The 60,948-nt window shown below is 46.6% G+C and overlaps 1 protein-coding gene across 2 annotated transcripts; it reads left to right on the top strand.

The window, feature by feature from the left end:
* Positions 1-353: 353 nt before the first annotated feature.
* APOB (apolipoprotein B) lies at positions 354-39,845 on the top strand. 2 transcript variants are annotated; one of them, XM_061168626.1, is made up of 29 exons: positions 354-549; positions 862-900; positions 1,924-2,039; positions 3,151-3,296; positions 5,358-5,511; positions 6,366-6,521; positions 6,971-7,095; positions 8,082-8,167; positions 9,640-9,859; positions 10,616-10,843; positions 11,066-11,183; positions 11,275-11,421; positions 12,122-12,333; positions 12,591-12,828; positions 13,395-13,571; positions 15,021-15,212; positions 16,786-16,953; positions 17,410-17,621; positions 20,156-20,338; positions 21,053-21,174; positions 24,074-24,284; positions 24,854-25,029; positions 25,152-25,339; positions 25,815-25,960; positions 27,738-28,111; positions 28,627-36,186; positions 36,567-36,681; positions 36,780-36,966; positions 37,904-39,845. In XM_061168626.1, exons 1-29 carry the CDS (start codon positions 477-479, stop codon positions 39,542-39,544), a joined length of 13,710 nt encoding a protein of 4,569 aa, XP_061024609.1. In that variant the 5' UTR covers positions 354-476; the 3' UTR covers positions 39,545-39,845. The 2 variants fall into 2 exon arrangements, with proteins under 2 accessions (XP_061024609.1, XP_061024610.1); XM_061168627.1 differs by lacking the exons at positions 36,567-36,681; positions 37,904-39,845 and having other exon boundaries at positions 36,780-36,928.
* Positions 39,846-60,948: the final 21,103 nt, after the last annotated feature.

The raw sequence follows: 60,948 nt of genomic DNA, 5'->3' as shown, positions 1-60,948 counted from the left end.
CAGGGAGCAGGGGCGAGTTTGGTTCCTGTGCTTGGTCATCTCCCGGAGGCACCCCTAGCGCAGGGCAGGCGCCTCGGGTGCTGAGCCCACTGGCCCGGGGCCCTGAGACCCCGGGGACAGGACAGGCGAGAGGCAAGGCCCCAGTGGCCCTGGCTGAGTCCAGCCTGAGCCCTCTCGCCGGCCCCTCCTCGGGGCTCAGAGCCGGGCCTGGTGCGGAAAAGCAAACAGGCCCCGGACGCTGCCCTTTGGACCTTTTGCAATTCGCCCGGCGCTCTTTCAGCTGCAGCCCTGCGCGGGCGGCCTCGTATAAATCGGGCCCGGGCACGCCGGCCCCGCATTCCTACCGCGGGTGCGAGTGCGGAGCGGGTGCGGGTGCGGAGCTGCCGCCTGTGGGCGCCGGTCCCTAAGGAGCCAGCGAGCAGCGCGGAGGCCAGGCCCAGCCAGCGGGCGGGAGGGAGCCGCCGCTCAGGTCGGCCATGGGCCCCCCGAGGCCGGCGCTGCTGCCGCTGCTGCTGCCGCTGCTGCTGCTTGCCGCCAGCGCCCGGGCCAGTGAGTGAGGCCGCCCGGCCGCTGGGGCGCCAGGCCGGGGGTGGAGGGCGGGAGCCAGGGCACGAGCGGGGGCTGGGGCAGCTTGGGCCTGGGTCAGAGGGAGGACGGCCACAGGGTCGGGGGACAGGGGCACAGGACCAGCTGGGTGGCTCCTCCAGACTCAGGTAACGGGAGGGGCTGGGGATTGGGTTCTTCAAAACCTGCTTCCCTCCAAGACGCTAAAAGTCCTCTGCAGTTGTCGTCCCCGTCAGACGCTGGGACCCATCTGGAAGAACGGGAAAACCCACAGTTGTCGTTCTCCCTTTCTTACAGGAGACACCGTGCTGGAAAATGTCAGCCCGAGCTGTCCAAGTAAGGCATTTCCCGCTGGGGCAAGGAAGAGCACCACCCCCCCCCCGCCCCCTGCACCTCAGGCCACTTAAATGCTGTGATGCTGTGATTGGTGTACCCTGCTCTGGGCCCAAGAAGCCAGTTCCTTGAGCCTCTGACCCCCTCCAAGGGGTCTCCGCTCTCTTCTACCCACCCTTCCCATCTGTCCTAAAAGATCAGCCTGGGAGTAGGGTGGGGAAGGGACCGTCAACTGTTGGTCCGTAGACACTTTAAAGAGACATCCGTCCTGTTTGTCAGGGGCTAATCATTAATTTGAAGCGCAGGAAGGTGAGGAAATGCTGACTTTAACCTTTGTGCAGAAATCCAGATGCCCACCCCTTTGTATTTACCTGACCCCTAGGGGTCAAAGGAGCTGGCCTTGCAGTGGTACCCTGTGTTCTCCCAAGAGCCGGAGGCTGCCCTCTGATGGAGCAGCACTGCCATCTCGTGGGCATCTGGCATCACTGCATCTGGGCTCATGACCCAAATGTTCTTTTTCTCAAATTGTTCAGAAAATGACTCTCACGCACTGTGGAAACCTCCGGAAATTCCTTCTTGGGGGTTTCTTAAATCAGCCGGATACCCTTAACGCTTAATGAACTTAGCCTCAGATGTTTGGTAGAATCAAAAAAGAGCCACAGAATTATGGTATTTTCAAGCTGAAAAGGCAATGAGAGATATTTGCTTTTATGCTATCAACTCTTAATTTTCCAGGGAGTCTTTCCTATAGACTTTCTGAGCCTCATTACTTGACACTCCCTGCCTTGTGCCTCAGATTATATATTCAAAGATTACCAGCTAACTTAAATATTAGCCTCAGCAAAATCATAATGCAGAAGCTAAATCTATAAAGGAAAATTAAGTATAAGGCAAAATCAATTAAAAATAATTTGAGTTTAATTACCATTTTTTATTATCTTTGCCACTATCCCTCTCTGCCCAGGATTGACTGTCTTCGGGCAAGTTATTTCTGCTATGTAGCTGACTTATTTCTCCTCATTGCAGAAGATGCAACGCGATTCAATCACCTCAGGAAATATGTATACAACTATGAGGCTGAGAGTTCCAGTGGAGTCCCCGGGACTGCTGATTCAAGAAGCTCCACCAAGATCAACTGCAAGGTATGAGGGGAGATGGAGGGCCACTGGAGGACCCTGGAGCCCAGGGCTGAGCAAACCCGGCTTGTGCCAGGACTGTTGTAATCTCCAAGTGCTGGACTGGCCCTCAGTTTGAAAGTCAGCCACTTTGCTGAGAAGTTGTCTGCCACAGAAAACAAATTTTACCCACCAGGTTTATTTCCCCATTAGCTTCCAAGATGTAATTAGAATATGTGATCTAGAATATCAGGATTGCAGACCAGAAGATTTAATATGTTGAGAGATGTCCAGCGGGTGAGCCAAGGGAGGTGAGCATCCCAGGAAAGCATTCTGGAGTGCAGTTTTTATCATCTAAGTCAAATAGTATCTGCTACTAAAGACAAAATGGAAAAAAGAAAAATTCTTAAGTGCAATTTGTTCTCAAATAAAACTTTACTTATTGTTGAGACTGACTGTACTCCTATCCATGTTCCTGTGGAACAGATCTAAGGGCCACTATTGGGGTTCGTGTGGGAAAGAGAAGTCAGGCTGGGCCACCCTCTTCTTTCTAGGGTCCCAGCATCTGTACTGTCAGATAAGGTAGCCATTAGCCACGTGTGGCTATTTAAATTGAATGAAAGTAAAAATTCAGATTCTTAGTCACACTAGCCGCATTTCAAATGCCCAATAGGCACCCATACCTAGCGGCTCCCATATTGGATAGTGAGAATATAGAACATTTCCAGCACTGCAGAAAGTTCTTTAAACAGTGCTGGATAACAACTAGGGATCTGTTTAAACTCCAGCTGCATGCAAAGCTCTGAATAGGCCCTGATAGGTACAATGGTCTTGGATTTTTGGTTTTTCTATTTACATTAAGGAAACATTTGCTGTTGAAAGCAATGATAGCTCTCTTCCTGCCTCCTGGTTTTCTTCCAAACCCTCACTCCTAGGCTGCATTTCTTCTAGCCAGTTGTACGTCTTTAAAGGGAGTACATTTAGAACCAATAAAAAGATACCATCCTTTGCATGCATAGGGGAAAACTTCAGATGCATGGTACCCTAGGACATGGAAAAGGCCGGAAAGCCCTGGGCTGACGGGGGATCTTGTGTTCTTGATGGAGAGTCTTAATGTGCTGTTACCCTCTGTTGTCAGGTTGAGCTGGAGGTCCCCCAACTCTGCAACTTCATCCTGAAGACGAGCCACTGCACCCTGAAAGAGGTGTATGGTTTCAACCCTGAGGGCAAGGCCTTGCTGAAGAAGGCCAAGAACTCTGAGGAGTTTGCTGCCGCCATGTCCAAGTAAGACACGGGCCTGTGCCTTTAAATTTCTGAGCGCTGAGTGCCACTGCACGTGTCGTGCATGAGCGTGTGTGTGTGTGTGTGTGTGTCCACTGAGGCATGAATGTGTGTGTTTATGTTGGGCACGTATGTGAGTATAAGTACTGGTATTCTCTATTCACCATGGATCAGGGAATTGCTGAGTTTTCCCAACAATCAAAAAGAGGGAAGCAGTATTTACCATCCCCTACTGAAGTTCCCCTAATTATCATTTAAATGTGGTTCTAAAAGATCTCACGCTTTAAAACTCCTTGAGACAGTAAAGCTGAGATTGTTTGTTTAAACAAGTGAATTCACGTTTAAAGAATGAAACAAGACTACGCCTCCTAGTCTTCAGACAGGGTCCCGGCAGGACTTGCTGTGGCCAAACATGGCAGTGCAGGGCCTGCTCAGCAGAGGACACCAGCATCAAGGGGTCCAGGGAGAGCTGAGGCCTGAGCTGGTCTCCCTCCAGGGCTGGCATTTCGCCAGTGCACACTGACCGGGCCATTCCTGTCGTTTATGACCGGCATCACTTCTGACTGATCAGTGCTCACGTTGTACTGGTTGTTAGATTTTTTTGAACATTATCCCTGCCTCACCTCCAGATCACAGTCTGTAGTGTCCTGAGTGTGTGCAAATACGGACAGTCATGGATTTGTTGATTTGGTAACATCGGAAACTCCCCCCGTGCCCTTCTTTCAGTTTGTTAAACATTAGACTCGGAAGCCAGAATAGGCCTTGATGCTTCTGTCTCTTACCAATACATCTTATTTTATCCAAGACTTAGATGCATCTGAGGGAGTGGGGTGCAGTGACAGAAGGGAGTCATAGTTCCTTTTTGGTCCTTACCCTCCTGCAAAAAAGGACTCCTGCTTTTGGCCACCTCAAGGCTTTCCTGTGAGCCTGCATCAGTGTCTGGAATTTTCTGAGAGAATGGACAGCTGTGGGAAACATGCCTGGTCTCCTTTTCTTTATTCTGACTTAACTAGAGCAGGTGCTGCCAGGCCGTGTGAAACCCCCTAAGGAAGTCCCCAAAGAAAGGTCCCTTAGATCCGAGTTGACCCAGGCTTTAGACATAGCCTGAGATCATATAAAAGAGTGAATGAATGTCCAACAAATGTATGGAAAGAAGCTCCAATTCGCCAGGGGTCAGGAAATGCAATTAATGTAACAACGAGATATTTATCACCTTATACCCATAAGACTACAGAAATTGAAAACAGCTATAGCACTTGTTGCTAACAAGCCTATGAGGAAAAGTGTACCCTCGTGCACTGCTGGTGAGAATGAGTGCCATTAGTCAATAACTACTATAATTAAAAATACTTGTAGCATTTGACATAGCAATTTCAAATGCTGGGACTCTAGCCTATGAAAAGAAAAGTAGTAATGTGTGACAATAGATGCATAAAAATGTTTATTTCAGTGTTGTTCGTGTGGCAAAAAACAAACCTAAAAAATCCAGGAAGAGAAAGTGAATGCCATCAAACAGGGGACTATAAATAAAGTATATATAACCATAGAATGGAATGTTATACAACTTTCTAAAAAGAATCTGTTAGAGCGCTACCAAATGACTCAGAAGGATTTTCATGGAGTATAAATTAAATGAGAAAAGCAAGAGAAAGACAAGTGTGCATAATACTATTCCATTTGGATAAAACAAGGAACAACAAACTCTTTCTATGCAGGTGTTTTCACTCCCACGCTTCTATACAGCATTGTCTGAGTGTGGAGATACAAATGGGATGCCCAGTAGGTTGTTCTGTGGGGGAGTGTGGCTGCAGAGACCCGATGTGGGTAGAAAAGAGAGAGAGGATGAGTGAGCCAAGCAAAAAAGGAAAAGAAATGAAAGAATACCAAAAGCATACACATATTTGTATGCTCTTGAAAAAATATATATAGATGTGTGTTGATACGTATGAAGAAAAAATGTAAAAAGAAAATAAGTAAAAAGGAGGCTACAAAGCCACCCAGCTTATGTCCATCAGGATCATGGTGGAGAAAGGACACTCAGTGACCACACTCTCTCTGGGACAGGTACGATCTCAGGCTGGCTGTTCCTGAAGGGAAGCAAGTTTTACTTTACCCAGAGAAAGAAGAGCCTAAACACATCCTGAACATCAAGAGGGGCATCATTTCTGCCCTCCTGCTTCCCCTGGAGACAGAAGAGGCTAAACAAGTGTTATTTCTGGTGAGAATTTAGAAAGCTGATAACAGTGGCCCTTTGAACGCATCTTCACATATTGGAGCCGGGTCCCACTTATACATCAGGTGGATCGTTGACTCAGCTACATGGCTAGTTACACGGGAGGCCCGATATTGGTGTGAAGCACAGCGCCCAGGGCTCGCCCCAGCCTCTGGGCTCATTGAGGGCTCAGCCCACGCAGCCTGAGCAGGTTGGGTCTAGTTTTATAGCAGTTTCTGGGGAGTCCCAACCACCCTACTCCTTTGTTTGATTTTGTTCTGCTTCCACAAGGTATAGCCTCTGTGTTGTTTTAAACACAGAAAATAATTGAATCTACTTGCCAGCCTCTTTTAAGAATTTCAGGTTTTGATCGGAGAGAGAATTCAATTTACTTCAGTCCCATGAACACTTTTGAGCCCTTACTACGTTCTGAGTTCCATACTGCGCTACTCGCGGAGAACTCACTGCTGCATCCTGCAGAGGCCTCTCCTCAGGGAGTTCTCAGGACCTGGGGTGAGAACCAAGACACATATAACACAAGGCAGATTGGAATACGAGCCATAAATGAACAGTAGGGAAAATGCTCTGCGAGCACAGGATATAAAACCAGCATTGGCTAGGTCCTAGGACGGCAGGCAGGTATGCCTCAGAACCAGCATCACCCGTAAGTGGTTTTCTCACTCCAGCTCTGGCCGCCCTTGGAACCAGCAATGCCCACGCTCTGTCAAAGAGGAGGAAGCTTTCTCCCAAAGCCACGTTGCATCCGCCTTTTCTCCCTGGCTCCTTTCCCAGCCCCACCCCAAGAACCTAAAGATGTTTCCCCATGTTGAATACACCAATTGTATCTTTTGCTCCCCTAGGACACCGTGTATGGAAACTGCTCCAGTGACGTTACCGTTAAAACAAGGAAGGGAAATGTGGCAACAGAAATATCCATTGAAAGAAACCTGGAGAGCTGTGATCACTTCCAGCCCATTAGCACGGGAGTTAGCCCCCTTGCTTTGATCAAAGGCATGGTAAGTTTCACATCAGCATTGCTATTCACACTGGCAGCAGCCTCTTTATTATTAAAATGATGGAATGTTAGAGCTATAAGGGATCTCAGAGGAAAACTTGTAGGCAAAGAAAACATAAGAAGCAGTAGCAGCTGTGAAGTGTTTATGTTTGGTGGGACGGACAGGCGTGTGTAGGGTACCAGGTTATATATACTTTGTGCAGGATCATAGGTCCACTGGGGTAGAATAAGAAGAGTCTATAGCTTGACTCAGCTTTGGGTCTGCCGAGTTGTTGCATCCCCTTGTCAAAATGTCAAGTACCAAGCTCTCTTCTCTAACTGAATGTATCTAGTGGTACAGAACCCCCATTCCCCCCACCTTCTTCCCTGAAGGTAAATACCTATGGCCGAAGACTCAGGTTCAAGCCCCAGGGACTGATGAAAATGCTTCTCCCCTGATCTCATTCACAGACCCGCCCCTTGTCAACGCTGATTGGCAGCAGCCAGTCCTGCCAGTACACCCTGGACCCTAAGAGGAAGCACGTGTCAGAAGCCATCTGCAAGGAGCAACACCTGTTCCTGCCTTTCTCCTATAAGTAGGTCACCCTCTGCAGCCTTGATTCATTATTTATGGGGCCAGTAGGAGCTGAATGCTTCTCAGGTGCCCTCTTGCAGGCTAGGCTGTGCCTGGGAGGGGGTCGTGAAGAGGTACAAAGCAGAGCCCATCCCTGTCCTCCTGTCTCAAGCTAACAGGCAATTTGGTAGGAAAGTCTTAGGCATGCAAAACAATTTGGAACCAACAAAAGATATCTGAGACCCAGACTTTAAGGGCTATAGATCAGGAAAAACTGGGGACCATTACAGCCTGCCCTGGTTATAAAGGCTTTGCAGAAGATTTGGGAATTGGCATAGAGACTTGTGTATCCAAATCCATTCTGAAAACTGGTCAGTCAACTAATGTATATTGATTAACTGCTATAGTCTTGGCACTGTGCTGTGGGAGGTGCAAAGGAATTTCAAAGCACAATGTTAGTCCATTCCCTCTGGGCGCTCCAGAATGGTGGAGGGTGTAAGGTACATATGTCCTTCTGGTGGGAGGACAGCCAACATGACCAGAAGGAGGTGGTACTGTTCACCAGGGGGATCAAGGACAGTTGGCTTTTTTTTTTTTAATTGGAGTATAGTTGCTTTACAATGTTGTGTTAGTTTCTGCTGTACAGCAAAGTGAATCAGCTATGCATATACCTATATCCCCTCTTTTTTGGATTTCCTTTCCATTTAGGTCACCACAGGGCACTGAGTAGAGTTCCCTGTGCTATACAGTAGGTTCTCATTAGTTATCTATTTTATACATAGTAGTGTATATATGTCAATCCCAATGCCCCAGTTCATCCCCCCCTCCCCCCTTGGTATCTATCTGTTTGTTCTCTACACCCGTGAAGGACAGTTGGCTATAACTATGGGTTGAAAGGTGAGCAGAATTTGGGTAGAAGCAGAGGTGGGGGAAACATTCAACATGAAAAGAACAGAATGGTCTGGGGAGCTGGCCATCGATGACATGATGTGCCTCCTTTGTTACCAGGAATAAGTATGGGATGATGGCACAGGTTACACAGACTTTGAAACTTGAAGACACACCTAAGATCAACAGCCGCTTCTTTGATGAAGGTAAGACTTTACGTGCACGTGGTTGCCAGGGCTGGGAAATCTGCCTACCATGTACCAACCATGGCTTAGCTCCTTGCTGGGCCCGATGAAATGTCTGCTGGTGATGAGGTCATGGGCTCTAGTGTTCTGGCTCTGGGCCATTCTACTGAGAAAGCACATTTCACTTCAGAATGTCAGGTGGCAATGGGATAAAGGAAAGGGAGGAGTTCCCCAAAGCTACCTGGGTTTTTGTAAGTTTTGTAAACTGGTTTCCTAAGTCAGCCTTTGGTAGATCTGACAGCCTCATACACCCCATGATAAGGCCTGGGGCCTGGACAAGGTGGGGCAAGTGAGAGAGACCCTCAGGGTCAGGGATCAGTCTTTAGAGCTGAAAGGAACTATAGAGACCTCTGGTCCAACCCCAGCCCTGCATGTGTCTTGTATGTGAAGCTGTCGTGTGCCTTACCTCGTTGTTCTCAGCAACCTGTGATGTCAGGTGGTAGCAACGTGTGCTTTTATACCCATCAGAGGGGAAAGGGACCCAGAGAGAGGCTTAGTGCTGTGTTCACAGTCACAGACTATTAGAGGTGGTGAAAAATAGGCCTCCAGGTCTACTCTAATCTAAGTGGACTCCTTCCACTGCACCGTATTTCTGTGCTGATTCACCTGCCTCCCGGGCACAGGTGAGAGCAGGGTGAAGGAGGGAACACAAAAACGTCCTCCCCTCCCCCACAAACTGCCAGTAGATCCCGCTGGAAGAAAGGGTGGGTGAGCAGCAGTGAGTCAGCTTCAGCTGTTGCCACATCAGCAGCAGTACCTCCTCACCAGGTCTTTTAGGCAGAAAGAAAGGTTATCCGATACCAGAGTCACAAAAGCCTGGATTCAGTTCCAGCTCTGCCTCTCACACCCAGAAGGGTCTTGGGCAAGGTGAGTGGCTCGCCTCTGGGTCTTAGTTCCCTTATCTTTATTTTTTTATTTTTTATAAGTTTATTAATTCTATTTATTTATTTTTGGCTGCATTGGGTCTTCGTTGCGGTGCGCGGGCTTCTCATTGAGGTGGCTTCTCTTGTTGTGGAGCACAGGCTCTAGGCGTGCGGGCTTCAGTAGTTGCAGCGTGTGGGCTCAGTAGTTGTGGTGCACGGGCTTAGTTGCTCCGCGGCATGTGGAATCTTCCCAGACCAGGGCTTGAACCCGTGTCCCCTGCATTGGCAGGCGGATTCTTAACCACTGCGCCACCAGGGAAGTCCCCCCTTATCTTTAAATTGAGGAATAATACTACCCTCAGGGAGAGTGTGATGAGTCAATGAAAACACTGAAGTCAGACCCCTAGCACAGAGCCAGATAGATATGTAATGGGCATCAAGTACAGTACCGGATAGTTTTCTTTTCTTTTCCCCTTTGCTGACCCCTCCTTGATCTCCAGTTTCCAGTAGAAAGATGAGGGTGAGAAGCAGAGGTAAGCCAGAATCCCTCTGACACATTCCTCCTTCCAGGTGCCGAGGCGGTGGGTCTTGCCTTTGAGAGCACCAAGTCCACGTCACCTCCAAAGCAGGCCGAGGCCATCGTGAAGACCCTCCAGGAGCTGCAGAAACTGCATGTCTCCGAGCAGAATGCCCAGAGAGCTAACCTCTTCCATAAACTGGTGACTGAGCTGCGAGCTCTCAGCAATGAGGCAGTCACATCCCTCTTGCCAAAGCTGATCGAGGTGTCCAGGTATTTCTTGAATAGTCGCAGCTCAATCTTTCATAGATTATACACCTGTGGTAGCTGGCTGAGACCTCGGCCAAACAGAGAATCTCAGGGACCATTGAAATTTCAACCCAGTTAATCAATTAGTCAGTCAGTTAACGTTTACTGGATAGAGAAATATCAGCTAAGGTGTCTAGAGTTCCATGGGCAATACACACATACACACATTGCATCCAAGGTAGATACATATTTGTGTATTAAGACAGGAGGGAAATATTTCCCACATTTTGATGTGTATCTTCTAATTCCTAGTTCTGTAATGGGTACCCTGGAGTGTTTGAGAGAAAAAGAAGTCTGTGCCTTCTGGAAACCTATAGGCTAGAGGAGAGAGAACTCAGGCAAACAAAATAATACCGTGCCGTCTCTTTACTCCAATGCACTCTCTGTTAGTGCTGTGAAGATCAGAGAAGGGACTGAGGACTGGACGAGTGTTTGCCTGGCATGTTCTGTGTTCTGACCAAAGGATGACAGACCTCTCTGGATGTTGAGTCCAGGGGGTCCTTCTTCAGACTTTGCTCCGTGGTTCTTCTCCGGTGGATAATGCTTATAGGGAAGGCTTTCTGGTTCTAGGGATCTGAGTGAGATTTTGGAAGATGGTTGGATTTGGATTGTGAATAAGGGGAATAAGAGCACTCCTGACAGAGGGAACACCACGGGCCAAGGATATTTTAGCTGCCTAGAAGGTGATGTTTATAACTTTCTCTGCCCTTTTCTTCTCAGCCCCATCACTTTACAAGCCTTGATTCAATGCGGACAGCCCCAGTGTTACACTCACATCCTCCAGTGGCTGAAAAGTGAGAAAGCCAACCCCCTTCTGATAGATGTTGTGACCTACCTGGTGGCCTTGATTCCAAAGCCCTCTGCCGAGAGGCTGCGAGCAGTCTTTAACATGGCAAAGGAGCAGCAAAGCCGGGCCACGTTTTATGCTCTGAGTCACGTGATCAACAAGTGAGTATTACACTGGTTCTCCTCGTAGGAGCTAAGGAAGACCCCGCTTCTCTGTATTAAGTTTGTACCCTCCCTCCACTTTCAAATTATGATGCTTACTCTTTTGTTTTTCTACTGCTCATTTTGACAGTAATGATTTGAAATAAGAAATCAGCAAATACAAGTGTATATTTTAAGATAAATCTGGCTATGCTCGCTGAATCCTACCTCTTATTTCTGTAGCTATCATAAGACAAACCCTACGGGGACACAGGACCTGCTGGAAATTGCTGATTACCTGTCGGAACAGATTCGCAATGACTGCACTGGGAACGAAGATCACACCTACTTGATTCTGAGGGTATTTTCAGTTTTTTGTATGATATGCAGTTTTCCTGTACACCCCTCACTTCTTCTGTGCCCTGATTCCCTCTTGTTTCTTTTCAATGCAGGTCATTGGAAATATTGGTAGAACCATGGAGCAACTAACCCCAAAACTCCCATCTTCAGTCCTGAAATGCATCAAAAGTAGACAGCCATCACTGCTGATTCAGAAGGCTGCCATCCAGGCCCTGCGGAAAATGGAGCTTAGAGACGAGGTAAAGTCCACAGAAGAGGACTGAAAGTGAAAAGATTATTCAGACTGATAAGGATTTGGAATGAGATTCTAAATCTCATCATTCTAGTGACTTTATTCTACTGCTTTTTAATTGCAACTTTTAACACACCTGCTGACTCCCTAGCAGTAATATGGACGTGAGAGAAATATTTGAGCTTGTTGCTACTCCAGCAGGCGGAGTGTGAGATGTTCACTATATGCTGTCCTCCTGCCAGATTGACCATCGCTCCCATCTTGGGAAAACATGTCTGATTTTTCCCCAGTTTCCCTAGACTAGGATAGTCAAACTGGCCCCAGAAAGTGGCAGTGACTCCAGAGCTTTGCAGACAACCTGACTTACTTATTAGCACCAAATTCTCACTGTCCCTTCCCACCTTTATCCTCATATTGAGATAATTTATGTTAAAACAACTTTATCTTCAGTTAGTGGCAGATCTCCGACAAGTTGTAACTTGGCCATAACTTGTGTATTTTAATGCAGTTGAATTCAACATGCATTTGATAGGTGTCTTCTGAGAACCCTTCCTTCAGCTGGTTGCTCTGGGGGGAACACGGGCAAGAAGGTTCAGTACCAGCGTTTGAAGGATTCTTAGAAATTCAGCTTGCGCGTAAGACGAGGCACGTTTGCCAGGCGTGTTCTGTGTTCTGACAGTGACAGCAGTCTCCTCTTTCGGCTACAGGTCCGGGAAGTCCTACTTCAGACTTTCCTCGATGACACCTCCCCGGGGGATAAGCGACTGGCTGCCTATCTCATGCTGATGGGCGGCCCTTCCCAGTCAGATATTAACAAAATCACCCAGCTCCTCCCACGGGAACAGAATGAGCAAGTGAAGAACTTTGTGGCTTCCCACATCGCCAACATCTTAAACTCAGAAGAGCTGTATGTCCAGGAGTGAGTGAAGTCGTCCCCATCTGCCACAGGGGGCTGAAATTCCAAACCTCCATTCTGATTTAGCCGCTGCCTGCCCTTCATACATTGTTCTTTCTTCTGGAACAAACATCTGGGTGAAAGGGTGGCAGATCTGAGCAAGCTCTTGGGGCAAATGAAACCCAAATAGTTTGGTAGCGATTGGAAATCCATATTCACTTGGGGGTGGAAGAGTAACGTGATGTGTGTCGGCTCACAATATCCTCCTCCTCTTCATCTAGGTTGAAAAAGTTAGTGGAAGAAGCTCTGAAAAAATCTCAACTTCCAACTGTCGTGGACTTCAAAAAGTTTTCCCGGAACTATCACCTTTCCAAATCTATTTCTCTTCCATCACTTGACCCAGTCTCAGGCAGAATCGAAGGGAATCTTATATTTGATCCAAGTAACTACCTTCCTAAAGAAAGCATGCTGAAAATGACCCTCTCAGTCTTTGGATTTGCTCCAGCTGACCTCTTTGAGGTATGTGTGAGATTGAAGCAGAGTCTTATGTTTTCTAGGCCATTCTGTTCTACATCATAAACATAAAGTCAAGTCAAGGGAGCCGTGAGCCAGCTACGGAGGAACAAGAATCATCAGGCAGTGGTACCATCACTTCTTTCCCTCCTCCCTCACCTTCCTGCCTCCCCACTAGGGGCCATCTGAAGCATGACTCCTTATATGAATGGAAATGCAGATGTCTCAGAGAAGCCCTTAGACCCCAAATCCAAGGAAGTGCATGGGCTGTGCAGTCAGACGGCTCTGGTTCAAACCCCAAGTCCACTCCCAACTCTGAATCTTTGGTTTAACTATTTATGCTCTCTGAACCTTAGCTGCCTCTTCCAGAAAACAGACATGTGATAAGTTCTGCCTGTCAAGATTCTGGTGAGATTTAAATAAGACAACTCACGTGGGGTGCTAAGCTCAGCTCCTGCCCTGTAGTAGTCACCAAATACTCGTTTAATGAATTGGGCATAAAGAGGGGAATGGAGGGCTGACAGACAACAGAGAAACATGATGGCATTTTCTTGCCTGATTTTCTTCCTCAGATTGGTTTGCAAGGAAAAGGCTTTGAGCCAACATTGGAAGCTCTTTTTGGGAAGCAAGGATTTTTCCCGGACAGTGTCAACAAGGCTTTGTACTGGGTTGATGGTCAAGTTCCTGATCGTGTCTCCAAGGTCTTGGTGGATCACTTTGGCTACAACAAAGATGATAAACGTGAGCAGGTATGTTTCTGTTAAGTATCTTCTCAAGGAAAGCTTTCGGTTTCAATGCGAAAACATTCTTAATCTAAGCCTGGAAGTCACCAAGGTACTATCTAACTGAGGTGACAACTATGGCTATTATTAACCAGTCCAGTGAGGATAAGAGCCAGTATCCTCTGTAGGTATGGGCCTCCTGGAGATTCAGTCTACCCATATCCAGACTCATTAGAGGCCTCTCTAACATAATTAGAGGCTCTCTAACATTAGAGGCTCTCTAACATAGAGTTCATAATAGTGTGAACTCTGGGACATGGGTTTGAAATCTAACCTCACTCTCTTCAAGCTCTGCATACCTGGGCAAGTTGCTTGATGTTATGTCTGTTGCCACATCCCCAGATTGCCAATAATAATCCATACCCTTCACGAGGCTATTTAAAGACTAAATGAACTGAAGTATGTAAAAAGCGAAGCAAAGTGCCTGACTCTTATATTGATTATTCAAGAAGCAGATAGTATTATACTCTTTAATTTCATATTTTCATTATTAATAACTACTTTCTTTGGCTCTCACCCACACCAGTGCACTAGCTTATGGGAGCAAAATCCTCTTTGAAGCTAGCATAAGCCTCCACTTAAGGAGTAGAAAATAGATTGTATGATCTGGAGCTTCTTATGCTTTAGCTTTTTGCTACCCAAAGTGTGGTCGTCATTGGCATCACATCAGAGCTTGTTAGAAATGCAGGTTCTCAGGCCCTACTGGGCTCTGCTGAATCAGAACCTGCATTATAATGAGACCCCCAAGGAGCTGGTGTGCACATTTCAATTTGAGAAGCAGGGCCATAATTTACCCCTCCATGCTTGCAAATGGTCCCACCTCCGTCTTCTAATTTACTTACCTCCACTTGAGGCTGAGGGTCTTTGATCTGTTTGGAGCCTTTCAATCAATCACTCTTTTCTTCCTCAATGCCTAAGCATCGGTCTATGGAATTCTTATCTCTAAGAACTTACCTAGATAAGAACTTACCTAGACCAGGTGTTTTTCAAGCTTTTGGCCAATGTATATAGCAGCTATGCTTTCCCAAGAAACCCCTAGTGTTTTTGCCTTGTCAAAGGAGAGAGGGAGTAAGCAGGAGAGGGGTTGGCAGACAGAGGGTCTTCTAATCTTGGGGAGCCGTTGGGATCCTGGCGTCCTGGAGAGCAGAGGTGCCCCTTACTATGCCTACATCATTCAAGTTAAGAACAGAGTGGAAGCGCCGTTGTCCCTGAGTGTTCTTCGTCTCAGTCTGGAGGAGCTATCTACCTTTTGATAAAAGGTGGGAGCCTGATTTCAGTGTCTTCCCTGTGCCCCCGCCTTGAGCATTTGTGTTTAGGCCCACCACGGCTGCAGCAGGTAGGTCCCACATCTGAATCTACGGGTGTTTGTTTGACAACACTCACACCTCACTAGATATTTTGTTGTTAAAATCCCAGGACATGGTCAACGGAATTATGCTCAACGCTGAGAAGCTGATCAAAGATTTGAAATCCAAAGACTTCCCAGAAGCCAGAGCCTACCTCCACATCTTGGGAGAAGAGCTTGGCTTTGTCAAGCTCCAGGACCTCCAGCTCCTGGGGAGGCTGCTGCTGAACGGTGTCCGTACCCTCCAGGGGGTCCCTCAGATGGTAAGCGGGCCAGGCCCCGTCATAGGGTGACGGGATTAGCCTGGGCTCCTTTTAGATCTCCCAGGCTCCCTTAAGATCCCAGCCACACAAACCAGAGAAAGTGCTTGTACTTCCTTCGAAGAGGCGGGTTTGTCTTGAATTTCAGTGAAGAAGATTCTTGGATCCTAAGGAATTGATAACATTTAGAAATTAAGCTATTCATCATGTTAGATGTATCTTTTAACAGCGTTCATTTGTTCATCCGGAAAACAATGTTAAGTGTGTCTCCCTCTACCTATGCTACAGGTTCCTTTTAATATTGAAATGATGCAGTGATTATGAAACAACATATGTAGAAAACTGTAATCCACTATCTAAATATGAACTATAGTTTTTTTTGTTTGTTTGTTTGTTTTTTAATTTTTGGCTGCGTCGGGTCTTAGTTGCAGCATGCGGGCTCTTCGTTGTGGCACGCGGGCTTCTCTCTTCGTTGTGGCACATGGGCTTCTCTCTAGTTGTGGCGTGCAGGCTCCAGAGCGCGTGGGCTCTGTAGTTGTGGCACGTGGGTCCCAGAGCGCATGGGCTCTGTAGTTTGCGGCACGCAGGCTCTCTAGTTGAGGTGCATGAGCTCAGTAGTTGCGGTGCGTGGGCTTAGTTGCCCCACAGCATATGGGATTTTAGTTCCCTAACCAGGGATTGAACCCACGTCCCCTGCATTGTAAGGCAGATTCTCTACCACTGGACCACCAGGGAAGTCCCTATAGTTTTTTATAATTATTAATTTATTAAAAAGGGAGAAAATATCCAAGTATACTCCCTAGGATATAATGAATAATAATGTGGCTTTAATAAAAGAGATCTCAAGTTATTTTGCAGATGTGTTATAAAGAACAAAGAACAATGCATACTGATATGTACATCATCTAAATAGCTCATCAGTTTTGTTTTTTTAATTATTTTTTAAAATATTTATTTATTTATTTATTTATTTATTTATTTATTTATTTATTTATCTGGCTGTGCTGGGTCCTAGTTGCAGCCTGCGGGATCTTCATTGCGGCGTGCAGGATCTTTTAGTTGCAGCATGCACACTCTTAGTTGTGGCATGTGGATCTAGTTCCCTGACCAGGGATCGAACCCAGGCCCCCTGCATTGGGAGCATGGAGTCTTAGCCACTGGACCACCAGGGAAGTCCCAGCTCATCAGTTTTTAAAAATTGGTTTTACCATAATATATTGTGCTGCAAGTAAACCCTCATTTACATTTAGACTCCAAAAAATCAGAATTAAGCCATGCTATGCAGTGATACTTAAAGTTCATAAATCTCAGAGGCCCAGAAATATTCTGAAATGCCTTCTAAGTCACCAGTTGAAAACAACATGATATTTACACAGGGCAATTTTTTGTATCCCAATTTGTTGAAATCAATAATCATTCATCTTTACTTATTAAACTATTCAGCTAATTAAAATATGCTGGTCCCTCCCTTTCTGGATAAAGAAGAATAACCATTGTCTAATGGGGGGGGGAGGTCGCATTTCACAAAGCCCACTTCGATGAAGCGTACTTTTCCTCTCCCCTGTCGGATCTACAGATTAAAGAGCTCGTAAGGAAAGGTTCAAAGGGTGACTTGTTTCTTCACTACATCTTCATGGACAATGCCTTTGAACTCCCCACCGGACTTGGATTACAACTGCAGGTGTCCTCCTCCGGAGTCATCACTCCTGGAATCAAGGCTGGAGTGAAACTGGAAGTAGCCAATGTAAGACCCCGTCCACTTTTTCCTTCCTTAGGTTGTTCTTTTCCTCCAGGGTGGGTGTCTTGTGCAATTTAAAAAATGTGTTTCCAGTTCAAGACGAAGTGTATCACCATTGGAATCACCTCATTAACTTTTACGACAAACGTTAGGCTTCCACTAGGATGCACCACCTCGCTAGCTCTGCTCGGGCACAGCAGTAGCATGAGAACTCAGCTGTTTCTGTCGTCTTTGTATCTTGTTATGCTTCAAGTTAACTTGGGCACTTCCTAGTCCTGGGTATCAGTCTGGCCCTGGAGGACTGAGAACTTGGCTTTTCCTCCTACAAACGAATCTCAGTAATGTTTCCTCTGGTGTGAGCCATCCAGAGATATTTGCCCAGGGGTGGGAAGGGTGGTTGATCTGACTGCAGGGGACTGAGGTTATTTAACAAAGCTGAATAGGTTGTTTTGTGACTTACAGATACAGGCAGAACTGGTGACAAAGCCGTCTGTGTCTGTGGAGTTTGTGACAAATATGGGCATCATCATTCCGGACTTTGCTAGGAGTGGGGTCCAGATGAACACCAACTTCTTCCATGAGACAGGCCTGGAGGCGAGAGTAGCCCTGAAAGCTGGGCAGCTGGAGTTCATCGTTCCTTCTCCTAAGAGGCCAGTCAGGCTGTTCAGTGGCAGGTAATTCTTTCAGTTAGATCTGATGAGCCAGTTTGAAAGAAGGAATTATGACTGCAGGGTTTGGCCAGGCTAGACAGCTGATTGAGATCATTCAGGCCCCAGTGGATCTGGGGGGCGCTGGAGAGAGAGAAGGTACTGGATTACCTATTTTTAACCTGGCTTAGACTCAGTATATAATTACAGTTTCCTCGACTTTTCACATTTTACTAAGATGAGACTTAAGACCTACTGATTAATTAGTTGCTGTTAGGTTGTGTTTTCTTGTTGTTTGTTTTGAGAATGAAGAAGCACTAGCTATAGAGAAGTCATCTTTGGGAAATGGATATTTTTCCCAGGAAAACCACCAAAGGACATAGTGATTTGCAGTGGCTAGTTCAGTACATAAAGCATGGAAGTCCTACTCTCCTGATTATGGGATGCAGCCTCCTATTGAGAGCTCCATTTTCAATGAAATCTTCAAACGTTGATTTACCTTAGTTTCCATATTTTGGACACATTAATTTGTCAATTCAAATATAGTGAGGCAAGCAGTGACTATCAAGTGAGGGCTCGGTTAGAGGAAGCAGGAGAGGACCATGAAATTACGTATCATGGAGCCTGTGGCAGTTAAGGAAAACCTTCTGAAGAGAGCCACACTTGAGCTGATCCCTGGAAGCTGTGTCGGAGTTATGCAGACAAAAGAGAAAGGAATGAGTGTTCCCAGGCAAAGAGAAAAGCACATGCAATGGCCTGAAGGAAAAATGATACGGTTTGGGAACTACAAGAAATTCCATGAGGTCAAGTACACGGGGAACACGGTGAGAGAGGAAGTGAGAGGCTGGCAAGGGTCAGCCTTGTGAGCCGTCTTAGGGAGATTGGGCTCTTCTGAAGGCAAAAGGGTTTAAAGTGGGAGCATAAATAAAATAAGGTCAGTGCTTTAGAAAACTCTGACTCCAGAGCGGGAAATGGGTGGAAAGGAGGCATGACTGGCAACAGGGAGACCAGTCAGGAGCCTGTTACAATCACATACAGGAGGGAGATGATAGCGGCCACACCCGATAAGGGCCAGGTGGACATACGAGTGAGCCAACCCCAGAAATCCTTAGGACGTAGAAACACAAGTACTTGGTGATTGACTGACTGAATATGGTGGGCAGTGGGGGCGGAGAAAGAGACAAGAGGAGGCAGGGGTGCCCTTCATTGAAATAAGGACTAAAGAGGAAGAGCAGCTGGTGTGGGAGACAGTGACGAATTCTGTTTTCAACACGCTGCACTGGAAGTCCTGTGAGACAGCCGATGGGGACATCCAGCTGTCAACGGACCAGTGGGTCTGAGCTCAGTGAAGAGGTTTGAGCTATAAATACAGATCTGGGCATCACTGGCACATAGCGGTTGTTGAAGTCCAACAGTGATTAGTATAGAGTAAGGCATGAGGGACTAGGACGGAAACAGGCAGAAGAGACACATGTGAAGGGGAGAGGAATAAGCAGCAACGAGTGAGAAGGGGTGACCAAAGCCGTAAAGGGGCACAGAAGCCCAGGAGTGGCCACGGGGTGGATCACCCCATAGACAGGCCAACGCTGGCACTTAGGGTTCCAGCCCACCAGCAAACGTTGGTCTTAGGGCACCCCCTGAGATGAGGAAACAATACTGAGAGAAGAACATGATATATCAAAGATCCTTTCATCCTTGCATGAAATCAGGACATTGTTGAACTTTCTGGCGCTTACTAATTTTTTAAGTACATACTTGGGAGGAGGATACCATAATCTTTTCAGGGGTTTCGGACTCAAAAGTCTTAATCTGGCCATAAGTGAGCAACTCTACTGAATGCTTCCAAGAGATCAAGGAAGACAAAGCCTCAAAATGTCCTTTGGAGCTGATCGGAGCTGCTGATGAAAGCAGTTCCAGAAGCACCATGGGGGTGACAGTCAGATCCCTGTTCAGTGAGATGGGTGTTGAAAGAAAGTGGAGACTGCAAAGGCAGACAAATTTCTTGATTGTGAGGGAGACAAGAGGGGGCTAGAAGGGAAGGAAAGGGGTGTGTGTGTGTGTGTGTGTGTGTGTGTGTGTGTGTGTACGTACACACACAGTGGGAGAAGAGACTTGAGCATGTTTAATGCTGGTGGAAAGAAGCCAGTAGAGACTTCAGACGAAAGAGAAGCAGGACACCTCTTATCCACACTTTAGGAAGGAAGGGGCGGCCCTGAGGTCGGATCCCAGTGATCATTACTGACCCCTCGGAGCCTCTTTCCTCTGTAGAAGGAGACTCCTAATGCCCACTGTTGTGGAAATTACAGAGAACAAATGTGATGAACTTAGTGCAATGTCTTAGTGCAGGTTGTTTCGAGAAACGTAAGAGTCACCATGATTGTTAGCCTTGTTGATGTTCTTCTTACTATTCTTTGTTTCTGAGTAAATCAAAGAATTTGAGGTGGGTGTGGACAGAGGGGAGACAGAGGGCAGGATAAGGGGGCATTTGCACTGGGAGAATCAGTGATGTTCATTTCGGTCCATGACTTGAAGATAACTCAGGTTTTTTCTTCCTTCACCAGTAACACATTGCATCTGGTGTCTACCACCAAAACGGAAGTGATCCCACCTCTCGTTGAGAACAGGCAGTCCTGGTCAACTTGCAAGCCTTTCTTTATTGGCCTGAACTACTGCACCACGGTCGCTTATTCCAACGCCAGCTCCACAGACTCTTCTTCCTACTACCCGCTGACTGGGGACACCAGGTCAGAGATGCTCAGTGTCCCCACCCAGCGTGTGCTTACCTCCTACCTTATGGCGACCGAGCAGGGCCAAGAAAAAATGCTGTGTGTCGTAGATGTCACGTCACCAGCCTCAGGAATTTGCACTGTCCTTCTTTGGTTATTTAGAACAATGGTCCTTTGCCCAACACACCTGAAGGGTACCTACCTAACCTTTGAGTCTAGGGCTGGGTGTCTTCATAGGTGGGTAGGAGTGGGGCGGTGCTGGAAGGTGAGGCGTCATGACCCCTAAGGGAGGTCTTCGCTCAAAAAATAAACAACAAGGGACTTCCCTGGTGGTCCAGTGGTTAAGACTCCACGCTTCCACTGCAGGGGGCACAGGTTCGATCCCTGGTCGGGGAACTAAGAGCCCACATGCAGCACAGTGCAGCCAAAAAATAAAATAAAATAAATTAAAATAAGACTTATAGGACAAGTCTTATCCTTGTTCTCAGCTTTGCTGACACAACCAACCAACTCCTGCTTGTCCAAAAACCCCAGGCACCCTGGGATCTGCCCTTGCCTTGGGCTTTCGGAGGGACTGAAAGGGATCATAAAGATCATCATTAGTTAAGGACAAGAGACAATGTTGAATAAGGACCAGATTTTTGTTGCAATTGAGGCTGACTTGTTTTGGGGACGTTGTCATCATCATGAAAGCTCTAACGTTATGCATCACACGCATTGTAACATCTTTAGATTTGAACTGGAGCTGAAGCCAACAGGAGAAGTAGAGCAGTATTCTGCCAGGGCATTCTATGAACTCCAGAGAGATGGTGAAGCTTTGGTGGACATGCTGAAGTTTGTAACTCAGGCAAAAGGCAAGTACCCAGAAAAGGGTCCCTCCATCTGTGCCCTCGGTCTCAGGTCCAGGACTCACAAGCAGAATATATTTAATTTAATGTATTTAACAAATATTTACTGAGTGCCAGATAAGTGTCAGGCCTGTTCTGAGAGCTGAGGCTAGAATAGTAAACAATGGAGATAAAGTCCCCATCCTTGTGGAGTTTATAGTAAACAACCAAACAAGTAGATATTCAGAAAGTCAGATTAGTGCTGGGGAGAAGAATAGAGCACAGAGGGGTCTAGGGAATGTCAGGAGTGGTAGCAAGGAGGAAGGATGGGGGAAGCCAGTGCCATTTGGAATGATAAGGGAAACCCTCACTGGTAAAGGGAGCATAAAAAAGAGACCTGAAGGAGGGAAGGGGATAAGCCATGTGGAAAGAGCATTACAGGCTGAGGGGCGAGCTGGTGCAGAGGCCCTGCGGCAGGCGCATGGCTACTGTGTTTGAGGAAAAGGAGGGAAGCCAGTATGGCTGAAGCAGGGAGATGAGGGAGGAAAATGGTAGATGAGGTCAGAGAGGTAGGGGGTTGTGAGGGAAGGATGGTCTTCTAGGCTGTGTAAGGATGTTAGTTTTTACGATAAGTGAAGTAAGAAGCTACTATTTTTTTTTAATTGAAGTATGCTTGATTTAAAATGTGTTACTTTCAGGTGTACAGCAAAGTGATTCAGTTGTACATATATATTCTTTTTCAGATTATTTTTCATTATAGATTATTATAAGATATTGACTATAGTTTCCTGTGCTATACAGTAGATCCTTGTTTATCTCTTTCATATATAGTACTGTGTATCTGTTCATCTCAAACTTCTAATTTACCCATCCACCTCCTTTCCCCTTTAGTAACCATAAGTTTGTTTTCTATGTCTGTGAGTCTGTTTTGTAAATAAGTTCATTTGTATCATTTTTTAAAGGATTCCACATGTAAGTGATTGATAGCATATGATATTTGTCTTTCTCTGTCTGACTTACTTCACTTAGTACGATAATCTCTAGGTCCATCCATGTTGCTACAAATAGCAGTGTTTCATTCTTTTTTATGGCTGAGTAGTATTTCGTTGTATGTATATACCAGATCTTCTTTATCCATTCATCTGTTGATGGACACTTAACATTTCTTCCATGTCTTGACTATTACAGATAGTGTTGCTGTGAACATTAGGGTTCATGTATCTTTTCAAATTAGAGTTTTTGTCTAATTTGGATATATGCCCAGGAGTGGGATTGCTACATCGTATGGTAAGTCTCTTTTTAGTTTTTTAGGAAACCTCCATACTGTTCTCCATAGTGGCTGCACCAGTTTACGTTCCCACCAACAGTGCAGGAGGGTTCCCTTTTCTCCACACCCTCTCCAGCATTTGTTACTTTTAGACTTTTTGATCACGGCCATTCTGACTGGTGTGAGGTGATACCTCATTGTAGTTTTGATTCGTGTTTCTCTAATAATTAGCGATGCTGAGCATCTTTTCACGTGCTTGTTTGCCGTCTGTATGTCTGTTTAGTTCTTCTGCCTGTTTTTTGATTGGGTTGGTTTTTTTTGATATTGAGCCGTATAAGCTGTTTGTATATTTGGAAATTAAGCTGTTGTTGGCCGCATCGTTTGCAAATATTTTCTCCCAGTCTGTAGGTTGTCTTTCCGTTTTGTTTATGGTTTCCTTTGCTGTGGTTATAAGTTTGATTATGTCCTATTTGTTTATTTTTGAAGAAGCTACTGTTTGATTTATGTTTATGTTGAAGAAAGACTTTAGGGAGACAAGAGCAGAGAAACTAGTATGTAGGCCGTCACAGTAATCCAGGCCAGAGACGGTGGTGCTTTGGGTTGGAGTGGTGATGGCAAAGGCGGTTGGACTCGGCCATGTTTTGAAGACTGGGAAGACAAAATCTGCTGATACAGTAGATGTTCAGGGTAAGAGAAAAAAGGCAATCAGGACGACTCGAAGTTTTTGGCCTGAGCAGCTGGAGAACAGGGTTGCCACGTCCTGAGATGGAAGAGCAGGTTTTAGGGGATGGAGAAGCTTAAATGTTCGCTTTGGAAGATGTTTTATGTAGGAATAATATGTCGCAAAATTAAACTAGGAAAACAAAACCCACAGGAAAGAGGGGGCACGCAGGGGGCACGTACTGAAAAAAAGTGTCAAGTAACGATTTTACAAGAGATATAAAATGGGTACACCTGTGAATTGAAGGAAACCTGGAAATCTTGTGACAAAGAAAGGAGGAGCCGGGGAGAGGGGAAGGCAGGGCAGGGTGGCAACGAACCAGGAAGGGTGTCATAGGCAGACAATCATACAGAGATGTCACGTGTGCCTGACACAGAAGGACTCCGAGCCCTTACTGGTCCCTGAACACGCTGAGTTTTTCTCATATCCGGACGTTTGACTTTCCGATTCCCTCTGCCTGGAAAGCTCTCCCTGCAGGATGCAGCGTGGCTCAGCCTCTCTCTTCATTCAGGTCTCTGCCCACATATCCTCTTGTCAGAACTTCTCTGACCACCACACATGAAATAGCACCTCTTCTATCCCTTTCTCTCCTTTATCATCTTACCCGGTTTTACTTTTCTTCTTAACAAACATGTATCGCCACCTGACATAAATAATGTACTTGCTTATTGTCTGTACCCCTCCCATTAGAATGTCAGTTCCATGAGGGCAGGGGCTTCCAGTGCCAAGAGCAGTGTCTAGCACGTGATAAGCAATCAATAAATACTTACAGATTGAACAAATGTGCAAGTACCACTGAGTTAAAAATTTAAGGTAAAATCCTGAACTGTGTCCTCATTTGAGCACATTAAGTACTTGAGGTTTCTCTGCCTTTTTCTCTTTCCTTCGTAAACATATCTTCTGAATAGACATCTTGATTCTCTTGTACACTCTTCCAGGTGTGAAGCAGACCGAGGCTACTATGATGTTCACATATAACCGGCAGAGTAAGACTTTGTCCAGTGAAATCCAGATTCCAGATTTTGACGTTGACCTTGGGACAGTCCTCAGAGTTCGTGATGAATCTGCTAAGGAAGAAAAGTCTTACAAGCTCACCCTGGACATTCAGAATAAGAAAATCACTGAGGTCACCCTCACCGGCCATGTGAGGTAAGGAAGGCTCAAGGGGGGGTCTGACCTGAGCTGTGGGCCTTTGTGGTTCTTTCCTTTCTTCCTTTTCAGCTTTATAGCTGACCAAGGGGTCTGCACTTCAAGGGGCAGACAGAGCCCTCAACACTGTGACCCTCTGCACGTGTCCAGTTGGATCTGCCTACCGTTCATTGGGTACTTACTATTCATCAGGCACTATACTGGGTACTTTAAAGAAATTATCTCAGCCCTCATGAGAAACTGCAGATAGGTATGAGTTTCCCTGTTTTATAGATAAGGAAATGGTAGCTCGGAGGGGTTAAATAATTTGGCCAAGGCAGTAGAGCTAGTAAATGGTAGAGCAGAATTCAAACAGTTTTCGAAAACCTTCTCTCTCCCATACCTCCCTGGAGTGTCCTGAATTTGTAGTGAGTTAGCTTTAGAAGTTAAGGAGTTCAATCTCCTCTGGTCATTTCTCTGAGCCATTCATGTACCTTGTTTTCATCGCCACAAATGGAACTTGCATTGAACCCTGCCTATCTCTTTGGAATGAATGGAGTCACTGATGTCAACTTTTTCTTTTTCAATAGTTATGACAGGAAGGAAGAAGGCAAAATCAAAGGTGTTATCTCCATACCCCGTTTGCAAGCAGAAGCCAGAAGTGAGATCCTCACCCAGTGGTCTCCCTCAAAACTGCTCCTGCAGATGGACTCATCTGCTACAGCTTATGGCTCAACAGTTTCCAAGAAGGTGGCGTGGCGTTATGGTAAGCACGTCTTCCCCACGTGAGCACTTCCAAGAGCACGGTGTACTCGATGGCAGTGTTGACCGCCACAGATAGGAGCTGACCTGGCACTATTGACAACTATTTCACGTGTATGTTTTCAGATGACGAGAAGATTGAATTTGAATGGAACACAGGCACCAACGTGGATACCAAAAAAGCAGCTTCCAGTTTCCCTGTGGATCTCTCTGATTATCCTAAAAGTTTGCATATGTATGCCAGTAGTCTCCTGGATCACAGAGTTCCTCAAACAGACATGACTTTCCGGCACATGGGTTCCAAATTAGTGGTTGTAAGTACACATCAGCCAGTCAATAAATACACGGTTATAAGTGCTAATCACAGTCAACTCTGAGTTAGGTGAAAGAGTATCCAAAGATGGATAAGGCATGCTTCCTACCCCCAGGGAATTCCTGGGGAGAAAAAGAAACGCTCACGTATGCATAGTTACCCAGTTACACAGGGCTATATTTTTAAATACCAAACGAATACTACTAAGCAGAAGAGTTGCCTGTGCCTAAGATATCACAGGGAGCTTCAGGACACTGACTAGGGGTTTGACTATGCTACGTATTCCTTTCATAAAATGCAGGAAGAGATTAATTACTGACAACCAAAATTCATAATTTTTATGATTTATTTTTTTTAACTTTGAGTATACCGTCCAGCTTAATGATCGAGCTGTCAAATATGGATTATCACCTGATGTTAATTGTGATTGATGCCCATCCATGCCCATTGCTTTTAAAACTTCTATTATTTTGTAGGCAACAAGTACATGGCTTCAGGAGACATCGAGGAATCTTCCTTATGCCCAGAATTTACAAGATCATCTCAGTGGCCTACAAGAGTTGTATCTCCAGAAAATGGAATTGCCAGACTTCCACATCCCAGAAAACCTCTTCTTAAAAAGGTAAAAAGAGGAACCAGAAACATTTCTTGAACCATGAAAAGTAAATGGAAGATTTTACTTAGCATGATTTAGACTTTTTTTAATTTACATTTTTAAGGGAAACAAGGTAAGCATTTTAAGGAGATTAGTAACTCACATAAACATTGTGGCATTTTTGCATTATTAAATATGAGGTCAGAATGTGAATGCCAACCCAGTCAAAAAAAAAAAAAAAAAAAAAAAACCTAAGAAAGTAATTAGGAGATCCTGGTACTTTCACCCTAAGATGTTTTATTCACTTAGTTTTAAAACTGAATTTGAAAGCCATTCAGTTTTCCTCTACTATAAGTGAACTCCCCTTATGCTCAGGATCAGGATATACTCATAATCGTGAAGAATTCAAGAGTGGCTGGCAGACTTGTTGGCTACAGGCTTGCTGTTGAGCTCAGAGGGTCAGAACCAGCCATTGGGCATGGAATGAAGGCACATTCTGAGAGCATATGTCACTTTAGCAAAATAGCATCATCCTTATGGGGAAGTCAGATTGTAAAATGCTCGGTCCCCTTCTGTACTTACAGAAATACATGTGATGCTTTGATGTCTGTCATGAAAATTTAAAAATCAGAGCATGAGCTGAAAAGACTACAGTCTGTTCTGGATATCTTCAGGGTTTAGAAAACAAGTGGCCTGTGTCACATGGGCCTTTCCATAGTCTGTGTCTGGGCAGCAAAGTTTAATAGACCAGATAAGTGTGTGAAAGGGCTAAAATCCACCAAAGCACTCATATGGACAAAATATGAAGATAAGAGAAAAAAAGTGGCAGCTTCAGAGGACCCAGGAACCTCTTCCTTCACTCCTAGTGTTTCCAACCATCAGTCTTGTCTGTGCTGTGCTGAAAAGGCAGGACCACAGGACCTTAGAAATGGATGGGGCCTTATCAAGCATGGGATCTTATCATGAATGTTGGGATCTGGATAGGCAGCATCCAGTCCTTGATGGAGTAATGCAATGAATAGTTGTTTGTTTACTACACTTACACTCTGCCATCCTACTTTCTTCTTGTGAGTTGTCAAAATAGTCCATTGTATGTGCATAGTACTGAAAAGACTGCAAAGTGCTTTTAGGTATTTTTTCTCATTTCATATCCAAGACTGGCTCTGTGAGATCAGCAGAAACGGTACTATTATCCTCACTACACAGATAACATCACTGAGACTCAGAAAGGCGAATTCACTAGCATAGCTCCCACTGACTGATGATACTAACATTATAACTCAAGATTACTGATGCCCATGCCTGTGCTCTTTCCACATGTCAAGATGCCTCAATTCAGTTGAGCAAATACATATCAAGTATCCCCTGTGTGCAGTACCAGATTAGATTAGGTGCAGTGAGAAAATAAAAACTGGATAAGGTGTAATCCTTCCCCCCACAGGAAGACACTGTGTAGACACTGACAAATGAACAAATAAGTGCTAGTTATATAAGCAGATTATGAAAAGATCTTTGAGATAGGTGGAAGCAACTGTGTCACTATAAGAACAAGAGAAATTGACTGTGACTTAGATGGGATGGTAGAAATAAGGACACAGCTCTTGGGAGGGATTTGAACGGATGTGAGCGTTTGTAGGTAGAGGTTAAAGCCAAGGGACGCCAGGCCCAGGGAGCAGCATGAGGAGCAGTGCGGTCCAGGATTGGAAACGAGACACATGCACTATTGCTTAGAAGGTCAGGTGGCAGAGAACTTCGAGGGCTTGCTGTCTGACTGTGGGGACATTGTCTTTGCTCTTCATTTCAGTGACGGTCGGATCAAATACACCCTGAACAAGAACAGTGTGAACATTGAGATCCCTTTGCCTTTTGGTGGCAAATCCTCCAAAGATCTAACGATGTTAGAGACTATTCGGACACCGGCCCTCAACTTCCAGCCTGTGGGATTCCACCTGCCATCTCTAGAGTTCCAAGTCCCCACTTTTACAATCCCCAAGTTGTATCAGCTGCGGGTGCCTCTCTTGGGTGTTCTAGACCTCTCCACAAGTACCTACAGTAACTTGTACAACTGGTCCGCCTCCTATACTGGCGGCAACACCAGCACAGACCCCTTGAGCCTCCAGGCTCAGTGCCATGTGAAGGCAGACGCCGTGGTCGACCTGCTCTCCTACCACGTGCAAGGTAAGCCCTGCCCGAGGGGAGGTTCACAGAGCGAATTTGCTGCAGGTTCCAATGGGCTAGCCTCCTCTAGGAAGGGAAAAACTTGGGCTTTCTTGCAGACATTGTTCTTGCTACTTGGAACCCTATTCTTTTTCCTTCCTACCTTCCTTCCTCCCTCCCTTTCTTCCTTCGGAAATATTTATTAAACACCTATGTATCAAGTATTCTACTAGGCAGTAACAGAGAAAACAGATAAACTGGCAATTAGAAGTCAGTGTGAGAGGTGCTGTGATAGGGTATAGTGTGTAAGGTGCAGTGGAGGACAAGGGAACCCAGCAAGGTCTGTGGTGGTCAGGGAAGGCTTCCAGGAGGAATGCCTTTTGCTATCAGATTTTGTGCTCATGTTATAAATGGGGGAGACTGTTGCGCAACTGACCCAGACCAATGGGACTTTCTTATTGAAAGACTTTCAGCATAGAAATTGTTGTGGAAGTGCATGACTTCATTTAACCAATGTGTTTTGATTTTTATGCTAGGATCTGCAAAAACAACGTATGACCACAGGAATACACTCACGTTTTCAGGTGATGGGTCTCTACACCACAAATTCCTGGATTCACATGTCAAATTCAGTCACGTAGAGAAAATTGGAAACAATCCAGCCTCAAAAGGTTTTCTAACATTCGATGCATCGAGTGCCTGGGGACCACAGATATCTGCTTCAGTCCATTTGGACTCAAAAAGGAAACAGCATTTGTATGTCAAAGAAGTCACGATTGATGGGCAGTTCAGAGCCTCTTCGTTCTACGCTAAAGGCGCATATGACCTGTCTTATCAGAGGGATCCTGCCACTGGCCAGCTAAATGGGGAATCCAACCTGAGGTTTAACTCCTCCTACGTCCAGGGCACCAACCAGATAACAGGAAGATACGAAGATGGAACAGTCTCTATTACGTCCACCTTGGATCTGCAAGGTGGCCTCATGAAAAATACCGCTTCCCTGAAATATGAGAACTATGAGCTGACTCTGAAATCTGACACCAGTGGGAAGTATGAGGACTTTGCCACTTCGAACAAGATGGATCTGACCTTCTCTAAGCAAAGTGCATTGCTACGTTCTGAGTATCAGGCTGATTACAAGTCACTGAAGTTCTTCACCCTGCTTTCTGGATCACTAAACTCCCATGGTCTTGAGTTAAATGCTGACATCTTGGGCACTGACAGAATTAATAGTGGTGCTCACAAGGCAACACTAAGGATTGCCCAAGATGGAATGTCTACCAGTGCAATGACCAACTTGAAGTATAGTCCCCTAATGCTGGAGAATGAACTCAATGCCGCGCTTGGCCTCTCTGGGGCATCCCTGAAATTAACAGCAAATGGCCGCTTCCGGGAACACCATGCAAAATTCAGTCTAGATGGAAGAGCTACCCTCACAGAGGTGTCACTGGGAAGTGCTTATCAGGCCATGATTCTGGGTGTTGACAGCAAAAACATTTTCAACTTCAGAATCAACCAGGAAGGACTCAAGCTTTCAAATGACATAATGGGCTCATACGCTGAAATGAAACTTGACTACACAAACAGTCTGAACATTGCAGGGTTATCACTGGACTTCTCTTCCAAACTTGACAACATTTATAGCTCTGACAAGTTTTATAAGCAAAATTTTAATCTACAGTTACAGCCCTATTCCCTGGTAACTACTTTAAACAATGACTTGAAATTCAGTGCTCTGGATATGACCAACAATGGAAAATTACGGCTTGAACCTCTGAAGCTGAATGTGGGTGGGACCATAAAAGGAGCCTACCAAAATAATGAACTAAAACACATCTACACTCTTTCTTATGCTGACTTATCAGCAAGTTATAAAGCAGACACTGTAGCTAAGGTGCAGGGGACAGAGTTTAGCCATCGGCTCAACACTAACATCGCTGGGCTTGCTTCAACCGTTGACATCAGTACAAACTACAACTCGGACTCCCTGCATTTCAACAATGTTTTCCACTCTGCAATGGCCCCATTTACAATGACCGTCGACACGCATACAAATGGCAATGGGAAACTGGTTCTCTGGGGACAACACACTGGGCAGCTGTATAGCAAATTCCTGTTGAAAGCAGAACCTCTGGCCTTTACTTTCTCTCATGATTACAGAGGATCCACAAGTCACCATCTCGTGTCCAGGAGGAGCATCAGTACTGCTCTTGATCATAAAATCAGTGCCCTGCTCACTCTGGCCGAGCAGACAGGCACCTGGAAACTCAAGACCCAGTTGAACCAAAATGAATACAGCCAGGACTTCAGTGCTTACAACACTAAAGACAAAGTTGGTGTTGAGCTCAGTGGACGAGCCCTGGCTGACCTCACTGTGCTGGACTCCCCTATTACAGTGCCACTTTTACTCAGTGAGCCCGTCAGTGTAATTGACGCTTTAGAGCTGAGGGACGCTGTTGACCAGCCCCAAGAATTCACTCTTGTTGCTTCTGTAAAATATGATAAGAACCAAGACGTTCACACCATCAACCTCCCATTCTTTAAAATCCTGCCAGAATATTTTGAGAAGACTCGAGAGGTAGTTATAGGTGCACTGGAAGCTATACAGAAAGAATTGAAACACATCAATATTGATGAACGCATGAGGAAATACATAGCAGCCTTGGACAAACTCCCACAGCAAGTTAATGATTATCTGAATGCTTTCAACTGGGAGAAACAAGTTTTGAGTGCCAAGGAGAAACTAACTGCTTTCACAGAAAATTATAGAATTACAGAAAATGATCTGCAGATCGCATTAGACAATGCCAAAATCAACCTTAATGGAAAACTATCTCAGCTACAAACATATGTGATACAATTTGATCAGTATATTAAAGATAATTATGATTTACATGATTTTAAGGCAGCTATTGCTAAGATTATTGATCGAATCATTGAAAAATTGAAAACTCTTGATGAACATTATCATATCCGTGTAACTGTACAAAAAAAAATCCGTGATCTGTATTTTTTTATTGAAAATATTGATTTTAACAAAATTGGAAGTAGTACTGGATCTTGGATTCAAAATATGGATACTAAGTATCAAATCAGAATCCAGATACAAGAAAAATTGCAGCAGCTCAATGCACAGATTCAGAATGTAGACATCCAGCACCTTGCTGAACAGCTCAAACAACAGGTTGAAGCTATTGATGTCAGAGTGCTTTTAGATGAGTTGAGAACTACAATCTCATTTCAAAGAATAAAGGAAATTATTGAGCATGTCAAATACTGTGTTACAAATCTTTTTGAAGATTTTGAAGTAATTGAGGAAATCAATGCTTTCAGAGTCATGGTCCATGAGTTCACTGAGATGTATAAAATAGACCACCACATCCAGGTTTTAATGGATAAATCAGTGCAGTTGGCCCACCAATATAAGCTGCAGGAGACTGTTCAGAAGCTAAGCAGTGTCCTACAACAAGTCAAGATGGCAGACCTTGTTGAGGAATTGATTGGGTTTACCGACCATGCTCTCAAGCAGCTTGAAGCATTGTCTTTTAAACAATTCATTGAAGAAATAAACAGATTCCTTGACATGCTGGTAAAGAAATTAAGGTCATTTGATTACCACCAGTTTGTAGATGAAACCAATAACAAAATTCATGAGGTGACTCACAGAATCAATGGTGAAATTCAGGCTCTGGGACTTCCACAGAAAGCTAAAGCACTAAAACTGTTTACAGAGGACGTCAAGGCCACAGTCTCAATCCATCTGGAAAACCTAAAGGCCACCAAAATAACCTTATTCTTTGATTGGTTACAGGAGGTTTCTGTAGTTCACATGAAAGCCAAATTCCAAGAGACCCTGGAAGATATACGAGACCGAGTGTATCAAATGGATATACAGCAGGAAGTCCAGCGATACCTGTTCCTAGTTGGCCAGGTTTACAGCACACTTGTCACCTATATTTCTGATTGGTGGACTCTTGCTGCTAAGAACTTTACTGACTTTGCAGAACAGTATTCTATCCAAGACTGGGCCAAAAACCTGAAAACATTAGTAGAACAAGGGTTCACTGTTCCCAAAATCCAGACCACCTTCGGGACCATACCTGCCTTTGAAGTCAGTCTCCGTGCCCTTCAGGAGGCTACGTATCAGACTCCTGACTTCATTGTCCCCCTGACAGATCTGAAGATTCCATCCGTTCAGATCAACTTCAAAAAGTTGGAAGATATAAAAATCCCATCCAGGTTTTCCACGCCAGAATTTACTGTCCTCAATACCTTCCACATCCCTTCCTTTACAGTTGACTTGGTAGAAATAAAAACAAAGATCATCAGAACCATTGACCAAATGCTGAACAGTGAGCTGCAGTGGCCAGTCCCGGAAGTGTACCTGAGGGATCTGAGAGGGGTGGACACCATTCTTGCCAGAATCACTCTGCCAGACTTCCATTTACCAGAAATCACAATTCCAGAACTTGTCATCCCACATCTGAATGTTACAGATTTTCAAGTTTCTGACCTTCACATACCAGAATTCCAGCTTCCCCACATCTCACACACACCTGAAGTACCTACTTTTGGCAAACTGTATGGCATTTTGAAAATCCAATCTCCCCTTCTCATATTAGGTGCAAATGCTGACATTCAGAATGTAACTGCTTCAGCGAACCAGGCAGAGATTGAGGCTTCCGTCACTGCCAAAGGAGAATCCAAATTAGAAGTTCTCAATTTTTATTTTCAAGCAAATGCACAACTTTCAGACCCTAAGATTAATCCACTGGTTCTGAAGGAATCTATGAGGTTCTCCAGCAAGTACCTGAAAACAGAGCATGAGAGTGAAGTGCTATTTGTTGGAAATGCTATTGAGGGAAAATCAAACACAGTGGCAGGTTTACACACAGAAAAAAATACACTGGAGCTTAGTAACAGTGTGCTCGTCAAGGTAAATAATCAGCTTACCCTGGACAGCAACACAAAGTACTTCCACAAATTGAACATCCCCAAACTGGACTTCTCCAGCCAGGCTGACCTGCGCAGTGAAATCAAGACCCTGTTGGAAGCTGGACACCTAGCATGGACTTCTTCTGGAACAGGGTCCTGGAAATTGGCCTGCCACAAATTCTCAGATGAGGGAACACATGAATCCCAAAGTAACTTTACTGTGGAAGGACCCATCACGTCCTTTGGATTGTCTAATAAGATCAATAGCAAACACCTAAGAGTAAACCAAAATATAGTTTATGAATCTCGCTTCCTCAACTTTTCTAAATTTGAAATCCAGTCACAAGCTGAATGCCAGTACTTGGGCCGCAGTGTTCTAACTGCTAAAGGTATGGCACTGCTTAGAGAAGGGAAGGCAGAGATAACTGGCAACCATGATGCGCATTTAAATGGAAAGGTTATTGGAACTTTGAAAAATTCTCTTTTCTTTTCAGCACAGCCACATGCGCTTACTGCATCCACAAACAATGAAGGGAACTTGAGAGTTAGTTTTCCATTAAAATTGACAGGGAAGATAGACTTTCTGAATAATTATGCACTGTTTCTGAGTCCTAGTGCCCAGCAAGCAAGTTGGCAAGCAAGTGCCAGGTTCAATCATTATAAGTACAATCAAAATTTCTCTGCTGGAAACAACGAGAAAAGCATCGAGGCCCACATAGGAATAAATGGAGAAGCCAACCTGGATTTTTTAAACATTCCTTTAACAATCCCTGAAATGACTCTACCTTATACAAAGCTCACAACACCCCAGGTGAAAGATATCTCCTTATGGGAAAAGACAGGCTTGAAGGAATTCTTGAAAACAACAAAGCAATCGTTCGATTTAAGTGTAAAGGCTCAGTATAAGAAAAACAAAGACAAGCATTCCATCCCAGTTCCTCTGGATGTATTTTATGCATTTATCAATCGTAACATCAATTCCTTCAACAGGCGTTTCGAGACAGTCAGAAACAGGGCATTAGATTTTTTTATCAAATCCTACAATGAAGCAAAAATTACATTTGATAAGTACAAGGTTGAAAAATCCCTCAACCAGCAACCCAGGATCTATAAAATTCCTGGATACACCATTCCAGTTACCAACATTGAAGTGTCTCCATTCACAGTGAAGATGTTGACATTCGGGTATGTGATCCCCAAAGAGATCAGCACCCCCAGCATCACCATGCCGGGTTCTGGCGTCTATGTGCCCTCATACACATTAGTCCTGCCATTCCTAGAGCTGCCAACCCTTCATGTCCCTAGGAATCTTCTTGAGCTTTCTCTTCCAGAGTTCAAGGTATTGAGTACCACAAACAAAATTTTAATTCCAGCCATGGGCAATATTACCTATGATTTTTCCTTTAAATCAAGTGTCATCACACTGAATACCAATGTTGGTCTTTATAACCAATCAGATATTGTGGCTCATTTTCTTACTTCCTCTTCTTCTGTCATTGATGCACTGCAGTACAAATTAGAGGGCACCTCAAGTTTGACGAGGAAAAGAGGGTTGAAGTTAGCCACAGCTTTGTCTCTGAGTAACAAACTCGTGGAGGGCAATCACGACAATACTATTAGCTTCACCAAGAAAAACATGGATGCATCCATGACAACAACAGCAAGAGTCCAAATTCCACTTTTGAGAATGAATTTCAAGCAAGAACTTAATGGAAATACCAAGTCAAAACCTACTGTCTCTTCATCCATTGAATTAAAGTATGATTTCAGTTGGCCCCATGTGTACACTACTGCTACAGGGGCGTTTGACCACAAGCTCAGCTTAGAATGTCTCACCTCTTACTTTTCCCTTGAGTCATCTACCAAAGGAGGTGTCAAGGCTTTTATCCTTTCAAAGGAATATTCAGGAACTCTTGCCAGTGAGGCCAGCACTTACTTGAATTCCAAGGGTACTCGATCTTCTGTGAAGCTGCTAGGAGCTTCCAAAGTAGATGGTATCTGGAATCTTGAAGTAAAAGAAAATTTTGCTGGAGAAACCACTCTCCAACGCATATATGCCATCTGGGAACAAAATACAAAAAACCATTTACGGCTAGGGGGCCTCTTTTTAACATCTGGAGAGCATACAAGCAAAGCCACCCTGGAACTTTCCCTATGGGAAATATCAGCCCTTGTTCAGGTCCGTGCACGTCAGCCCGGTTCCCTTCTTAACATCAATTACCTTGGCCAGGAAGTGTCCCTGAATGCTAACACTGAGAACCAGAAAATCAGCTGGAAAAGTCAGGTCCAGGTTCATTCTGGGTCTCTCCAGAACAACATACAGCTTTCCAATGACCAAGAAGAGGCACGCCTTGACATGGCAGGCTCCTTAGAAGGGTACCTATGGTTCCTCAAAGATGTTGTCCTACCAGTTTATGACAAGAGCTTATGGGACCTCCTAAAGCTGGATGTAACCACCAACAACGATAGGAAACAGTATCTCCGTGCTTCAACTGCCCTTGTATATACCAAAAACCCCAATGGCTATCCTGTTTCTATCCCCGTGCGAGAATTGGCTGATAAATTCATTATTCCTGGACTGAAACTAAATAACCTAAATTCCGTTAACGTCACACCTACATTCCACGTACCCTTTACAGATCTTCAGGTTCCATTCTACATACTTGACTTCAGTGAAATAAAAATCTACAAGAAGCTAAGTACTTTGCCATTTGCCCTCAACATACCAACACTACCCAAAGTGAAATTCCCCGAAGTTGATGTGTTAGCACAATATTCTAAACCAGAAGTCTCCTCAGTTCCCTTTTTTGAGATAACTGTGCCTGCATCTCAGTTAACTGTGTCCCACTTCACCCTTCCAAAAAGTATTTCAGTTGGCAGTGCCGTTTTGGATCTAAACGTGGCCAGCAACATTGCAGACTTCGAGTTGCCAACCATCACCGTGCCTGAGCAGACTATTGAGATTCCTTCCATGAAGTTCTCTGTACCTGCTGGAATTTTCATTCCTTCCTTTGGAACACTGACTGCACGTTTCGAGGTGGCCTCTCCCTTGTATAATGCCACTTGGAGTGCTGGTTTGAAAAACAAAGAAGATCACGTTGAAACCTTCCTGGATTCCACATGCAGCTCCACCATTCAGTTCCTGGAATATGACCTAAACGGTAAGGAAATTTCCTGCCTCCCCTACGTGCTTTATTTCTTCAGTGCGAGTTGTGAATAAATAATAATGTATTTAGATATGACTCGAAGCAAGATTGCTCTCTAGAGCAAAATTGAAAAGAGGCGGGAAGGAGACACATGTATACCCCACATGTGAAAACCATCCTGTTGAAAACCTACTGAAATTGCAGAAGAATAGGGTCAGAGAAAATAGATTTTTCTGTAATCATTTTAGGACTAAAAAGGTCTCCTGTTTTTTTAAATGAGGACTGCATGTTTCAGACATATAAGACAGTTAAGATAGAATTCTCTGTTTTCACAATGAAAATGTTTATATCCTGCAGTTACTAATCTAATGAAATATAAAATCTTTCCCATACAGTTGTGGGAACACACAAAATTGAAGGTGGCATGTTAGTTTGTAAAACTAACGGATCATTTGCACACCGTGACTTCAGTGCAGAATATGAAGAAGATGGCAGATATCAAGGGCTTGGGTACAGAGCTTCTATTTTCATCTCCTTTCCAGTCATTGTGATGTTTGCCATCTCCACATCCCTTTCGTGACAGGCCATCTGCTTTCTTTTGCTTTCAGGTACTGGAATGGAAAGGTCGACCTTAACATCACCAGCCCGACATTAACTGATGTCCGTCTGCGCTACCAAGAAAGCGAGAACCACCTCTCCTCCTCAGTAGCCTCCCCAGCCATAGGCACTGTGGTCATCGACGTGAAAAACATTAACGATACCTTACTGAGATGGAACCTCTACTACCGCCCTCAGGTGAGTCCCATCTAGTGGGTTACACACCCCAAGAGCAAACAGAGAATATGGACAGGTAAACTGAAGTCCGTACAAAGTATTACCTAGGGGCTTTCCCAAACTAGGTGAAACACAAGCAATGAGCAGGTTGAACTTCTCTTCTGAGGAGCTATTCTCCAGAAAGTATTAGGAGTCTTTTATTGATTGTATTAGATGCACACATGACCTCATATTACCACTATTATTTTATTACATTTGGGCAGTTCTAGAAAGATGAGAGTTTTGCCTCATCACCTAAATCATGGAAAAACTCTGCCATATGCTGAGTACATTTTTCAGACTGGGGCTTCTGGAGTATTTGAGGCTTCAAAATTCTTCCCCACAGTAGGATTGTTAGATATGCCAAGTTTCTCTCACGTACTTTAAAAGCTCTGCCAGGGCCAAATCAAAGATGCCATTAGTAGAGGAGAAGAAATAATCAGGTTCTATCACTAAAGTTTATTACAGGCTTAGAGGATGGATGGCTCCTGATAGTGGTCTTCTAGGTCTCTGCTTGATAGGCCCTGGACTTTTTTCTTCTTTGTTACTTCTCCTTTCTCTGAATTAGTCTTTCCCTGTTTTTCTTCTCCCCGTTCTCTTCCTCCTCTTCCACCTCCTCCCCCTCCTCCTCCTCTTCTGATCTTCAGGCCTAGAAAGGCCTGAATGTTAAATGTTACTGTGTAAATGCCTTACATAATTTTGTCCTTTCTGGGGCATGTGTTAAAGAGGAATTAACAAGAGTGTATTTGTTTAACCGTAAGACAAACACATGAACTGACATATGAAAGATAAATCCCCATCAGAATATGAAAGATCCTCTGATCTTTACTTTTAACTGCTAATGAAGTTTTAGTGTAGTATATTATGTAATCAAGATAATTGAAAACATGTTCTTTTCATCCTTTTTTGCTGGTTTTAGTCCTCTCCAGATAAAACACTCAACATAGTCAAAATTGAGATGAGGGTCCCGGAATTGGATGATGAAATTCAGATTAAAGCTAACTGGGAAGAAGAAGCAGTGTCTGAATTGCTAAGCTCTCTCAAAGACAATATGCCCAAGGCCACGGGGGCCTCTTATGACTATGTCAACAAGTACCACCAGGAGTACACGGGACTCGATCTGAGAGACGCTTCTTTAAAACTGAGAAGAGGTTTGCAGAACAGCGCAGAGCAGGTGTATCAAGGGGCCGTGAGGCAGATTGATGAGGTGGACGTGGGGCTCCGAAGGATAGCCAGAGGCACCACTAGAACCTACCAGCAGTGGAAGGACAAGGCCAAGAGTCTGTACCAGGAACTATTGGCTCAGGAGGACCACAGTGGTTTCCAGAGACTCCAGGAGAAGGTGTTTGACAGCTTAATAGGAGTTACTCAGGAATACAATGTGACAGTCAACCGTGTGATTGACTCGTTCATTGATTTCCTGAAGTCCACCAGATTCCAGCTCCCAGGAAGAGCCGGGAACTACACTGAAGACGAACTCTACACTATGGTCCTGAAGAAAGGAGGGGAGCTACTGTCCCAGGTACATTCAAAGATCCATAGTGGGTTAGAAATACTGTTTTCCTATTTCCAAGACCTGATGGAGAAATCTGAATTAATCAAGGACCTAAAGAATAAATATCCCTTTGATTCAGTGTACGATCAACTAATAGGTATAGGCTCAGAGTATGGAAAACTGTTGAAATCTTTATCACAAAAGGTCCAAAAGGCACTTAGTGACCTCCAGTCTGTCAAGACTACAGAGATGCTAAGTGATCTTAAGAAGTTTCTACATAGCATTTTCCAAGAGATAGAAGAAGACCTTAAACGTTTAAAGGAGAAGAAATTTACTGATCTCATTAATGATATCCAACATGACATCAGCACAACCTTCGACATATTCATTTCATTTGTTTCTAGACTTCTGAAAGGAAACCTAGGTCATAACTTTGGTAAGTTTAATGAACTTGTTCAAAACAAACTTCAGGAAGCTTCTCAAGAGTTACAGCAGCTCCATCAGTATGTGCAGGCTCTTCGCAAAGAGTATTTTGATCCAAGTATGGTTGGCTGGACAGTGAAATATTATGAACTTGAAGAAAAGATCGTCAACCTGATCAAGAACCTAGTAGATGTCCTTAAGGACTTCCATTCCAAATACACTGTCAGTGCTGCTGGCTTTGCTTCCCAACTCTCAACTCAGGTTGAGCAACTGGTGCAGAAAGATTTCCAGGAATATCTGAGCATCCTTGCCGATGCAGATGGAAAAGGGAAAGAGAAGATTGCAGAGCTTTCTACCAGTGCTCAGGAAATAATTAAAAGCTGGGCTGTTGCAGTGAAGGAAATCATTTCTGATTACCACCAGCAGTTCACATATAAACTACAGGATTTTGCAGACCACCTCTCTGATTACTATGAAAAATTCATTGCTGAGTCCAAAAGATTGATTGACCTGTCCATTCAAAAATACCACATGTTTCTGAGATATATCATGGAGTTACTGAAAGAGCTACAATTGGCCACAGTCAATGGCATGAGCCCCTACATAAAGGTTGCTCCAGGAGAGTTTACTATCACCTTCTAATTTTTTATAGCAATTCTCATTTATTCTTCTGCTCCAACTAAACTTCCACATAGTAGGGAAAATATTCAAACTGTATGTATTAATATAATCATCCACCAAGCCAGCCCTGTAGCAGGTAGCTGACTACATGCAGAAACGCATATGAACTGGACCTGCATCGAAGCTGGCATCAGATCTCTGAAGGTCTCTGGACTCTGGGAAATGACATTTTTTGCAAGTTAAAGAAAACCAGGATCTGAGTTATTTTGCTAAACTTTGGGAGAGCGAGAACAAATAAATAAATTCTTTATTGTGTATCATACCACTCAATGTGACTCATTCATATTGAAAGATAGAGAAATGAGGTTACTTATTCAAATGTCTGGCATTTCAAAACCTCTAGAACACACACTGTTTTGAGTGATAGGGGAAAAGGAGAATTTAGGGAGGGAAATACTTTGCCACCTTGAAGAAAGTAACTGATCTCAGAGACTGTATTTGCCAAGTGAGAATGAAAATCTATTTGCAAAGGCTTTCACATAATTTGACCCACAGGAGCATCTCATTATGTGCCACACAATCTTCCTCACCAACCAGTCTGCTTTTGCCAGGCAAGGCTCTCTGCTAGGCTCTGAGATAAACCATCAGGCCCTTTATTTGACTCGCCTGCCAGCAGTGGAAAAGGAATGGCTAAGAAAGAAGTCCTAACCGCAAGGGCTTCATGGCAGTAGGGATCCCAGAAGGCTCCCTGCAGCTCGGCCAGGATCCATTCGTGGCAGAGGAAGTAAGGGTAGGAGAGGAGACTTGGGACATGGGTTCCTAACATTTCTGGGACCAAGCATACATTAGTGCTGTTGAATTTCTTTATTTCTCCAAACTTAATATCCAGTCATCCTAAGTGTAATCAAAACCCAAGCGTTTCCCCTACTACATCCACTCACCTCAAACTCTGATTTTAAACACTGGCAACATCCAGTCAGAGCATCCAGGATGAGCTCTGGTGAGGGAAGGCTGCAGAGAAGCTGTGCAGCCCAGCTGTCACTAATGTCATTGGGAAGGTCAGCTATAACTTGCATTTCAGTGGCACTGGAGGACAAAGGAAGGGTGTGACCTTTGGGGAATAGGAAATTGGAGACCACCCCACCGCAAAGTCCTACATGAGACCTGTTTGGAAAAGGCCCTTTTTATCCCCAGATACCTTCAAGCTGCAACATTCTTTCATAAAGCCTTCAAATTCCCTTGGTAAAGGCCACTCTTAAAATACACAAGCATTACCTGGAAAAGAAAACACATTAGCCTCTTGGTACCTTAGCAGGATTCTTCTGTCTAGAACTGAGGAGCCAGAAAGAGTCATAGGGAGGTGGAATATGTATGGATCTGGTACTCAAGGAAAGTCTTTTGGCTAATGAATCAATAGATGGATGGATGGATGGATGGATGGATGGATGGATGAGTGGATGAGTGGATGGGTAGATGGATGGAAAGATAGTTGAGTGAATGAATGAGAGGGTAGATGAGGGGTCAGTTCCAAGCGCGAGATAAGGGGAGAAATTAGGCCCAGGTCCCACAGCAGCACATGAGCGGTTCCAGGCATAACTCTATGAGACTTTCCCTGATGAGCTGTGAGCAGCAAGGATCTACTGAGTGTTCAAACTGAAAGGAGGCCTGGGATTATGGCTTAATTTGGAGGGAAAGGAGGAGTCCAAGCTTCCTGGTGCTCACATGGCCATATCTGTGTCTGGGGCATGAGAGGAGGAAAAAACAGACACAAATTGAAAATGATCATAGAATCACACAGTGCCACCTGTTCAGTTCCCTGACTGGTATCCCTTATACAAGGTGCCCCTGGCTGGCTTAGAATATCTTTATCATGCTCAGTAAAGTTGGAAGAAGGGATCTTTGGCAGGGCTTGGACTTTGCTTGTCCTCTACCTTGGTCTTCCACTACATATCAGGATACTTCTCTGGGTTCAGTTAATGGCTACATTCATTACTTGTTTGGAACTTTGGGCATCTTATTTCCCCTCTGTGAGTTTCAGTTTTCTTATCTACAAAATGAGGATAATATCTATCCTACCTGCTTTGAAAGGCTGTCCCATGAAAATCAGTTGAAATAATAACGTGAAAGAGTTTTGTAACCTTTAATGTTGTGTAGAAACGAAGTGCTATTATTATTAGATGATTATTTAAACAAGTTTATGGCAAGGAGAGAGAATGGAGACAAGGAGAACTGGCAAGTTTAGTGAACATTTATTAAATGCTTCTATGTGCTAAGCACAAAAGCTCTACAGAGGAGACAAAAATCAGTAAGACACAGTTCCTGGATGCCTGTCTGTCCATCTGTTTATCAAAGGTGGAATGTGTTGTCTTGTGATGGGTATAAACAAAGTACTATGAAGGTTTCATAACAGGAAAGGATAAGAATCAAGTTTTCATGGAGACCATTGAAATGGATCTTGAAGTTACATAGACTTTAATAAGAGATAAGGGAGAAGTGACATCTAGAAGAAGAACATAGCAAATAAAGATAGATGGGTGTGTTTGAAGGTGGCCAAAGCACAGGAAAAGTCAAGGGGAGACAGGATTGGAAAGGCAGCAGAGGTCTTGAAAGCTGGAGTGAAAAGTGGTACTCTCTTCGCTGGAGAGGGCATCCAAAGAAAGTATTTGAACAGGAGGGTGTTATGGGTTGTGATTTAAGAAAACTGATATGGCAGCTTTTGCAGGATGAATTGTAATGAGATGAATCTGGTTATGAGTCTGTTCCAAGGTCCAAGTAAAAGATGCTGAGCATCTCAGCCAAGTCATAGATGCTGCGGATGGTGAGGACCAGTTGGATACAAGAAGCATCATGAAGACATAAGACAGAGCCAGGGGGCTGATTGTTTAGGACAGAAGGGATGGGTACAAAAGCTATTAGAACTGAGCTGCCTTGGAAACTCACTGGAACCAAAAATTGGAGGGGTTGCTGGAGTGACCTGAAGAACAAGGAAGAATGACTAAAGCAGACTTCAGAGTTACGAAATTTTGAACCTGCATAACTTGAAGACCTATGGGGCATCACTAGAAATAGGAGAAACGTGTTGAGGGTAGACTATTAATGTAAGGCATGGACCCACAGATGATCAGTGACAGCTGGAAAGGGAGTGTGGGATCGCATGGTAAGTTTCAAGTTGCAGTGGTATGTCCAAGCAGAAATATCTCCAATATTAAATTGGAGATGTGGGCTAGAGAAACAACATCCAAAGGAATGGGGACTAAGGAGAATTTTAACCAATTGTATTGATTTTATGTCCTTATACGTACCTTTAGAAACATAACAAGAAAACAAAGTTTGTCCCCTTGTACAATTACTTGGCCTATTGACCTGAGAGTGAGCCAACATGTACATGTCCTGAGAACATACTGTGAGATGACTCGGAAAGTACTACTATAAACACAGCTATTCCTCCCGTAAAACAAATATCCAAAGTTTAAAACCAAAGGAGAAATAAGATAATGGCGCCCAGCCCAGGTCCCTGGAACTCTGGAAGCATGATCAAGCTGCGTGCTTTGGTTCGACTCCCAGGTCCTGCCTTAGACTAGCGGTGCTGTCCCCAGAATAAACCTTGTAATCACTGGGTCCCTTGAGAGTGGGCACCACCAGGTGCATCTGGAGCCCCCTCAGTTCTCTTTGCTTTTCACCTGACGGCTGGTCAGTTGAGGAACCCAGTTGCCCTTTATTGGTGAGATGAGCAAAACCCCCTCTGACTTCTTATTCTAGGTCCCTCTTCTGGCTCTAATTTATGACTTAGTCCCCATTCAGTCAGAGAAGGGGCCAAGCTGGCCCTCAAATGGGGCCTGTAACATGGGAGCCAGAGTGGACAAACAGATGTTCCCTCTAAAAGTGTCTAATAACCAGAGATAAATGTGCAGAAACAGACCCTACCTCTTAGCTCATCTCCTTGTCTTGCTGTTTCACATTAAGAGGTCAGCTGCACTCCCTTCAAGCACTCCATTTGTTGGTGGGATGGTTGGGTGGTCACTAACAAATAACATTCCAGGGCCTCGTAAAAGTTGGTGGAGTAGGTACACATGTTTCTAGGAGGAGAGGGCCCTGCCCTTCTCCTCCTGTACAAACTGGCTCACGCCTCCTCCGAGTCTGAGCAGTGCTCTGGGTCAGTGATACCCAGGCGCTAGGCACTAAGCTCTGACCTTTGTGTCAACTTTACCCCTCCACTGGCACCACCGAGGCCCAGTTTTAAGTGAGGCCTTGGAGGTAGCCTGGTCCATGAGCTGTAGACCTGTGTCCCCACCCTTGTTTCTAAGCTGTGTCTGGGCCATAGCTGTGCAGCATGAGTACCACACAGAGCAGAGGCATCCACAGTTCAGACTCTAAGCTAGAGAGTAGCCTGAGGAAAGGGCAGTTCAGTCAGCAGCCCAGCTCCCCAGTTCTCCCTGGCCCCTCAGGTGGACTCTCCACTCCTCTTCCCTTCCCTCAAGCAGGTCCCACTCAGGCCGGCACCTAGGCCCCTATACAGCAGTGAGGCCCAGGACAGCTCCAGGAGCCTTGTACCTGGGCTGGGCTAGATGGTTCGGAGCTGAGGTCATTAGAACACTCCTGGAATTACATGATGCCTTGGAAGTTCACGGAAAGAACAGTAGAAAGAGGGCAGAGTCCTGCCTGTAATTCTGCTGAGCTGGGGCAGCCACTACTTCCCTCTTCTCAAAAGAAGGCTAAGCTCTGGAGCCAAATTCAGGCTTCACCATTCATGAGTTATATAACCTCGGGAAAGTTACTTGATTTTTCTAGTTTCATCTTTAAAATGGGAATAATGAAAGAATAGGTTGAAGCACTCTGAGCAGGAATAGAGGGTGGTTCCCGCTTACATTATAGGCTTGTAATGAAGGTGAAATGAAATACTGTATATGCGGTACCTGGCACACAGAAAGTGGATTAACTGAATGCATCATATTGACAGAAGTTAAAGCGAATGAAGTATAATTACAATTACACACAACCGTGTAGAGGAATTTTACCAACATAAATGGAGTAAGAAGGTAAGTCCCAGAAGACTAAACACAGCATGATACCCTTTTAATAAAGTTAAAATCAACTAAAACCAAACAATTTATTTTCTGGAATTATAGTTTTAAAGGAAAGGAATGGTAGACTCAAGATTCAAAATAGGTTACGTATGGTGGAGGGAGGCAGTGGAAAGGGTGGGTGTATTAGACTTCTCCAGAGAAACAGAATCAATAGTGTGTGTGTGTGTGTGTGTATATATATATATACACACACACATATATACACACAGAAACAGATTTAACAGGAAATTTATTATAGGAATTGTCTAGAAAATGGAGGCCAAGAAGTCCCATGATCTACCATCTGCAACCTGGAGAACCGGGAAAGCCAGCGGTGTCTGGGTTTGAAGGCCTGAGAATCTGGGGGCCAATTATGTAAGCCCTGGTCAGAGTCCAAAGGCCCAAGAACCAGGAGCACCAATGTCCAAGAGCAGGAGAAGATGGACGTCCCAGCTCAGGAAAGAGCAAATTCACCCTTCCTCTGCCTTTTGTTCTATCCAGGCCTCAACAGATTGGTTGGTGCCCACCAGTATTGTGACTGCTATCTGTTTTACTCAGTCTACCAATTCAAGTGCTAATCTCTTCTGCAAGCGACCTTACAGACACACCCAGAAATAATGTTTACCAGCTACTGGGTATCCCTTGGCTCAGTCAAGGTGACACATAAAAATTAACTGTCACCATGGGTGAGGACACAAAGGTAGGTGTGAGTTATGTCATGCTTTCACTGTCATGCTGGATGACGAGTTTGGGGGCATTTATTATGTTATTAATTAATTTAAATATATTAATTATTTTTTTTACTTTATTCAAAAATTTAAAGAGAGAAAAGAAAACCTGCAAGGGCCTGACACATATTAAGTACTTAGTTTAATTTGTGGTTCCCTTTCTTTATGGCATCAACCTGGGATTTTTGGATGGACAAACTCCTCTTTCAAAAGAAAATTATTTCATATCTTCAGCAGCTATTCATTAAGCCCCTTCCCTAGGCCAGGCACTCTCCTAAGCCTTCAGGACACAGAAATGAACAAGGCTCTGCAGTGGGAGGCTGAGGGAGGCCCAGATGGGAAGGACTCACAGGAACCCTAGGGTCCCAGGGGACAGTGGGGGCAGGGAGGGAAGGAGGGAGGGAAACTAGATGTGGGGTCCTGGGAGAGTCACTCTGCCTCTCAATCCTCAGTTTCTTCATCTGCGAAATGGGAACACAAAAGTCATGCACTCCAGATAAACTGAATTAGTCTTGGTCCTCTGCACTATCTAAACTTTCTTATTTCTTATCTCCATGACTGATCCTTTTTAATTCTCTCTAGGAAAATCCTTCAAGCCTCAGCAAAAAATGGCTCTTACACACAGGTGGCCAGTAGGCACATGAAAAGATGCTCAATTATTAGAGAAAAGCAAAGCAAAACCACAACGAGCTACACCTCACACCGGTCAGAATGGCCATCGTAAAAAAGTCTGCAAATAACAAATGCTGGAGAGGGTGTGGAGAAAAGGGAACCCTCCTACACTGTTGGTTTGCCATGTAAATTGGTGCAGCCACTATGGAGAACAGTATGGAGGTTCCTCAAAAAACTAAAAACAGAGTTGCCATATGATCCAGCAATCCCACTCCTGGGCATATATCCAGAATATAATTCAAAAAGATACATGCACTCCTGTGTTCACAGCAGCACTATATACAATAGCTAAGACATGGAAACAAAAGTCCATCGACAGATGAACAGATAAAGAAAATGTGGTGTGTATATATATATATATATATATATATACATACACACAATGGAATATTACTCAGCCATAAAAAGGAATGAAATAATGCCATTTGCAGCAACATGGATGGACCTAGAGATTATCACACTAAGCAAAGTAAGTCAGACAGCGAAAGACAAATACCATATGATATCACCTTTATGTGGAGTCTAATATATGACACAAATGAACTTGTCCATGAAGCAGAAACAGACTCACAGACGTAAAGAACAGACCTGTGGTTGTCAAGGGGGAAGGGGGACAGGGGAAGGATGGATTAGGAGGTTGGGACTAGCAGATGCAAACTGTTATATATAGAATGGATAAACAAAGTCCTATTATATAGAACAGGGAACTATATTCCATATCCTATAATAAACCATAATGGAAAAGAATATGAAAAAGGATATATATATGTGTGTGTGTGTGTGTGTATATATATATATCTGAATCACTTTGCTGTACAGCAGAAACTAATACAACAATACAACATTGTAAATCAACTATACTTCATTAAATATATATATGTGAAAATAATGGCTCTTAGTCCTTGAAACCTTCTCTGGTCACCAATGATGCACACCCAGGCCACATGCTTGCACTGACCCATGTTCTTTGCTGACCCATGTTGCTGCCCCAGACCAAATTCTGAAATCAACCAGGCCATTGCAATGGGCTTCCGCTAAGACTTTGTCAGTTTTCTTCTACGTTCCACCTTGTGGAACCTTCCCAGCCTCTTTTGAGGGTCCCCTGAGTTTGGTGAAACAATGATTCCCTTCTGAGAACTCCTCTGAGACAACCCACTCAGCCCTGCTCTGGGCTGTTTGTTGACTGCCTGAGTGACCATTGCACTGAAGTGGTACTTGTAGACTTTTTCTCTCACGAAAGGGTTTGAATGGAAGAAGGAGGGGGCTGAAAACCCACAAGACTGATGTTGGCTCTTTGGGGAGAGACTATCCATGTCCTCCAAGGAGGCTGAGCTGCCAGGGACTGCTCAGGGTGGTGGGAAGCTGAAGTGTCTCTTCTTTCCTCCACACCTGCTCCTAGCCCTGGAACTGCCCCTCCACACACCCACTCCCCACCGTAAGAACTGGCCTCCTCCTCCTAACTCCAACCCCCTTCCAACCTACCTGCTGCCTTCCCAGCCTCCACCCAGCCACCACTACTTCCTCTGCTCCAAGATGACTGGGTGTGCATTTTAATTAATCAGGCCAGTTCCTTTGGTCCATTTTCAGTGGCATTTCACATTGTACCTCCTTTCTCTGATGTCTTAGATCACTTCGTCTGCCTGCTTTATTACCTTGACCTCTGGTCAGGGCTCTTAACACCCCGGGTGATGGATAACAGAAGGCCACCTTCACTGACTGGAGCCTGATACTTTGGACTGCCTTCTTCCCTTCCCTCTGGGTGCTTGCTCCCATGCCAGATTCTGTGTTTTTACCTTTCAGCTTTATCCTCCCTGGCCCTGGCACCCCGCCTCCCCATTCACAGGTCTCCTAGGCCATGCAGGACTGACTCTTATTCTATAACAGGTACAGATGCAAATTCCCCTCAAGTCTGTGTATGGGGCAAAGCCATGGGGCTAGGACAGAAGGCACATAAAGCCTCAACTCCCCAGTAACACCGGAGGCAGGGAATAATCCAAACATGGGACACACCAATCCCAACTCCTCACTCCTTCTCTGACGGCCGCTCAGCTTCTCCACGCTCCCCACAGGGCCACCATGTCCTGGGAAACCCCAGTGGAAATCTGGCCTCCCAGGAGTCCTCCATCTGGCCAGTGGGGCAGTCTCCATCTGCAAGCGGGGCCTCTACTCGGAAGAGTCCCTCCACGGCAGTCAGGAGGCCTGGCTCCATCTCTGCTGCAGACCTGACTGGCTCTGTGAAGCTGCGCAGGTCACCCTGCCTACTTATGGTCCTCCCAGGACTGACAGCCTGTGGGTCCAGTATGACCACGGCGTGCCCCACTTGGAGCAAATCCAATATACACAGAACACAAACCTAAAACTCACTATGCAACCAAGTGTTGGCTGCCTGGATGTCCCCACATTATGCAGCCTCCAAGGTCTCCCTCCTCTTTAATATCGGAATCAACCCATTGAGCTCCAGCCCACACACGCCCCCTCCCCGAGTCCCCTAACACATGGCTGTCCTGTGAGGCACCTGCTCCCATCTCTCTAGGGCTCTCTCCTCCTCCCCCTTCAACTCTCCCCAGGTCCCCAAACCCTGCCTGCCCACCCAACAGAGGAAGACTCCTGTCACTGTGGAGAACAGGAGGATTTGACTCTTCCTGGGGAGGCAGTGGGGCCTCCCGTTTTCCAACCCAAAGGCCCATCGACCTATTTTCCTTTAAGACAAAACAAGCAGTCTTCTTACCAGGAAACATTTTGCCTTCCTTTTAGGCCAACAGGCTCCAACTGCAGCCGGCTTTAAAATAATTTTTTCCTACCTTTCACAAATAAAATGGGGCAGTGATTCATCCTACCATGTTTTTAAAAGAATCTGTTTATCGAAAATTCTTCACGCAGTTTTCGTGGGACAAGGTAGATAGGTAACAAGAGGCCCCCATGTGTTTCTGCCTTCTCTCAAGAGGGTGAGATGAGAACCTTGCACGGGGAAACTTAGTCAAGGCTTTGGTTTTGTTGTGAGAGGTGGGTCCTGTGGATGCAGGTTCCTGATAGAATATTCGCTGCGGGGGCTTCCCTGGTGGCGCAGTGGTTAAGAATCCGCCTGCCAATGCAGGGGACACGGGTTCGAGCCCTGGTCCAGGAAGATCCCACATGCCGTGGAGCAACTAAGCCCGTGCGCCACAACTACTGAGCCTGCGTGCCACAAATACTGAGCCTGCATGCCGCAACTACTGAAGCCCACGCGCCTGGAGCCCGTGCTCTGCAACAAGAGAGGTCACTGCAGTGAGAGGCCCACGCACCGCAATGAAGAGTAGCCCCCACTCACCACAACTCAACCACAGCAATGAAGACCCAACACAGCCAAAAATGAATAAATAAAAAATAAATAATTTTTTTAAAAATTCTAAAAAAAAAAAAGAATATTCTCTGCGTTCCCTTTTGGTGTCTAAGGGAAGGAAACAGGTAGGAGAGAGTGGAGGATAGAATTTGCAGGCAATTTTTCTGCTGCAAAAAAGTCACTTACATTGGAAGGTGATTTGTAAGCCAGTCACATCCCTGACTCACTTTACACATTTATTAGGTCCAAGAAAATGTGAGTGTTCACTTTGATAAATCAAAGAATATTTGAGGGACTTCCCTGGCGATCCAGTGGTTAAGACTCCGCATTTCCGCGGCAGGGGCACAGGTTCGATCCCACACACCGCACGGCGCGGCCAAATAAATAAATAAATAAATAAAATAATGAAGGGAAAATAAAGGGAAAAAAGTAAAGTGTCTTTAAAATAACATTTCAGTAGCTGATGTTGCCAAAGAATATTTGAAATGTACAATATAAGAGAATCTGATGGGGAAGATTCTCGTAAAGCAGTTTCCTCTTATCCTATGAAACGTTCTCCCTAAAATGAATGTTCTTCGCAATTTTCAGAGTTTTATGGAGTTTTCCTCAATCAGGGTGGTACCCAGCCACGTCCTACTGAGGCCACTGGAAGGCACTGGAAGACAGTGTGCAGTAAATATACCAGGTTACATCAGGGAGGACTACAGAAATACTTCTAGGAAAAATCCAATCGAGAAATCAGGCCGGTCACTTGATTTGTACATATGGTGCATTTTCCTCACAGAGGCCCCAGTCTGACACGGAGGCAGGAGATGTTTCCTGCCACGTCATCATCACTGGCACATACATGAGGGCAAAGTTACCCTGGGGAGTCAGTCAGCGGATCCAGGCTCCTCTCTCACCTCCAACGCGGGCACCTCCTGCCCCCTTGGCTACACAGGGCGCTTAGCCACCCACCCCCAGGCTTTGCTCACTTCCTTCCCCGAGCCTGGAACACCCTCCCCTGACTCTCTAAGGAACTCTTCAGGGTCCTCTCAAGTGCCATCTCCTCCAGGAAGCCTTCTAAGACCTGCCAGCCCTCTCCTGAGCTCCATAAGTCTTGACTATCTGTCTGCCCACAATGCAGCCCCACTGTCTCCATCATATGATGCGCCCTCTGGGCCTGACACAGGCTGGTCTCGCTGTGACACCTCAGCAGTACCGGCCCGGGGCCCTCTTCTCAGAGTAGGGACGAGGTTCCCCGCTCCCCTCAGCTCACTGTGGGGACAGAGTTTAGTTGTACTCCCCCAAGGGAAGGAATGACGGCACACCCCAGCCCTGGAAGTGGCCCTGCTTCCGGTCAGCCAGCAATTTCTTTGTGGTGGAAAGGGCAGGTCGGGTGGAAAGTAGACTGGACTTGGGGGTCAAGTGGTCTGGGTTCTGGTCCCAGCTCCTCCTCACTCACACCTCTGACCTAAGTCTGGGAGGTCACGTAACCTCCCTGAGCCTCCATTTCTGCATCTTATAAAAATCCCTCTCACAGGAGCACGGAGACACCGGTGCCCGCTGAAGGCATGACACACTCAGCCTGCCCACTGCCTGGCACACAGGAGATGCTGAGTAACGTGTGTTGATGGGGTGAAGGATGGTCCAAGCTTTCCCGGAGGGCTGAGCCCTCCCCTGCCAGCTCTGACCCAGGAACTGGCCTGGCTCACTGGCCCGCCCAGCAAGGCTGCCTCTCTGCACCATCTTGATTCCCACAGAAACTTTCTCTTGTCGGACGGAACACACGCTTCCCGTCAGCTTTTATTTCTGTGAGGGCTTGCTTACGAGCAGGGCATTCTGTTCTTGGAATTTCTTGTTAAAATATTTCATTTAATTAAGTTTTTACAACCAGCTCTGCTTTGTGTCTGTCAGAAGGTAGGGGCCACGGCCGCCCTCTCCTCAGCTGCCTGGGAGGCCAGGTCACAGAGCCTCTGGGGAGAGACAAGCCCAGGCCTAGGGGCTGCGTCCTAGGTCTCCAGGCATGCAGCCACCAAAGCTGAAATTGTCAACAGGTGGACGCCCACGACAGGCCCCACTGGAGAACTCAGTGCCACCAGAAAGGTTGCCGAGGACTCCACATGGATATCTCTCTCTGCCCAGGAACTGCCCTGTCTCTGAGCCGGAAACACAGTCAGGGCAAGCACACTGTAGATGATCATAGCCACCTCTTAGCACCCCCAAAACGCCAACCAAGACCAACACCTTGCGGCCTTCCTTCCCAGGCCCCTGCCCTGGCCCACTCCTCTGCCTGTTCAAGCCTTGCTCAATTCCTTCTCCCCAGGGCCCGGCCTCACCCACTCCTCTGCCTGTTCAAGCCTTGCTCAATTCCTCCTCCCCAGGGCCCGCCCTCACCCACTCCTCTGCCTGTTCAAGCCTTGCTCAATTCCTCCTCCCCAGGGCCCGCCCTCACCCACTCCTCTGCCTGTTCAAGCCTTGCTCAATTCCTTCTCCCCAGGGCCCGCCCTGGCCCACTCCTCTGCCTGTTCAAGCCTTGCTCAATTCCTTCTCCCCAGGGCCCGGCCTCGCCCACTCCTCTGCCTGTTCAAGCCTTGCTCAATTCCTCCTCCCCAGGGCCCGCCCTCACCCACTCCTCTGCCTGTTCAAGCCTTGCTCAATTCCTTCTCCCCAGGGCCCGCCCTCACCCACTCCTCTGCCTGTTCAAGTCTTGCTCAATTCCTTCTCCCCAGGGCCCGCCCTGGCCCACTCCCCTGCCTGTTCAAGCCTTGCTCAATTCCTTCTCCCCAGGGCCCGCCCTCACCCACTCCTCTGCCTGTTCAAGCCTTGCTCAATTCCTTCTCCCCAGGGCCCGCCCTGGCCCACTCCTCTGCCTGTTCAAGCCTTGCTCAATTCCTCCTCCCCAGGGCCCGCCCTGGCCCACTCCTCTGCCTGTTCAAGCCTTGCTCAATTCCTCCTCCCCAGGGCCCGCCCTCACCCACTCCTCTGCCTGTTCAAGCCTTGCTCAATTCCTTCTCCCCAGGGCCCGCCCTGGCCCACTCCTCTGCCTGTTCAAGCCTTGCTCAATTCCTTCTCCCCAGGGCCCGCCCTGGCCCACTCCCCTGCCTGTTCAAGCCTTGCTCAATTCCTTCTCCCCAGGGCCCGCCCTCACCCACTCCTCTGCCTGTTCAAGCCTTGCTCAATTCCTTCTCTGCAGGCCCCGTGGTCATATCTGCCTCCCCCCTCCAGCCACATCATGAAATGGAGACCGTACCCCCTGCCCGACTGGGTGTTCATCCATCCTCCCCTCCGGACCGACAGACCATTGCCTACACCACACCAGGCCACAGCGGGGTCACCCTGTCCACGTGGGCCTCAGCTCATGGCCCTGCTAGGGAACCTCAGGAGATGCTGAACTCACCATGCCCTTTCTCCCACAGGGCTCGGCTGCCACTGGGCAGGAATCTGTGGGCAGAGAGGAGGCAGGAGGTGCTGTGCCCCCCACACTCGGGTTTCGGAAGGGTACAGACCATGGACACCTAACAGGTAGAACATGAGGTCACTTAGATGGGGGCGGGGGACCCAGTTGAGCAGATGGGTTTGTGCAGGGACGTGGCTGTGCCCAACGCCCAGCACGGAGCCTTAGAAAACTCTCTTACACAGCAAACCAAGCGGCGCTCCCCTGCTAGTCTCCCGTGCTCCCTGGCAGAGCTCCCCCAGTGCTTCTGGAAAGCAGGACCCAGGCTGAGGGAGCTTAGGAGGGGTCCGTCCTGTGCCCCAGGCTAAGGCTGCACTCTGGTCTGTCTCAGGAGCACTGGAGGCCAAGGTTCCCCCTTCCCTTCTCCGGAACCGGCCTGTACCTGCCCTAAGGGAAGCACCGTGGCCCCTGGATAATTCCAGGCTCCTGGTGGCGTTGCTAAGAGCCCGGCTGCCACCTGTCAGGAATTTGCAGTCAGGGATGTGGCAAAATGTGCTGTTTTCCCACACTCATATTTTAAAAGGTTACAGACCATGTGTGCGTAACAGGCAGAACATTAGGTCACTTGTCTCACTTAGAACAATAATCCGTTTTGCTAGGGGTCAGGTTGACACAAAGAATCTGTCCAGACCAGGTCTCTGGATGGGACTTAGCCCTCCCCTCAAACTAATGAAATTTTCAACTCGTGGGTACTTGAGTTAATAAAGTGTGCCACACATCTGCTCGGGCCGCTGGCAGAAGAAAGCCCTGGGGTTCAGTTTTGAGATCACTGACATAATGTTTGAGTGGCCTCCCGCTGGTGCCCGGCGGGACACCAAATTAAGGAAAGCCGCACAATGAATGTGTGAGAAAAAACATTAGTGTCTAAACACAGAGGCCAAGGCTCCCCGAGGAGAGGGTGAGCGAGGGGAGGCCACGGAATTACAGAGAGAGGGTCAGTGGGTGCTACCGCTGGGATTTCACACCAGCGGCCTACAAGTAATGAATTATTTTAAAGGAAATTGGCACCAACATGATCTTAGGTCAAAAAGATGAAAAAAGTAAAAAGAGCATATTTTCTATGGCTGTTGAATTAAGTGCTAAAGTATAATGGGAACAGTTCTGAACAAAACATAAAGCTGGAGGTGAGAATATAAAACGGCCCCAGGAGAGGTTACGTTTCAAGGCCCGCAGACCCCTGAGAATCAAGCCACCGCTCCCCATGTCACCAGCCTGGCAGGGGCGGGGTCATTGGGCTTGACTGAGACCTACTCAGGGCGGGGAGGAAGGAGCCTATCGCCCGTGGGCACACTCTCCACAGGCTTTCCCAGCTGCCCACAGATAGAAAATCAAACTTAAAGGTCTTCAGGGTATGTAAATCCTGATGAGCCCCCTACTGGAGATGCATATGCTCCGGAGAGGACGGGGAGAGGGTGGCCCTGAATTTTCTGTGGTGTTCCCTTGGCGATGAGGGAGAAGCCTTCTTACTTCCATGGCCTGGCTCCCCGGAAATGCCACTGTGTTTGCTCTGAGGTCAGTTTAAACCAAGGTAGGGCCAAGGGTTTTCCCCGCCCCCCGAAACCAATGAGTAAGGGGCACTGATCAGGGCTGAGGCCCCCTGCTGACACTGCCCGGCATCTCCCCCAGTCCTGCCTGGTGACTGGGTGTAAGGGGGAAGGGCGCTGAGGGCTCCCCAGGGCCCCCGACCAGGTGCCTGGGCTGAGGGTGGGACCCTGGAAGAGAACGCAGCACCCTCAGGGTCAGCTGCCCCATACACGAATCCAGGGCTCAGGCGGGCCGGAGAGGCACACAGCTAAGGTGAAGGAAGACCACACTTACGTCCTCCAGGCTTGGCCCGGGCTTCTGCTGCAGGCAGGCTCTGCTGGGGCGCCAAGGTCTGGTGGGGGATCACCCAGTTACTTGTCCTTAGTTCCTTTGTTCCTCTAAGTGCTGCCCATGTGCTCTGGGCCCTGCCCCATGGGGCGCACAGAGGGGTGAGGCCAGTACACAGGGGTGAATACCAGAGCCTTCACGATGGGGCCCTGCAGCCCAGCACCAAGAGGCGTCTCAGCCCTCCTGACCCGGGAGGAAAAGGGCTCAACAAACGTGGCCCCAAGGGCTTTGCCAGCAGCCCCTGTCACTCCCACCCTTCTCCCAGTAGCACGCCACACCTGTCTGCTCACCCCTTTGCCACAAAGCTCCCAGATTCCCCCTCCTCTGGTCAGCCTTCTCTGACCCAGTGCCCCCGATGCTCCTGTGAGCCCTCTGCCCTCTCGGCTCTTGGCCGTGTGGCCTGGGTGTGCCCTGGGCCAGGCCTGGGTTTCATACATCTCATCCCATCCGTAGCCCATGACTGGGCCTCGTGGACCCAAGCCCCTGGCAGGGACACAGAAAAACCTTTAAGATCAACTTTAGGGCAGAGTTGGTTCCAACTACACGCCTTTGGGAGGCCAGGAGCCCACCCTTCAAGGGAAGGCCACTCTCCCTTTCTCAGTGAGAATTCAGCAAGTGAGAGAGGAGGGGCAGGGCGGGTGGGGCCAGTCCCCACGAGGGGCCACGCCGTGATTAACGATGCTCCCCAGAGGCTCTCCAGGCAACCGTGCGTGGCCGCCGTGGAATGCAGAGTAAGCCGCTTCCCAAGCCGCCCAGCCCTGCGCGGAGCTCCAGGGCTTCCTGTGCGAAAGAAATGCCCATGCTTTCAGTTTCCCAGCATTCAGCCCAGATCTCACTCTGGGGAAGGAAGGGGCCTTGTCCTTCGATCCGATCCTCCAACAGAGGACGCAGAGCAGACTCCAGGGCCTGGCCACCTGGATCTAATTCCAGTTCCCTCGTGTGCCCGGGCTGTGGGCTTCTGAGATCCCTGCGCTATTCTGTATCTGCATTTCCTCAGATGTAAAATGGGGATGATAATAGTACCTACCTCAGAGGGTTCTTGTGAAAATTATAGGCGTTAATACGTGTCAGTTGCTTAGAGTGGTGACTGACACAATGTGAAGGCTATAGAAGTACTTGCTGTCTTTAGTATCTGATGATCTGACTTCTGAACCCCACTATTCCCTGAGAACCACCTGAACACCTTGTGGGCCATCAGCCTCCACCTCCTTCACCAGCCCCAAAAGGAGCAATAAGTTCCCGTAACCTCGGTACCTGGGGAACTAGGAGGCTTTGTCTTGACTGAGTTTCTGCCTCTAACTTAAAGGCAGCATCTACACAGACCTCACAACACAGAGAGGATGTTTCTCAGGTGATGGGGCCAGGGCAGCCCTGACCTGGGTAAGCCAGCCAGGCTACTGCTGTGTCCAGCAGAGAAGAGGCTCCACGATGCCCTCCCCGCTGCTCCCTTTGCTCCAAAGTTACTAGAACCCCAGGTTCCAGGGAGGCTGCTGACACAACACACATACGAAGAATGGGACCGAGTTATCAGCGACGAGCAACAACTGACAAGCTGATCAAAAGTAATGGAAGACGTGCGTGGCACCAACGTCTCGCAAAGTCCCAAGGTCAGCTGTGGTCGCACGGGTCACAAGGTCACGAAGTCCCAGGACTCAGCAAAGTGAAGAAAGCCATCCCAGCTGAAGGCCCATTGGCCTTCTCATGCCTCAGTGGGCCCCTCAGGAGGTCAGTCCCATGTCACATTTCTCCAGACCACAGCAGAACCAGGTAATTTCTAAAGGCCTTCAGGTTCTGATAGACTGTGTCTCTTCTTTTACCATCATCATCATCAGAAATAATATTAATGGACTCATCTACAGATTACTTCCTATGTGTGAGACAGTGTTCACAGTATTGCAACAAACCCATTGCAGCACACTGTGGTCTTTATTTTACAGACAGGGAAACCGAGGCTCACAGAGGTTGAGTAGCTTCAATTTTACAACTTATACACAGAAAACTGGGCTTAAAATTCAGATCTGTGTGATCTCCAAAACCATACCTGGAAGCATATACTGTGCCATTTGTATAATACAAATGATAACACCAATAATTTTAACAACTTTCCCGCCCATGCATACTGTATGGGTTTATCTCGTTTCATCTTTACCTCATCCTTACATAAAGGTGGGTATGGTCATCCCAGTTTTACAGGAGGATTAACAAAGTACGCTTTCTAACATGTAAATCCGATCCTATGGCTCCCTTTGTTGAAAACCTAACACAACTGAAATATATTTTCCTAATTACTCACCCAAGTTTATTTTTGGTGACAGCAGAACTGATGCACTAGGAAGGCCATACCAGCTATTAAAATACTGAAATATATCTGAACCAGTCAGTACCTCTGCACATGCCTGCCTCCTGCCCCGCCCCCGTCACCCTAGCCCCTCCTAAGGGACCCGCCGGGCCACCCTACTCCCACTCCAGCCGCCGCCCTGTTACTGACAGTGTCATTCTGATTGGTCAGTGCCTGTGCTAGTCTGAGTGTGGGCCCTTGGAGACAGTAACCTAAGCACATACGCAGGCAGGTAAGCACACACGTTAACATCGACCAGGGCCGTATGCATTTGTGCACGTGGGACACAGGAACGCAGGAAAGCAGAAATACCTGTTAAAAATTAAATGTACTAAGGTGGTTCTAATGCCTTAGTAGCCTATGTAAGCAAACCAAAATTGAAACCTAAGAACCACCAGTCACAAGCAGCCAACTAGGCTCTCCCAAATAAGGCAACCCCTTCAGCTGTAGCCAATCAAATCAGGTCCTCGCTTTGCTTCTGCCCCTTCTCCACAAAAGTCTTGCCCCTAGCTCCTCTTGCACTGCCCAGTTCAAATCGATTTTGCTCCCATAAACCCTTAAAATGTTTAGTATGCCTCAATTTATCTTTTAACACCTGTATATAGACAGCAGGCACACACACACGTGGCTACACACATCTGCATGAACATACACACGTACCCATACACACGTACCCATACACACACAAATGAACAGATGCACCCTGCACTTACATACCCCCCGGTGCATCCTTCCTCTTGGTGCCCCCCTGTAGCTGCTAGAGACGCACCATCCCAGGTCCGCTGCCCACCTCTGCTTCTGAAATTCTCCCTTTCCTGTTCCACGGTATGTTCAGCTGCTCCCTTGAAAGCCAGGGCTATGCCATCTGGTACCTGGAAGCAGAGAGGGGCTCCACAGCCATGGTCAGATGGCTGATCCTTGAGAAAGGCGGCTGAGAGCAAGGTCTCTGTCAACCCAGCCTGGCGTCCCCGGCACCCACCGGTGCTCTGCTTGTTAGACATCAGCTCAACTAGGAGAGAAATAGCCCAATCACAGGCAGGCAGGTTTGATTGCCTGATTGCCCACAGCCGCCGAGCTTCCGGTAAGTCCACACGTTCAGTCTCTTATCGCAAAGTAGGTGAAGAGGCTTTGGTTCAGCCAGCTCTGGGTGAGCCCCAGCTGGGCACCGGCCGCGGGGCAGGGGCAGGGGAGTTCCTCGCTTGGCCTGTTACTCCCCATGGGGTACAGTTCCTGGAGCAGTTGTAGAAATCCCCAGAGTACGTCGCAGCACTTTGCTCTCAGATGAGCTCCTGGGCAGGTCAGCCCACACCCCCTGCCTGAGCACAAGTCCGGGACCCCTCACCTCCCCGCCTCCTACTCCAGCCAGTATCACAGGGTGGGGAGCCGGGCCCAGAAGTGGAGATGGGCTGTGCTCTTTCATTCATCAGTTACTAAGCACCTGCTGTGTGCCTGCTGCTTTTCTAGGAGAGAGCAAACAAACGCAAATCTCTCCATTCTGCCCGAGTAGCTCTGCCTGCAAAGCTGTCCCCTATCCTGCAGTAACATGTCATTTGTTGGCCTCTGACTCTATTGGGGCTACAAACTCCCTTTCTGTTCTATGAGGTGTTTGGGTCTCAGAACCTCCCAGCTCGGGCTTTTATCAGGGTAACTCCCAGAGACGTCTAATCTCTCACGGCCAGGAGTGCAGCTGAGCCTCCAAGGAAAGGCCTGGAGTGTCTGAGCAGGCAGGCATCTCTGCTGGAGAAAGCGCTCCCTCCCAGCACCGGCCCCAGGCTGGCGTTTCTCCAGGGAGTATCTCTCATTTGAGTAAGATGTCCCAGAAATAAACCCCCTCCTGCCTCAAGAACTCCATCCAAGGGCCGCCTGGGGCCCTGACTGCTGCGGAAACGCACTTCCAGCTGCACACGTGCTGTCTCTGTTTCACTCCACGTAGAGGGGCCCCTGGGAATTTCAGAGGTGACACTGATGAATAGAATGCACACAGCCTGACTGCCAAGACCAACAGAACTGTTTGGAGGGACTTTCAGCCAAATTTCTGTGCTTGAGGAGTCGCTCACCAGAGCTGCTGCCACTGGACCAAGCCACTCTCCATTGGGACCACCCCCCAACCTATAGCCTGGAAGAGCCCTGCACCCCTCCCTGCATGCAAGGAGCACACCCATAGCATCTTTACCACCAGCACAAGACCAGACACAGAGTAATGACCCCCTAAACACACTGCTTGTGTTTGCCTCCGCAGAATCAGCTCAACGAAGGCAAGGTCTCTGTTTCAAACCCTTTCCTGGATGCCCATGTGTCCTCCCCCACCACCATCACCTCTTGTGCCATCTTGCTCCAGGTCAACATCAGCTGAAGGGGTCAGGGCAGGGAGCCAGTTTTCTGCACAGCTCCTGCCTCCAAGGAGTTGACTTGAATCATCCCCACTGCTCGCCTCCATCCTCCCCGTGTACCTGTGCCCCTCCGGACAGAGGAGGTCACATCAGCACACCAGCTGTCCCTCACCCAAGGAGACTGATATTTTATACACAGCCTCGAGGTTCAGGGTAAGTCCCACTGTTGGCTCCAAACCAACTTTCAAAATTAACTTAAACCTCAAAATGTGCCAAAAATGCTCTGCCCAGGATCAGGATTTACAGAGAGTTGCCCAGGCCATGGGTGTTAAGCTGACCGTGCATATTCCTCACTGGATGCAGGACGAGAGTGGACCAGACCTGGAACTACTCTCAGACCCCCCAAGTCCTCCCCAGAGTGGGGGTCTTCTACCCTGGCCTTGCCACCCAACCTTGCACGAGAGCGCCTCAGGCACGACCAGCAGGAGGAAGCCTCACTGCAAGCTTCCCAAGCAGAACAAGGATAGAAAAGACAAGAACAAAATGTTGCTTTGACTCACCTTGGTAATAATATTTCCCATTCCCTAGATGACCTTCCAACCCCAGAAAACCAATATAAAAAACTTCAGCCCACTCAATAACATCAAGAGTTTGCAAAACGTGTGTGCCCATTGAAATGACAGCTAGATCGAGGCCTGAACTTTGTACTGTGATCTCAATGCCCAGAACAAGGCGGTCATTGGCTCCTGTTCTCTAATGAGTGACAAGAGCCACGTTGTTACGGTTTGGCTTGGTTTGGGTTTTGTCTGTTTGTCTCTTAAGCCTCTCACCATGTTATATTCGTGCCACACAAAGAAAGCCTTAGCCATGAAGACAGGCATCATGGGGCCAGTAAGAACGTGGACCCATAGGAAATCTGCAGGACGAAAGGCAAACCTGGGCCGAGGGCCCCGGGCTCCACAATTTCCTAAGAGCCGTGAGCATTGCTTCCTTTCTCTTCTGAGGCTGTAGGCTCTGGCTGTTTCTGTGGCCTTGGCTCTCTATATATCAGGTTCTGCCAGCTTCTAGCTTTTTATTCAATTATGCCTTTCAGTGTCTGGGCAATAACTTTCGGGAGGATGAAAAAGTCACGGCACCACCAAATTTATCAAATTTATCTGGGGAGCTTAAGAAAAATGCCTGTCTGGCAAATAGAAGGGTGTCAGAAAATAATGGAACTGGGAAATGGGCAGGAGTTCTATTTCCAGTCCTAGTTCTGCCCCCAGCTGCCCATGAAATCTTGGGAAACTCCTTCTAGTCTTCAGTTTCCTTAGTTTCTTCAGAGGGAGGCCAAAAGGCAGAAAATATCTGAGGGGCCTGGAGAACCGCCTCCCTGGAAGAAGATGCTGAGGCAGCTGGAGCCCAATTAGGGGCTAATTGCTGAGGCTACTGTGCTGGCTGACAGGTGAGGCCAGAACCCTTCTCCTCCGCCCTGGGAACCAAGCAAGCAGTCGGGATCTCAGACTCACACAGAAGATACAGGGAGATGTGAGGTTGCAGGGTCCACTCAGGGCCCCCTCTCCCAACTCCGGGGTGCACGGCAGGCTTCCTGAGTCACTGCATGCAGCAGAGTCCCCAGGGCAGCCACCCAGGCTGCACGCGGGCATTGTGCTGCTTAGGAAGGGGCA

This window comes from Eubalaena glacialis, chromosome 14, assembly GCF_028564815.1.
Source record: "Eubalaena glacialis isolate mEubGla1 chromosome 14, mEubGla1.1.hap2.+ XY, whole genome shotgun sequence".
Classification (NCBI taxonomy): domain Eukaryota; kingdom Metazoa; phylum Chordata; class Mammalia; order Artiodactyla; family Balaenidae; genus Eubalaena; species Eubalaena glacialis.
This window is presented reverse-complemented; position numbering and strand designations above follow the sequence as displayed.

Coding starts and splice junctions, on each gene's coding strand:
- APOB (XM_061168626.1), top strand. CDS start 477: ATGGGCCCCCCGAGGCCGGCGCTGCTGCCGCTGCTGCTGCCGCTGCTG. Junction 6,522..6,970: donor TTGCTTTGATCAAAGGCATG/GTAAGTTTCACA, acceptor TCTCATTCACAG/ACCCGCCCCTTGTCAACGCT. Junction 12,829..13,394: donor CTCCAGCTGACCTCTTTGAG/GTATGTGTGAGA, acceptor TTTCTTCCTCAG/ATTGGTTTGCAAGGAAAAGG.